At 42.6% G+C, this 70,532-nt stretch overlaps 6 protein-coding genes across 6 annotated transcripts; 5 read left to right on the top strand and 1 right to left on the bottom strand.

Moving 5' to 3' along the window:
- Nucleotides 18,205–19,588, top strand: LOC8077053 (ethylene-responsive transcription factor 12). The gene has a single exon (XM_002441273.2). The coding sequence runs from the start codon at nt 18,625–18,627 to the stop codon at nt 19,267–19,269; it is 645 nt and encodes a 214-aa protein (XP_002441318.2). The 5' UTR covers nt 18,205–18,624; the 3' UTR covers nt 19,270–19,588.
- On the bottom strand, nt 23,296–35,113 carry LOC8064189 (structural maintenance of chromosomes protein 4). Its single transcript, XM_021447985.1, has 28 exons — nt 34,747–35,113; nt 33,526–33,615; nt 32,719–32,820; nt 32,456–32,632; nt 32,120–32,250; nt 31,942–32,020; nt 31,705–31,862; nt 31,553–31,628; nt 31,247–31,375; nt 31,017–31,161; nt 30,809–30,939; nt 30,092–30,244; nt 29,779–29,968; nt 28,091–28,230; nt 27,847–28,005; nt 27,436–27,741; nt 27,156–27,332; nt 26,833–26,916; nt 26,543–26,752; nt 26,366–26,455; nt 26,155–26,276; nt 25,905–26,060; nt 25,719–25,826; nt 25,565–25,625; nt 25,202–25,336; nt 23,929–24,016; nt 23,783–23,855; nt 23,296–23,642 (listed from the first exon to the last, which is right to left on the bottom strand). The coding sequence occupies exons 1-28, from the start codon at nt 34,885–34,887 to the stop codon at nt 23,522–23,524; spliced, it is 3,732 nt and encodes a 1,243-aa protein (XP_021303660.1). The 5' UTR covers nt 34,888–35,113; the 3' UTR covers nt 23,296–23,521.
- On the top strand, nt 38,762–39,408 carry LOC8064188 (formin-like protein 6). The gene has a single exon (XM_021446818.1). The coding sequence runs from the start codon at nt 38,766–38,768 to the stop codon at nt 39,360–39,362; it is 597 nt and encodes a 198-aa protein (XP_021302493.1). The 5' UTR covers nt 38,762–38,765; the 3' UTR covers nt 39,363–39,408.
- Nucleotides 41,396–43,929, top strand: LOC8064187 (metacaspase-5). The gene is made up of 2 exons (XM_002441271.2): nt 41,396–41,914; nt 42,854–43,929. Exons 1-2 carry the CDS (start codon nt 41,569–41,571, stop codon nt 43,750–43,752), a joined length of 1,245 nt encoding a protein of 414 aa, XP_002441316.1. The 5' UTR covers nt 41,396–41,568; the 3' UTR covers nt 43,753–43,929.
- Nucleotides 45,039–50,058, top strand: LOC8064185. The gene is made up of 4 exons (XM_002441269.2): nt 45,039–45,555; nt 46,192–47,092; nt 47,492–48,060; nt 48,984–50,058. Exons 1-4 carry the CDS (start codon nt 45,294–45,296, stop codon nt 49,877–49,879), a joined length of 2,628 nt encoding a protein of 875 aa, XP_002441314.2. The 5' UTR covers nt 45,039–45,293; the 3' UTR covers nt 49,880–50,058.
- LOC8077052 (phosphoglycerate kinase, chloroplastic) lies at nt 50,480–53,465 on the top strand. The gene is made up of 6 exons (XM_002441268.2): nt 50,480–50,999; nt 51,621–51,698; nt 51,791–52,051; nt 52,215–52,532; nt 52,639–52,797; nt 52,899–53,465. The coding sequence occupies exons 1-6, from the start codon at nt 50,574–50,576 to the stop codon at nt 53,106–53,108; spliced, it is 1,452 nt and encodes a 483-aa protein (XP_002441313.1). The 5' UTR covers nt 50,480–50,573; the 3' UTR covers nt 53,109–53,465.

Raw genomic sequence — 70,532 nt, 5'->3', positions numbered from 1 at the left:
TTGGGGATAATAACACCCGATACTTCCAAATGGTTGCCAATGGTAAACATAGGAAGAAAAGAATTTTCTCTCTAGACCATCAAGATGGAAAAATAGAAGGTCAGGCAAACCTTAAGAATTACATCACACGTTTCTATAAGGACTTGTTTGGACCACCACAAAATAATACCATGACCTTAGATGAGTCACAAATAGTTGATATTCCTCAGGTCAGCCAAGCTGAAAACGAATTCCTAACGGCTTCTTTTACGGAAAAGGAGATTCAGGATGCAGTTTTTGCTATGGAACACAATAAAGCACCCGGGCCAGATGGCTTCCCGGCTGAGTTTTATCAAAAGTTTTGGGATGTCATCAAAGTGGACCTGATGCAAATGTTCCATGATCTTCACTCACGAACCTTGCCGCTTTTTAGCCTCAACTTTGGTGTCATAACTCTAATTCCGAAGGTCCAAGAAGCTAATAGAATTCAACAGTATCGACCAATTTGCTTACTAAATGTTAGCTTCAAAATTTTTACTAAAGCGGCAACCATTAGAATTAACTCAATAGCAGATCATATAGTTGGTCCAACTCAAACGGCCTTTATGCAAGGACGCAACATCCTCGAGGGAGTCGTCATTTTGCATGAGACAATTCATGAGTTGCATTATAAAAAACAGAGTAGAATTATTTTTAAAATAGATTTCGAAAAGGCTTATGATAAAGTTAGATGGCCTTTCTTGCTACAAACTTTGCGGCTGAAAGGTTTCTCTCCTAAGTGGATCTCTTGGGTGCAAGCATTTATATCAGGTGGAAGTGTGGCAATCAATATTAATGATGAGGTCGGACCTTATTTTCAAACGAAAAAAGGCCTTCGACAGGGAGATCCACTATCCCCCATTCTATTTAACATGGTAGCTGATATGCTAGCTATACTAATTAAAAGAGCCCAAGCAGATAATCAGATAAGTGGAATACTGCCACATCTAGTTGATGAAGGTTTATCTATTCTACAGTATGCTGATGATACATTACTCTTTATGGACCATGACATCGAAAAGGCTCGCAACATGAAGTTATTACTTTGTGCATTCGAGCAACTTTCTGGGCTTACAATAAACTTCCATAAGAGTGAAATATTCTGCTTTGGGGCAGCACAAGAATCTTTGTCCCAATATACCGAGATTTTTGGTTGTAATCAAGGAGCTTTTCCAATGAGGTATTTGGGCATACCTATACATTATAGAAGGCTCTCAAATGCAAATTGGAAAAGAGTAGAAGAACGTCTTGAAAAAAGACTTAGCAGCTGGAAAGGAAAGCATTTGTCAACTGGTAGGCGCTTGACACTGATTAACTCGGTGCTTAGCAGCTTACCAATGTATATGATGTCCTTTTTTGCGATCCCAAAAGGAGTTCTAAAGAAACTAGACTACTTCAGGTCAAGATTTTTTTGGCAAAGTGATGAACAAAAACGAAAATACAGATTAGCCAAATGGGACATATTATGTCAACCCCAAAACCAAGGTGGACTTGGAATTCACAATTTAGACATCAAGAACACGGCCCTTCTGAGTAAGTGGCTCTTCAAATTGCTCACAACTGAGGGTACTTGGCAACAAATGCTACGTAAAATATATTTAGGATCTAAGCCTCTTTCTCAAGTTCAATGGAAGAACGGAGATTCACATTTTTGGGCCAGTCTGATGAAGGTTAAACGAGATTTCCTGCGTTTTGGGACCTTCATAATTCAGGATGGATCACAAGTAAGATTCTGGGAAGACAGGTGGTTAGGACAGTCAACTCTGCGACAACAATATCCTTGTCTTTATAACATAGCCCGGCATAAACAGGCTACTGTAGCAGAAGTGCTAAGCACGTCTCCACCTACTCTATCCTGGCGAAGAGATCTAATTGGACACAAATTAGTGGCTTGGAACAATTTACTTCCACACATCACGAATATTGTGTTAAGCCAGCAAGAAGATGAATTTCGCTGGAACTTGCATCCTAATGGACAGTTCTCAGTTAAATCTCATTACCTAGCAATGATCCATAATGATGTTCCTAATATTAATAAAGACTTGTGGAAACTTAAAGCTCCTTTGAAGATCAAGATATTTCTATGGTATCTACGTACAGGCGTAGTGTTAACCAAAGACAACTTAGTTAAACGTAATTGGCATGGCAGCAAACAGTGTTGTTTTTGTCACAAAGATGAGACAATTAAACACCTGTTTTTTGAATGTCGTTTTGCTCGTGTTGTCTGGTCTGTTATCCAAGCAGCTTCAGGCTTGTCTCAACCGCATAGTGTCTCAAACATGTTTGGTTCTTGGCTCTGCGGTCTAAGTAAAGAACTGAAATCGCTAACCTTGCTAGGAGCAGCAGCTACTTGTTGGTCTCTTTGGTTATGTAGAAATGGCCTGGTTTTTGAAAAGAAACATACTTGTTCTCCCTTACAGGTTATCTACTCGATTATACATTGGCTGCGTACATGGGCTGTCCTGCAGAAGCCAGCTTCACAAGATTTGGTTGTAGCGGCATCTCAACATTTGGCGCAAGTGGCCAAGGAGTTTTTTACCCGGGCACATGGGTGGCAGTCTAGTCTTCGGATTGAGTGTTATTAGTGTGTCTTTATGTTTTAAGTTTTTTTATAAGGCTGTGTGTATCTTTGCTATACAGAGGCCGGAAGTGTTTCAAGGTCATTGTATCATCTCGATGTAACGATCCTGAAATTAATGAAGCTTTCTTTATCAAAAAAAAAGATTGATTGCTCGTTTTGTTTTAAAAAATTGTGCAAATATAGTCAAATTAAATTCATTCTTGAAGAACTTTTATTAATAAATCAAACCACGACAAAAGAAGTGATATTTTGCTGTAAATTTTGAATAAGATTAGTGGTCAAACTTGGTGTAAAAAAATCAAATGTCTTATAGTTTGGGATAGATTGAGTACGTAGGACTTTTACCAAGTCTTCAGGCAACACCTTCAGAACATCCACACAAGAACAAGAATAGCACTTAAGCTACCACTCAATTTTCAATTATTGGTTTGGAGGGCTCGTCAACACTTCACACTCCCTGTCTATAAGTATTGGCAACAATTGGTGGAAGAGCAGCTCCAAATGAATTAGGAGAAGCACTTAGATGGTCGTGGTGCCTTTGCAAAGGTTGATGAACTCTTTCTAGATATCATGGGTTCTCTTTCAGCGCTTGATCCCACTTAATCGTAAGTTTGTTCATCTACGGCTTCAAAGAAAACGTTCCTTGCTCGAGCGTTCCACCTAATTTTGCTCCACGTTTATTGACGCTCCATTGCTCGTGCTAGTTGCCACACATACACTCTGTTTGTCATAGCTTATCAATAGCTTTATAAGCTCTTATGAGCTATGTTTTACAAAACGAGTCTTTAGAAAGCAGCTTCATCCATAAAACTCCTTGAATCATACTCTCTCATGGTAATGGATTGGGATGAGGCTAGAAATAGTATCCTTGCACAGCTTTACCTCACATACGTGATACGTGGGCCCTGTGTAGATTCTATGAGAGCAAATTTAAACAAAAAAAATCTACATGCAAAGTTGTTTTGTGAAATGGTTCACCAAAATAGTTTTACCTTCACGGTTGTAGGGTCGAGATGGCGGACTAGAGGGGGGGTGAATAGTCCTTTCTAAAAAACTTATCACGCTGGCTAACCGAAACAAATGCGAAATTGAAACTATCGGTCTAGCCAAGACTACACCCCTCTATCTAAGTTCTCTAGCACCTTGTAAAAGATCCTAAACAAGCAAACAAGGTGCTACCTTAGCAAGAGCTCGCCTAACCAATTCTAGGAGCAAGGTCACACAAACCTATGCCACTAGTACTTTGCAAAACGGGGAGCTCCTACACAACTAGTAAGCAAAAGCACAAAGCTCCTAAGCTCACTAGCAATGCTCAATAACAAGGCAACCAATGCCAAATTAGAGAGCGCAAATTACTTAGCTACACAAACTAAGCAAAGTGACTAACAAGGTTACACAAACCAAATTAGTCACACAAGGGAATCTACTTCTAGCTACACAAGCAAGAAGATAACTAGCAAGCTATACAAGCTAACTAATTACAAGAGCAACTACACAAGCACAAGTATATGAAGTAAATATAAGCTTGGGTTAGGGACTTGCAAACCAACGGGAAGAACAATGTTGACACGATGATTTTCTCCCGAGGTTCACTTGGTTGCCACCAAGCTACGTCCCCGTTGTGTCGACCAACACTTGGTGGTTCGGCGGCTAAGAGGTGTTACACGAACCTCGTCCTCACTAGGACACCGCAAGAACCTACCCACAAGTGAGGTAGCTCAATGACACGCACAATCCAATAGAGTTGCTCTTCGCGATCCCCGCGGGGTGAGCACCGTACCCCTCACAAATCCTCCTCCGGAGCACCACACAATCTTCTTGCGTGCTTCAAACGGAGCCACAATCCACCAAACCGTCTAGGTGATGGCAATCACCAAGAGTAACAAGAAATCCCCAATCACAAAGATTTCCTAGTGCCACCAAATGCAAATAACGAATGCACACACTAGGCTCTCACTCCCTCACTCAAAATAGCACCAAGCATGAGAGGGAGAGGAAGGGGAAAAGGTGGATCTTCAACCTCTCATCCACACCCACAAAGGGCTCTCAATCTCTCTAAGAAATTTCAGCTCAAATCCATGGGAGAGAGAGAGGAGAGGAGGAACCCTAACTTGCTTGCTCTCCTAAAGTGAGAAAATGGGGAGAGAAGTGAGGAGGAAGAGGGCAGCAGCAGCCCCAAATACCTCAGCTCGCGCTCCCAACGGTCAGATTCAGCCTCGCAAGAAATTCCAGTGCGGGTAGGAAATAATTCCAGGCAAACACACATTTGACCGTTGGCGTGGGTGAACTCCAGTTTTGAAAAATATCCAGTGCGGGGCAGCTAAAATTCCAACCGACCCCTTTCTGTTGCAAGCACAAATATTAGAATATCCAGGTAGGGTAGAGAATAACTCCGATCGACCCCTTGCTGTTTGGGCAAGACTAATAGCTCGGTTTTCCAACTCAAAACCCCTTTTTAAAGTGCTAACTTTCCCACCAAGTACCAAAAACAATTGAGCACTTAAGTTAGCATTTTCACAAATAATTTTTAGGGCTTTCTCAAGTATTCTCACCACGTCACTAAGCGCAATGCATATGCAAAAGAGACTCACACCTAGGTGGCACTAGATAACCATTGTAATTAAAGATTTCCCCTCTTTATAGTACGGTTATCTATCCTAAATCCGGTCAAGCACTTCTCTACTCAACTTAGACCGGTGAAATGAAATGCCCTATAGGTTATACCTTTGCCTTGCGTATTTCATTCCATCTCCTTCGATGTTGATGCAACACATGCACCAACCAATCACAAATGATATGATCCACTTCATATCATCACATGACCGTATTGGTTCATCGATCTTGACCTCACTTGCTCTTCACCATTGCCTTGGTCCATCGGCGCCAAGTCTTGCTCAAGCTTCACCGTCACACGCGGTCCCTCGCTTCAAAGCCTCTGACTTGCCCTTCACACTTGCAACTAGTCCATCGAGCCAAGCCTCATCTTGATCTTCTCCACCTTGGTCACATGACTCCATGTCATGTCTCATATGCAATGAGTTCCTTTATCATCACATATCCACCTATGGACTAATCTCCTGTATATCTCACATAAATACTATTAGTCCACCTAAGTTGTCACTCAATTACCAAAACCAAACAAGGACCTTTCAACGGTGAGCGCCAAGTAGTACAAAAAAAACCTTAAAAATCAACTTCACTAATGAAGCTGAGTCTGAGTCGTACAAAATAGATCCTCGATGTAATGTGACATGTGGACTTTCCAATATCCAAGCTCCTCTCCACGAACTAGAGTGTCACATCCCTTCCATAAGTCATTGCTTGAGCCCATAAAGGAAAGAAAGACCACCGAATGTCGCAAAAAGGGTGAATTGGGCCCTGAAAACATGAAGTGTCATCCCTAGACTATGCAAATTATAAATCCCCACTTTATTTTTACCAATCAAGTAAAAAGTACATTAATGACATCTTAGTTCCATAATACTACACGATTCTCCAGCAAAGGATCTACCTTTCCACACTACAGTATTGTCTCTAAGGCTGTCTCCAATAGGAGACCTATTTGGGAACCCAAACCCAAAATGGGTCTCCAACACAATACCTATAGCCTCCAACAGAGTACCCATACAGAAGACCCATTTTGGGTATAAGGAGAGGCATAACCTAAATTTGGGTATCCTCTCTCCTTGAGACCTATTTGCAGAGAGTGTTGTCTTTTAGGTCTTGTTGTTGGAGAAGACTAAAAATAGGTATGGAACCTTTTTCCTGTAGCGCTACCCAAAGGACAAATAGGTATTGTATTTTGGGTAACAATTGTTGGAGATAGTCGAGCACTCACAATGCAAGACTCTATCACAGAGTCTAAGACACTTAATTACATATTATTTATGGTATTTTGCTGATGTGGCAGCATATTTATTGAAGAAAGAGGTAGAAAAAATAAGACTCCAAGTCTTATTTAGACTCCAAGTTTACATTGTTCGAGGTAATAAATAACTTTAGACTCTATGATAGAGTCTGCATTGTGAAAAAAATAAACCTATACTAAACACTCTACCAAAGCAAATCCTAATTATTCACTCAACGTGAACTTCCACAGACGGTGGATAGGCAAGCGCGTGCGGTGGCAGATAGATATGGATATTGGGCCTGGGTTTCCTCTCTGTCGTTGGTCGTTACATAGTGAGAGGTCTATATCGGGCTTAGATAGGCAACACACAAAGCTGGTAATGGGCTCAGCATTATTAAGAAAGGCTTTAGAGGTCCTATTGTGAACTTCTATTTTTAAAGATCAAACTTTTAAGAGTCCGCATAACGTTGGCAATGGGTAAATTCCCATCGGACTTCAGACCCATCCTCATGATAACAATATGACACCACAGGTATCCCCATATACAGTCACGAGTGGAGAAATTTTTCCATACCCATATCCAGAAGGGTAAATTAGACCAAGCACGTCACCTATATACGGTCTCTTTAAATAGAATGACCGCCTCCGGAAATCCCTAGATATTTTAGGAGACAAGTAAATTGTATGTCTGCCTCTGTTAACGGTTGGATCCGATCTCGCAAAATCTTTTATGTAATAGTGTCAATTTTAGCTAGGGAACTAAATAGCACCCATTTAATAATTAATGAGTTAATGGCCACTCCGTACCTATTTAATATATTTTGTTATGAACCCTCCATCCAGAAAAGATGTTCCAATTTCGCCAAAAGAAAAGCCATACAGAGTAGGTTTTGACCAAAATTTCTCTTATACTGTATAATGGTTGAATCATTAATATTCACTGTCCCATAAAAACTATCATTCTCGCTTTATGTTATGTAAAAGAATTTTAGCTTTCACAAAATATATACAAGAAAATATTTATATTTATGGTACATAATTGGTATTATTGGATAGATCATTAAATATATTTTCACAATAAACTTATTTGGATATATGATTTTCGCTAATATTTTCTAAAACCTAGTTAAATTTAAGAAAATTTAACCAACACGAGTCTCATATTGACTCTTTTTATAGGACAAAGTACTACCATTTATAAAGATTTCAAAACCATATCTATTTATAAAAGTTTTATGCTCTAAATTTACATATAGTTGACTAATTGTAATTTAAATTCGTAGAACTCGACTGTTTCTACCGTGGGAGTTCTGCTGATAGATTCAATTGGGGGTTGGCTAGGATAAGGTTTACAACATTACTTAGTATTTTTTTTAAAATAAATCAGTATCAATATGAGCACCGTTATCTCCTCTAGTCATATCCTAAGCTATAAAGGTCTTGTATAGTTGAGAAGATAAAAAGTTTTTGGATATTATAACACTTCCACTTTTATTTAGCAATTACTGTACAATCATAGATTAACTAGGCTTAAAAAATTCGTCTCATAAATTACAGATAAATTATACAATTAGTTATTTTTTATCTATATTTAATATTTCATGCATGTTCTGCAAGATAATTGTCGGCCCTAAGTGGGCAAGAGGTGCGACGGCCGAAGGCTCAAGCGGGATGGATCCCAAACCTAACTATATAAGATCCTATACTCTTTAGCTACAGTCCATTAGAATTTAGGATTAACGAGAAGGTGTAGCGGTTCATCCGCAAAATGAGTTCTTTGCCTCTTTCTTTCTAGGAGGCAAGGAGCCGAGCTGCCAATGCCCCGCACATGCATATAGCAATCGTGACTTCTCGGTCTCGCACTTCGGCACTTGGTGAGACGGCAAGACGTGGCACACAGCACCGATCAGATCACCAAACGATCAGCACCGCCAGTACCGATCACTAACGTTCCGACACCCATGTTCCAGAATCCTGACGACGATGATGACTAGCTGAGACAAAGCCTTCTACCTTTGTGTCCTTTTTGTGATTCGTGAATCTTGGTTCTGAATCAATTTATGTCTAAACTGTATAGGTCATAGTTTTTTCTTGTTTATTTTTTGTCTAGTACTTTGTACTCATATAATTATATTTTTCTTAGAAAATTAGTCGATGAGCTTGTTTTTTTGAGCTTATTTGCCAAAACTGTCAGTCATTTAGCGGTGTTTTTCTCTTATAATAAATTAGAAAATATTATTTTTCATCCATAGCTAGACAAGCGAAGTATAAAATTTTATAGCTATAGGAGCCATCGCGATAAATTCACCGGAGGACACTCAAAATTCTAGGACCGTCATATTGCGCAAGATTCTATGTAACAAAAAATTTTGAATTTTTTTTAGATTTTGGGATAAACTATGAACAAGGTCAAAGCTAACCACAGCTATTCCCCGCCCGTCAGATGGGTAGTCAACAACAGCCCATAACTGTATAATTAGTTTTTATTTTCGTTTATATCTAATGCTTCATATATGTGCTTTAAGATTTGATGTGATTGAGAATCTTTAAAAGTTTTTTATTTTCGAGGTGAACTAAACAAAGCCGTACTGTGCACACAACTAGCACAGCACACAGCTCCCTGCACGCTGCACTTGAACTCCACTATGCGATCCTAGTGCTAGGAGTATCATGGCCACCCTGGAGGGCTGTGGGCTGTGGGGTGAGGCCTGCACTGCAGCCTACTATAAATTTTCTAAATACTGTAGCATTTACTATTATATCTAGTAATTATTATTTAATCATGAAGTATTTAGTTTTAAAAATTCGTCTCACAAATTATAGATAATAAATTATACTATTACTAGTTATTTTCTTATTTATATTTAATACTCTATGTATGTGCTGTAAGATTTGATGTGACGAAAAATCTTAAAAATGTTTTTTTAGATTTTGAGCCTACCTGAGGCTTGGTTTTAGTTTCCAAAAATTTGAAGATTTTGCGTAACTTCGATTTTTTGGACGCAAGTATGGAATAATAAATATAGACAAAAATAAAAATTAATTATACAGTTTTATATATAAATTGTGAGACAAAATTTTGAACCTAATGAGTCCGTGATTGAATAATGATTATCAAATAAAAAAATTATCGTAGCTAAAATCAAAATTTTTGGGTGAGGCCTGGCCTCTCCTCCTTCACGGTCCTCCTTCCCGGTGAGGCCTGCACTGTAGCCGCCGCCCCTGACCCGTCGTATCCGCTTTCGTCACATCGTCGTCTAGGCTCTGTGCGGTGCAGTTCATGGTGGCAGGCGCCGCACTCTGCCGCCCTGGGGGCCGAGGTCGTCGTACGGCCGGCGTGGCTGCGCACGGCAAGAAATCTCGCGCGGCTGATGTCAAGCTACGTACGTGTGGTCGTGTCACGAGGCTTCAGGTGACTAGCAGCTTTCGGCGAAGAGTCACTGGCAAAATAATAATAATAATAATAATAATAAATTTACTGTTCCACTTTCATTGTAAAAATTTTAAGATTTATCGTTAAATTAAAATTAAAATATTAAATATATATATAATAAGTAATTAATTATAAAGCCAGTAATATGTAAAATAAATCTTTTAAGTCTAATTAATCTATAATTAAACAATATTTGTTAAATAAAAACAGAATACTACGATTAAGGTTGGATGAAAAACTCAAAACACATTATCTCGCTTGGCTCGTGGCTGGCTCGGCTCGTTAGGATAACGAGCGAGCCGAGTTAAGATTTTAGCTCGTTAGTTATAATAAGCCAACTCGAGCCAACTCATGAGCCTAACGAGGTACATTATTAAAAAAATAACACGACCTGGCTACAGTATAAGCTACAGTGTGAGAAAAACTAGTACTACAAAACTAGTGTAAGACATGAGTAATTTTTACTAGTTTTGTAGTATTTCATGTCTTATACTTTATAAATAATTGATATGTTAGCTCATATAAATATTTTATTGGAATTAAGACAATTAGATATATTATTATTATCTTATTACTATTTTTAAGTTTTAAATAAATATAAATATTATATTTTATATATTTATTATACCTGACACGTGATCTTAACGAGGTACTCCGGAACTTTTAACGAGCGGAACCAAATTTATTTTCTAACTTGGGCCTTGTTTAGTTCCCTAAAAATTTTGCAAAAATTTTCAGATTCTCCGTTACATCAAATCTGTATTAAATATAGATAAAAATAAAAACTAATTTCACAGTTTGGTCGGAATTGACGAGACGAATCTTTTAAACCTAGTTAGTTTATAATTGGACAATTATTTATCAAATACAAACGAAAGTGCTACTATTCCTATTTTGCAAAAAAATTTTAAAAGTAAACAAGGCCTTGTTAAGATAATAAGCCGAGCTAGCTCGTTATTGTAGAGAGAAAACGAGACGATCCGGCTTGTTATCCGGCCTTAGCTACAGGATTTATTTTATAAATTTTTTAAGTAAGGCCCTGTTTAGTTTCCCATCCAAAAATTTTTCATACATCCCATCGAATCTTTGGACACATGCATGGAACATTAAATGTAGATAAAAAAATAAACTAATTACACAGTTTAGTTGAGAATCGCGAGACGAATCTTTTAAGCCTAGTTACTCCATGATTAGCCTTAAGTGCTACAGTAACCTACATATGCTAATGACAGATTAGTTATGCTTAATAAATTTGTCTTGCAGTTTTCTGATGAGTTATGTAATTTGTTTTTTATTAATTTCTAGAAACCGCTCACGACATTTTTCCGACACATCCGATGTGACAGCCAAAAAATTTTCGTTCCGGATCGGCCCTAAAAACAAGGCCACGCCCTGTGAGCCCCGGACCACACGAGAGACCCCGGCGCCTGCTATAGCACCGCCGGCCTACCGCCGCGGTCAAAAAAGCACGGCGGACGCGACGCCATCTTTTCCGCGGCAAGCAGAGGCAGCCGCTCCGACCACGTGTGCGCTGGCCCGACCTGCCCCCATCACAGCGACACCGCATGCCCTGCCGCCCCCACGTGCGGCCGCGCGCGGCGCCCACGGTGACTCACATCGGTCAATCGCAGTACTGTGTGCCCAGTGCCCCCCGACGGTCTTCGCGCCGTGCCGCATCGACACGTCACACGTGCGCCGTGCCTACTACCGCGATAACCACACTCTAGGGCCTTGTTTAGGCCTAGTTTAGTTCAAATTTCTTTTTTCAAATTTACAGTCACGTCGAAAATCTTATATGCATACAACATTAAATATTAATAAAAATAACTAATTAAACAAATTACCTGTAATTTGTAAACAAATCTTTTAAGCAAGTTTAGTTAATCCATAATTGGATAATATTTGTCAAATATAAACAAAAATACTACAGTATCTATTTGCAAAAAATTTTAGAACTAAACAAGCTCATAGTTCCTAAAAAAAATTTGCAAATTTCGTTACATCGAATCTTATGGCACATGTATTGAGCATTAAATATAATTAAAAAAATTAACTAATTATATAGTTTATCTATAATTTGCGAGACAAATCTTTTAAATTTAGCTAGTTTATTATTAAATAATTTTTATCAAATATAAACGATAGTGTTATAGTGTTTATTTTAAAAAAATGGAAGTAAACAATGCCAATTCATCGCGTTGGGGCTTCACGTCCGTGCACCTTTTTTTCCGTCCATTCCATTTTTTCGTCGCTGCCGGTGGCGGCCGTTTTTTTTACCTGCCATACCGCGATGCATGTGTCACAATAATAAAGGCCTTGATTAGATGCGAATTTTTTTTGATTTCCCAAGTAAACAAGGCCAAACAAGGCGAAAGTTTTGTGCGGAAGAGTAGTTTGTTTCCTGTTCCTCTCTCCCTGTGCAGTGCACGTCGCACGGCGCCGCTCGGCGCGGAATACGGCAAAACGGCTTTGATGGTGGTGGCGAACGCGGAGCTAGCGTGCAGCTAGCCTGAACAATAGCATGACATCAGGCGCGCGCGCGCCGGCTGCTGCCAATGCCAGGAGCCTGGACGGCCCAGCCCAGGAATCCAGGATCACGTGAGGGCGACTGGGCGAGGGCGGCTCGGCGCCGCGCACTGATGGCTGCTGCGTTTTTCTCTCGGCAGCGGCGGGGGCGCCGCGCGTCAGTCAGAGCGGGCGGCGGCAGCGGCGGAGCGAGCCTGATACGGTATCAGCAGGGGAAGGGAGGACCGGACGGCGGACGGGCAGGGAATCGCGGATCGATGGATCCCGCCGCGCGCGCCGCTGCCGTGCTGCCGTGCGGTCAGTGGGAACGGCAGCGGCCGGCGGGTGGCGCGTAGTACGTGTGGCGGGCGTCATTGGACGGGACAGGTCGGGGGAGTACGTCCCGGACAGTACGCCGTCGGCAGGGTGCAGTACTGTGGACTGTGGTGGAGTACTGTACTGTACGCCCGCCGCGAGGGTTTCCGGTTCCGGCCGGGAGCAGTAAAAGCCGGCCGTGAGCCGTCCGTGGTTGCGGGCGGGGCAGCTGGTGTGATGCCTTGTTTAGTGCCTGTTTAGATTGGAGATGAAAATTTTTTGGGTGTCACATCGGATGTGTCGGAAGGATGTCGGGAGGGGTTTTAGAAACTAATAAAAAAACAAATTACATAGCTCGCCAGGAAACTGCAAGATAAATTTATTAAGCATAATTAATCTGCCATTAGCATATGTGGGTTACTGTAGCACTTAAGGTTAATCATGGAGTAACTAGGCTTAAAAGATTCGTCTCGCGATTCTCAACTAAACTGTGTAATTAGTTTATTTTTTTTATCTACATTTAATGTTCCATGCATGTGTCCAAAGATTCGATGGGATGGATGAAAAATTTTTGGGTGGGGAACTAAACAGGCCTTGTTTAGTTCCGAAAAGATTTCGGATTTCGGTACTGTAGCACTTTCGTTTGTTTGTGGCAAATATTATCAATCATAGACTAATTAAGTTTAAAAGATTCAACTCGCGATTTACAGACAAACTGTGTAATTAGTTTTTGTTTTTATCTATATCTAATGCTTCATGCATGTGTTCCAAGATTCGATGTGACATGGAATCTTGAAAAGTTTTTGGATTTCGGGGTGAACTAAACAAGGCCTTAGACCTTTTAGGCCTTGTTTAGATTCAACAAATTTTTGGATTTTGATACTGTCATTTGTATTCAATAACGTAGTAACTAAATTTAAAAGATTCGTCTCATAATTTACAGTTAACTGTAGTTTTTGTTGTCAAAATTCAATGTGACGGTGAATCTTAAAAAGTTTTTGGTTTTGGGTGAACTAAACAAAGCCTTAGTTCCTAAAAAAATTTACAAAATATTTCAAATTACTCGTCATATTAAATCTTGAGCCACATATATGGAGCATTAAATATAAATAAAATAAATAACTAATTATATAATTTATCTGTAATTTATGAGATGACGAGTATTTGTCAATTATAAACGAAAATGCTACTGTGTCTATTTCATAAAAAAATTTGGAAGTAAACAAGCTTTACTTCCAAAAATGTTATCAAAATGGACACTAGCACTTTCTTTTGTACCCCCCATTCAAGAAAAAAATTGTGAATCTCACTTTCCGAGAAGTTAAAAGATCTTTAAGTTTGATCAAATTTATATAATATGTTATATATACTTAGATTTCCAATTATGTTTATTATAAAAATATATTTCATAACTAATCTAATAAAACTCATTACACGTTATAAATATCAATACTTTCTAAATTATATTTAGTAAAAATAAGAATTTTTTACTCTTCGAGGATTATATTTTTTGGGACAGAGGTAGTGTTTTAAAAAATGTTGTTTAATTATAAATTAATTAGACTAAAATTTAATATTTTATTGATATGCCGCAAGATTTATGTAATGTGAAATGTGACAAAACCTGAGTTATGTGCTGCTGCAGGGAACGTACGAGTAACGTGCGTTGGAAGCGTTTATAATGTTCAACCGTACGGTTCTGTCGTACTAAAGCAAAAAAATTATATGGTGATAATTGTTCTAAGTGTGTCCCGGCACCCATCTTGGCCACCGTTGTATTGTCATTCAACTGTTACATGTGTGCACATGATTACATCAACAAAAACCAATTAGAGAGGCGATTAGGGAATGCATTGACATGTCTCGCTCTATGAATGTCTGCCTTAATTTGATTGTCACTTTTTCTATCAGTTAACAGTGTTTTTTTCTTATAATGAATCAGCGAATAATATTTTCTGTCATAATTTTTCATAAGAGCGAACAGATTCTAATACTTATTCAGGTGTCTTTGTCCATCCATGTCCAAGTCAGTGAAAAATAGCTTTGTTGCATTTGTTAGATGCCACCGAAAATCATGACATATCTTGGTCAAGTTCGGATTATATTAAGTGATTTTTAAGGTGACTTCTTAAGCCAAATCAAACCCTACCCTCAAAAGGATGTGACATGTAATCAACTCATTTGAGAGCGTTGGGTATTGGCTTGATCAGAAGCAAGGGATTTCACGTTTTTATTTCACCTCTTAGTATGATCAAGGAACTTTCTTAGACAAAGATTGATCTGTTTAGTCTTTAAGAACAAACAATATGGTTAGAGACCCACAAATTTGATATAACATGGAGCTGGATGCTTGAGTTTGTCTCGCAACAACGATATGATATAGTTATATATAATTTGATCATATGAGGGCACTAGTTATTTTTATATATATTTTTTGGTTAGAGACGAAGTGAAGTATAGTACGTTGCACCAAGTTAAATCTTTCCTTAACCATAGTGCTTGTTCCTAAAGACACACATGTCCTAAACTAAATGATATTTCTCTCTAAGAACATCTCCATGACATGTCCTATCCAATATTCCAATCTCATATATCGGGAAAGTAGTGTTTTAGGAGATAGAATAGCTGCAACAGAGCTCCTGTCTCATCTCATATACCTATCATTTATAAAAAAAATCTCTTAAAAGAAGCATCATTTCCAATATAGGACTCCTATATTTTTTTTAAGGACAGGGGAGAGGGGTTGGTTAGTGTTTTTCTCTCATAATAAATCATCGAACAGTATACTTCACGCTTTTCAAAGAAATCATCAAAATTCAAATTTGACTAAATCTGTGTAAAAAATATAAACATTTGTTATACTAAACAAGTATGGAAGGATGTCTCTAAGTATGTTGAGACTAAATCTATGTAAAAAGATTAACATTTAATAAAAGTATACTAATCATGTAACATATTTTTATAGCATATTATTTTTTTATAGTACTAACTATTAATAGCTGTTTTTTTCAGTCCACTTAAACTTACAAATAGTTCATTTCTTAGGATGATCCCAAACTAAAAATTCTGAGGTACTTTTTATACTATATATAGACACAACCAAATAAAGACGCTTCATTCACAATTTTTTTGTTGTCCAACCACGAGTTTTCTCTATGTTATCATCATCTAGCTATTACTTCATTTGTTCCGAAATAACTATACATCTTGTTTTGAAATAAATAAATCTTTTAGGTTCTATTATATTTGTATAAATTGTCAATAGTATAGTTCCTAATAGTACATCCGACCTAAAATAAATGTACATTTCGCTTTTCAAGAAATAAAAAATCTTTTAAAGCTTAACCAGATGCACACAAATATTTGTATTGTACAATAAGTTCATTAGATTGAGGATGTAAACTTATTTAGAGATATAAATTTTGATAGTCTTTTCTGTATTTATAATCAATCTTAAAAAAATGGACTCGTCAAGCAATAAGATGTTGGGTTTATTTTAGGACCGAACGAGTATGTTTGTTATAAAATACTCCTTTCGAACTAAAAAAAAAGTCATTTAAGACGGTGACACGGTCTCTAACGCCTAACTTTAACTTCTTATAATTATAAAAATATTTATTAGAAAGTGGTATGTGTATATTATTTTTATAAAAATATTTTTAAGACAAATTTATTCATATAGTTTTCACATTTCTAAACTAAATAATTTAGAAGTTATTCATGATTTATATTTCTAATGTTTGACCCCAAACTTATCCAAAATAACTCACTTTATGAGTACGGACTGTTAATTTGATGATACTTATTATGTATATTAAAAGTTGACTTCTCGAGTTAGACGTGTGGTTATCCAAAATAATTCACTTTATGAGTACGGAGGAGTACATACTTTGTGAATGTTAAAAGTTGACTTCTCGAGTTAGACGTGTGGTTATTTTGAATGGAATAAAAATACTTTGTATCTTGATTCTCAAATTTCTTATATATGATTTTTTTTGTTAATTGCAATATCATATTACCATTTTATTTCGCTAATACATTCAAACAAAGGCCTTGTTTAGTTCCGAAAACTTTTCGGTTTTCGGAACTGTAACACTTTCGTTTTTATTTGACAAACATTATTCAATCATGGAGTAACTAGGCTTAAAAGATTCATCTCATGATTTACAGATAAACTGTGCAATTAGTTTTTATTTTTATATATATTTAATGCTCCATGCATGTGTCACAAGATTTGATGTGACGGGAAATCTTGAAAAGATTTTGGTTTTTGGGGTGAACTAAACAAGGCCAAAGATTATAGAAATTATAGACTGTCTTCACTCTTCACAAATGCTTTTTACGACGGAGAGTAGAGTACATCCTCGATGATGGGGGGTCGCAGTGCTGCACAGCAGCATGGCGTAGCAAGCTGTGGCAAAGCCTCCTGAGCCATCGAACGGCACGCCTCTTCCCGATGCAGCGTGGCAGCACGCGACAGGCCCGTCGCTGCCTCACCCGGGCCAAGCCGCAGGAAGGCAGGATGGCAGTCAAGGCCTCGCGCATTCCCAAGGCCCCGCCGGCCCTCCTGTTCCCGCTGCCGCGGCGCAGGTCGCCATGCCCGTTCCCGAATTTTTTTTTTCTCGCTATCAATGCCCTCTGCCCCCGAGATTTGGACGGATCGGCATCGGCATCCGCCGCCCCCGCCCGGGCAGAAACCAACGCCCCGCCCGACGAGCGCTGGGGCTCTGGGCTGCCGTGCGCGTGCCGCCCGCTCGGCGCTCGCTGCTGCGTGCTGCCGCAGGCGCAGGGTACCAAACGCCCCACCCACCCACCGGATAGACCGTGCGCGGGTGCCGATTTCATGGCGCCCGAGGGCCCGGCGTGTGAGTGGCCCCACCGCCCGTTGAGCGGCGCCGCTGCAGTGCGCTGCGCGTAGTAGCAGTACGTCCCTCCGCTCCAACCACCGCGAACCGTGCTGCCCCCCACCACACGACACGCCCTCTCCCTGGTCCGGCCCCCCACGTGAACCGCGCCCAGCCGAATCGTGCCCCGGCACGTCGGCCTCCAGCTCCCGGGGAACGCGGCGCGGCGCGGCGCGGCGGCGTCCCTATCGAACCCGCCGCTGGGCGCCGGCTGGCAGTCCTCACTTGCGGGACCAGCAAGCTCTCAGCAGGCCCCACCCGTCATGCACGAGTGGGTTTGCCGGTGAAGAGGACGCGCGGTGCGCAGCGCGCACGCACCCGTTCACGTACCCCGCATGAATAGCAGTAGTAGGGGGTAGTACAGTACTCGTACCGTCTCAACCGGCAGATGGGTGGGTCCCGTTGGACAGTGTTCGTGCGGCTCGTGCGTGGGTCTCGGCGTGAAGAGAAGAGTCATGCGGCCGCGCGTGCCGCAGGCGCGGTACGGCAGGGCGGTGGGGTGACAGGACGACTGGACGAGGCGTCCGTGCTCCACTCCACCAGCTCGCAGTGGCAGCCAGTGCAGTGTGGTAGGGCTGGCGTCACGGCGCCAGTCCCGCGTCGCGCCGGACGAGACCAGTCGCACGCTGTCCAGAACAGGACGACGAGGACCCGCAAGGCGTCAGATCGCGCGGCGGCTAGGCGGATTCATGACGCCGTGCGCTTTTGCTCTCGCGCCCACGCCCGGTCAGCGACAGCCGCAGGCCTCCCCAGAAAAACCAACCTCCCCGTTTCACGAGGCGCGGCCATTAGTGAGAGTGCAGCCACAGCGGCCGTGTGTGAGAGCGGAGGGAGGAGGTGCCCAGCCCAGGCAGCGAGCCAGGCCAGCACTATAAAGAGCTTGGAGTGAGTTTACTACTCCCACCGCTGCCTTGCCGTTGCCGCTGCCGCTGCCGAGACCAACCAAGCAGCTGCTCCCTGCCCGGCCAACCACAGAGCTCAGAGGGCGAGAGCGTGCGGTGCGGTGCGGGTGCAGCAGATGGACTGGGACATGAGAGGAGGAGGGGGAGGGCACGGTGGCGCTGTCGGGGACGGTGGTGGTGGGCCGGGAGGACGCGGCCTTACTGTCGGAGGCGTTGCTGTCGGGGGCGGCGGGGACCAGCACCAGCAGCGCGTGGAGGCGCACTACCGCGGCGTGCGGAAGCGGCCGTGGGGCCGGTACGCGGCGGAGATCCGCGACCCGTGGAGGAAGACGCGCGTGTGGCTGGGCACCTACGACACCCCCGTCGAGGCCGCCATGGCCTACGACCGCGCCGCCGTCGCGCTGCGGGGCTCCAAGGCCAGGCTCAACTTCACCGCTGGGCGCGGCGCCTGCCCCCGCGCCACGCCCGTCCAGGCTCGCCCGTTCCCACTCTCGCACCCGGCGGCGCCAGGCGGCCACTTCGTCGGCGGGCTCGACGTCACCCACTCCTCGCCCTGGCACGTCCTCTACCTCCCGCCCAGCAGGCTGCACCACCAGGCCGTGGCGGTTCCGCCGCCGATGCCGCCCCTCGTCGCAGTGGCGGAGGACGTCGTCGCCTCGTCGAAGCCGTCCACGGCGCTGGAGCTCCGGACGGGGCCTAAGGCACTCCCGTTCGACCTCAACGAGCCGCCGTCGCTGATGTTCGGCTCGCGATCTCCATGAACGCACATGGAGACGGAGGTGATGGTAGATCAATAGTAGGATCGAGTAGGGATCGATCATGGACCATTGAACCCAGTGGTAGGGATTGCGTAGTGAGGGTAATCAACAGGTAGGAGTGGAGATCATGGGTCCGGTTGTATATATTCTAGTAGTATATCTATTTAAGGAAAATCTTGCCCTTCTCATCTTCGTTCGTGTTCTTGTGCTCCATCTCCTTTTCGTAGTCGTTGGGGGGTGTCCCGTCGGCAGCGCGCTTCTTCGGCCTTCGCTTGAGCATTTCTCAGCTGCCGCCTATCGAGCAATATTTTTTCTCTCACAACCATGGCTTGAGCCAAACGAGAAGACGTTCTTTTTTTTTTAAACAGGCAACGCGCTTTTTGCTGGTTATTTTGTTTGGTACATACTGTTGCTGTGAGCCCTTTTCCTTTCAAACATGTCGCTGTTTAGTTGGGACGGAGATATCGCTTTCATGATTAACGTTAAATAAGTATATGTGAATACAAGTAGTATTTACGATCTAATAAGTATTATTAGATTAACTTGTAGTATATCTTTTAGTAAACATTCTCCGCTATAGAAACCTAGTAAAAATCTAAGACTAATTGATTTTAAAAAATACTGCCCCTGAATAAATTAATTTTTAGAGTTATCCTAAATCAATTAGTTCATATTTAATTAAAAAACGCAAATATTGTTAGAATCATTTTGCTGCAAAACATCAATATTTCATGAACGCTCAATAAAAAACACCCATGACGTAGACAATGTGGCCCAGAGATGATCTAATACTGGGCCGGACAAAGTTGTTCCCACAACGCAAACAAGACAATACATGAGGTATTACTACAATGAAAACATGGGGAAATTTAGTATGGAACAATAATAATATCGATCGAAAAATGTTCAATTAGTAAGTGAAAACTCTTATTTGTGACTATGTTCAGTGTAGCGGCTCCAATTGCTCTTCCATCTTCATTGTCTCATTGAGGTGGCATGTGTGAGTGATATATAACACAAAAAGGCTGTGGCAACAGGGCTTTAATTTGCTGGAAGACAACTTCCCAATCAAAGGAGGAGAGAGAATTACAATAAAGTGTTGTTTTTACCCTAACCTTATTTTCGTTCTATTATCTTTCCCTTTCCTCCACATTTCTGTCTAGTGCACTACCCTAGCCACCATATCTAGAGGGGAGAAGGATTCAGTAACTTTGCTTGGCAACGTTACAACGTAACTTTTGCTTCATCTCGTGCGTCCATTCAGGATCCAAGGGATGCCTTGATTCCAAACGGAAAAACATCCCCACACTTGGCCATTTTCAACCGCAAGCCGAGCCGTTTGCCAAGCCAAGCCCATCGCAGGTAGCCTGTATATGCGTGGGCGCGACGCCGACGCATAGGTCTTGTTTACTTCCACCCAAAAATTCAAAAATTTTGAAGATTTGCCGTCATATCGAATATTTATACGTATGTATAGAGTATTAAATATAAACAAAAATAAAGACTAATTGCACAGTTTGGTCGGAATTGACGAGACAAATCTTTTGAGCCTAATTAGTCTATGGTTAGACAATAATTACCACAAACAAACGAAAATGCTACAGTGTCACGAAATTTTTTCGTTGAAGAAGCCTTGTTTAGATCAAAAACTTTTTGAATTTTGACACTGTAGCAATTTCGTTTTTATTTGACAAACATTATCCAATCATGGAGTAACTAGGCTTAAAAGATTCATCTCGTGATTTACATGTAAATTGTGCAATTAGTTATCTTTTTTATCTATATTTAATGTTGCATGCATGTGCCATAAAATTCGATGTGATGGAGAATCTTGTAAAGTTTTGGGTTTTTGGGTGCATCTAAACAAGTCTACAAGGCCATAGTGGTGCCGCGGCCATTTGCTCCGCTGCCGGGCATCCATATGCTCGCGTTAGGACGGAGTGTTTGCTTGAGGTGGTTAAAGTTTAACTAATATTATAGTATTTTGTTTTATTTGATAATTAGTGTCTAATTATAGATTAATTAGGCTCAAAAGATTTATGTCGTAAATTTAACTAATGCATGTGCTGTAAGATTTGATATGATGAGAAATCTAAAAAAATTGTAATTTTTTTTTGAACTGGGCCTCATTGTCCGAGCGCGCTACCTGTTCGCTTGTCTTATCAGCCGTTTTTTTCTATCAGTTAATAGTATTTTTTTCTCACAATAAATCAATGAACAATATTTTTAGCCATAACTTTTTATATCAGCCAACAAACTCGCATCGCTTGCCCAGCGGCCCATATGTTGAAAATGGCCAGTATGAGGATGTCTTTTCGTTTGAAATCAAGACATCCCTTGGATTTTGAATGGACGCACGAGATGAAGCAAAAGTTACGTCGTAACGTTGCAGAGCAAAGTTACTGAATCCTTCTCCATCTAGAGGCAACACTGCTATCGTTGCCCGCCACAACTTTCCCATGATCACTAGCACCCCCACATCTCGACCACCTCATTCATCCTTCCCCATGACACCAATAGTCGGTCGCCAACGCCAATGTCACCTTGCCGATATCGTTTCTATGATGCACTCATGTCATCTCCTCTGTGGAGGTCCGATCCTATCCAACGCAACTTAGCATGGAGCCCACCAACTTCAGGCTGGACCATAGCCACTCTAGTGGCACGCGTGGGGACTTTCAAGAATCACTAACCGGATACTTTGGTGTCAGCTAAGAATTTGATCTAACGTGGGGGCTTTGGTGATGGCGGAGGCTCTGTTTAGATGACCTGCAACTAAAAGTGAACTAAAAATGTCTTGTAGAAAATTTCTCCAAAGAGTAATATTAAATAACTCTCAATTGTTTTAGATGTTTTAGATGCTGGTGACACACGATTTTTTGGCCGTCCGATCTAGCACACGTTTTTCTATCTATTGTCCAATCTCCCTCTCTTCTCCAAATCCGGCAACCTTAGGAAGGCTGGCCGGTTAGGGAGTGGGAACAGTGGGAGGGTGGTGTTAGGATGTCGGAAGTGAAGGAGGCGGCCCAAGAAGGCCGGCGCGGAGGCGCCTATGGCCATGGCGGCGGTAGGATGGGGAGGGAAAGGAGAAGGCCGCTGTGGCGCGGTAGAGTCTTGCCGAAACTCCACGACTGACGTGGCGATGGGTGGAGGCGGCACGTCTAAAAGAGGAAGAAGACTGTAAAGAAAACTAGTGCTGCCCCGGTGAAGCCGGTTGGTGCGACGGTGGGTTGGAGGCGGATCTAGTGGCGGGGAGCCCAGAGATGAGACCGATAGGCAAGGAAGGTACAAGAAGACAGAAGGCGAGAGGTAAAAGAAAGGATAAAGACCGTTCGATCTCGTATAATTAGAAAAAAAAAGATTAGTGTTGAAACCGTTTAAAATACTCAATTGAGGGGTAGGCAGACTTTTCACCAAAACATACAAAGAGCACTTTGGCTGACTTGAGTTGGCAAGTAAAATCATGAAAGCTTAGAAATTCATGGAGTCAACAAAGCCACCAAACATTCTGCTTCTCGTCTATCTATATGCAAAGCTAGGGGTGGGAAGGCTACCAAAGGCGCATCAACTCTCTCTCATAACTCGTTAGGGCAGTCTTAATGAAGAAGAAAATTAATAGTTTCTGTAACATGCCATGTCATGGGTTAGAAAAAAACATGCCATGTCATGTAGTCATATAGACATCATCTAATAAACTATAACCCAAAATGCATAATGTCATTGTCCTGTCCGCAATCATTTTCCTTCATACTCTTATTCTGTCTTGTATCTACGATGCCTATTCCAATGAATTTCATCTAGTTTCTAACTTTTGTATCTATGATGCCTATTCCAATGAATATCCTACACACTATCGTATTAAATGATTTGTAAAAAAAAATTCCAAATCATCGCAATACAAGTGTCATTAGTGCGTTGTACCTAGGCTTCGAAGCAAAGCAGGACATAATCCAAACCCAGGATCTACCTCAGGTGCCCGTCTGCTTCTATAAGTTAAATACCAACGTGTCAAGCTGGACTTCAACAAGATGGGAGAAAAGCGAGAAAAGCACTGAGGAGCGAAATGGTTGAGCATGCTGCTTTTGCCAATTACTTTACATAGCATACTGCTTTGCAGAGTGCACGGCAAACCACAACGCCCGAGGAACCTCGGTTCCACGAGGATACTACAAGGTTACATTTAGAGTGGTTAATTTAACGAAGGACACTAAGGTAGTTACATTTAGCAGCAGGACCCGTAGCTGAGCACACTATACTACACTACTTTCATGCTCTCGGCGAAGCTTCCTGGGTTGATTGTTATACTCTTGGTGCAGTTGTCCGTCTTGTAAATACCAACCAACCTGTCGGCTAGTTCAAACATGTTGTTCCTCAGACTGCAAAATAACACGTGACTTTACATTATACCCATGGCCATCTCAGATATGCATGCATCTTTTTTCTAGTACTACACCTTTCTAGGGACGGTGTGAAGTATTGGCAAAGAAAATATTGAAACTGAGCTGATAGTAAATACCTTATAATGATGAACTGTGCATCTTTGGTCCTATCTTTCACATAATGTCCCACAATTGATACATTCTTAAAGTCTATAAGAGATAAATGCATCAATCTCTTGAAATCACAGACAGTATTACTAAAAAGAAGGGTTGCATGACTTACCCAACGCAGCATCAATCTCATCCATAACATATAAGGGAGTAGGTTTGTAGTGGTGAAGAGCAAACACCAAAGCTAGCGAACTAAGCGTCTGCAAGATGAAAGGCTCGTCAGAAATGGTATGTATTCCAGAGCGACATTGGTGTTACAACTTTTAAGCAATCTATGTAGCTAAAACAGAAGGCAAGGAGTTTGGATAGAGACATTGGTGTTACAATTTTGAAGTAATTTATGTAGCTAAAACAGATGGTAAGGAGTTTGGAAAGCAACAGGGATTAGCCTAAACATATCAAGTGCTAAATTAAAAGGAAATTAGTTCTTCCTAAAGAGGGAATGGAATGAAAAGAGTACCTGCAAAGGATTAACTTTTTATACACTAAATAAAGTATGCATACAAATTTGAATCGCATCCAGCTAACATGAATACTGTCAGCAAGGCATTCATCAGAGCTGGCAAAACAGTCAGAGATGGGATATTCAACATCTGGGCATGGCCTTGCCTGTTGCATGTTGCACTCATCTAGCTGGTGTGTTGTATGCAAAATAGCTCAGTACAGGTAGTGAATTTCCTATAATTAAGTAACAGTCTTTACTTTTATGCACAATGATATCTCCAATATAAAGATGGTTTTGGACGCGTGCCACAACTTGGAGAATGCACATATGAGGCTATGTGTTTCTTCGCATCTTCGTACGGCCTTCTAATTCTAGACTATAATTGAGTTTTGAGTTGGCTTTGTGATGTTAAACTCGGTCCGGTCATTTGGTTGTAATAAGTTGGTCTAATTCCTCTGAGGATGAAGCCAAATGTTTCCATTATCTAAAAAAGAATGGTGCGGCCATTTTGAGTGCTAGTCAATCCCAATTCAGATCATAGCTGGTAGTATTTACTGTTAATAATTATGGCTCAGCACAGATAAACATCAAATTACATATTTATATTCCTTCTAGTTTATATTCCTTCTAGGCTCCTAACTGTAGCAATGATGATGTTTATTGGCTTATATCTGATAGTGTCTTTACAACAGAAACGACACAGATCTGTAAATATGTTGACAATATTTCTGATATTTTACAATATGTTAACCATTCTGACTGGAACGTCATTTACAGAACTCGTTTTAATAAACAACCGAAACAAACTTATGCATCAAGTTGACTCACCCTGAAAGCGTAATATCATGTGAAAACAGCAACTAGGCAATTAACTTTGAGGGAAACATCCTTGTCCATTAAATAAACAAGACTAACACAACACTACATGTATGGAACATACCTTCTCACCACCAGATAAATTGGCAATGTTTTTCCAGCTTTTCTTTGGAGGCCTCACACTAAAAACAACACCTTCTGAAAATGGGTCTAAGGAATCAACAAGTTCCAGTTCGGCATCACCTCCAAGAGTAATCATCTGAAACCATATCGTTAGTTAATACAAAAAATCATTTGAACAAGTGCAACATGCCACACGACCAGAAGATAAAACCACTTCAGTTAGCACAAACATTGTTGCAGTAAGGGTTGAGCAAAGCTTAATCTCGTTTTCTCACTATGTCGACTTTCTGTGATCTGGTCTGTGTCTGTGTACATCAAGTAAACCAAAGGTGCTACACTACAGGATGCTGTATGTATTCAGTACCTGGTACATCTCCTTCAGTTTCAGAGATATTATGTTGAACCCAGCCATGAATTCATCTAGCCTGAAGTAATATACAATGCAGGTAAGAGATGAAACCTGACCAACACAACTGCTAAAGTTTAAGGATCCTCTAAAGCTTTTCAGAAAGACATACCTTCTCTTCCTTAACCCATCGTACAACTTTTTCAGATCATCACGTTCCTGAGTGGTAGCATTTAGCTCATCAACACGGTCACCATACAACCGAGCCTTTGTGCGGTACCTGGTTCAATCAGGAGAAATAATGAAATCATTATTAATACCAAAACTGTTTTGTCAATGGCATCTCCTGCATTCATACTCTGCTATGGAATCCAGGTTTGGGCTCAAATCTTTAATCTGAGCCTCCAACAATGCCACCATCTCCATTGCCCTTTTCATGTCACACGTGTCATTTAGTTGCTCATCACCTAGAGTCACTTTGAGTTTCTCAGGATCAACAGCATCCTTTTGGATTCTGAAAAAACAAAAATGCATACTAATATTAGAAGAAACCACAGAAAGCATAAAAGTCACAAAGTTACAGCAAAAATTGAAACATTTAAACATACTGATCCATGTGTTTAACAACATTTGTCTGAATTTCATCAACCCTTTTCTTGAATGTTTTCACCTTCATTTCCCACTCCTTGGCAAGTTTTTTTGTATCTTGCAATTTGTACTCAGCGTCAACCTGTTTTTTGGCCAAACACACAAGGTTGTGGAAAGAAACAATACAGCAGAATTATGACACCACCACTTAACAGGATCTAAATTACATACCTCCGAGGCTCTCAGTTCATCCATTGCTTTTTTTAGTTTGGTGTATTCTTCCTTAGTTTTGTCAAGCTCAACCTTATGGTTGTCTATCATCTAAGTAAAAACAAATAAAGAAATCCTGATCAGAGAGTGCAAATAAATTGGGGGGCAGCCAGGAGTGCAATGCAATGGAACAAATACCTCCTGTGTTTTCTTATACTCTTCTTGAACAACAAATGCTTTCTTCTCAATCTCTTTGAATATAGACATCATATTCTCCTTTTCAGCAGAAAGCTTTTCTCTATCTTTCTTGGATTCCTCAATGCCCTTGGTTAATCTTTTCACCAACTTCTCACCTGAAGTTATGTTAACTTTGTGTCTGTTGATTTCTGAACTTGTTTTGTCAAGTTCCTGACATTACGAAAATCAAGCCATAAAACAGATTGCCACAAAGAAAGGAAACCAATACAAGCAAAAGGCCACATGCTTACAGATTGGATGTTGCCAACTTTTGCCTTCTGGTCCTTCAGCATCTTCCCTCCAGCATTTTCAATTTTCTGTTGAAGTTCTAAAGCCTGGTATACATTACAAATAGGTTAAGGTGGCAAAGCAAGATTCTTTAGCAACAATGCTAAAAATATCAGGAGGTGCATTCAAAAATATTTCAAACAGAAGAGTCCTGAACTTGGAGAGGTGGCCCCTTTTATCGTGTGACCACTCTAAAGCAAAGTGAATGCAAATGGCAGGGAAAAAGACACAAGGTAGATAAATATGCCCTGGAAATGGAAATGAGACTTAGTGTATAGGCACTTGCCTGATCTTTAAGTTTGCTGGAACACTTTGTTAGTCTATCTAGTTCAGCTTGCTCACTAGATATGATGCCATCCAGCTCTTTCATTCTGCGAAGCTCATCAGCTTTGGGTTGCGAAGCGGCTTTCAGAGACTCTAGTCGCTTTTCATTGTAAATATACTGTGCATTCATACTCTCAACCTATTTTGAGAGGTAAAAAAAAAAGATGACAAGAAAGTAGTCAGACCAAGGCACCAGAAACAACCGACTTGAAGGTAAGCAGAACACTGGTTTTTTTATGTACCTCCTTTTTAGCTTTTGCCAATTCCATTTCAAGACGGGATTTAGCATCTTCCATGGATCGATAGTGTTTTTTAGCATCATTCATTTTTTCGCGCAGCTCGTTGAGTTCGTCAACAAGCTTGGTAAGTTCATTCTCAGCTTTTTTAATAGCCTCTTCTGAAAAGCTTTCTCGGATAGCTGTTCCCATCATGCCTCGTTGTACCCTTTTACCACCACCACTCATGGTACCAGACTTCTCAAATAGTTCACCACCCAGGGTAACTACCCGACGGAACTCCTTTGCTGCAGTATATGCAATTCGCGAAGCCTGACAAAGACAGTGTTGAGATACCATTAATCACAGCACAAATTATAATTACAAGCAACTACATGAGGAGAAAAAAGTAGTAGACTAAAAAAATCAAGGACCAACCTGATCAAGATCATTTGCAACAACAGTATTCCCCAAGACATGGAAGAAGGCTAACTTCAGCTTCTCATCTTTAACCTTTACCAGATCAAAAAGGCGTGGAACACCTTCAGGTGTTTTTACTTTCTCTTTAATTTTGTGAAGGAGGTGTGTTTGTTTTTCCTGTGACATAAGTTTCCAATTACAACAATGAAATTTACAGGTAAAAAACTGAAAACACATAAGCACAGAAAAAAAAGAGTGTTACCAGGATCAAACAAGTTACAGTTTCGTCACGGTTCCTTCTACGTAACAACTCAATACAAGCTTGAGCTGAATTTATTGTTTCAACCACAATATAATTAAGCCCAGATGAAGCTGCTGTTGATATGGCCACGTCATATTTTGCTGCAGACCAGAGTTTGTAAAAAATTAAGATCCAGAAATGCTTCATAAAAGCTTTCAATCAACACTGTATGATTGCATAATGACATTCACGGATTCTAGCAAATATAACTTCCTAGATCTTGGTGACTATGCCTTTACAAACAAGATCTCCATAAACCATAATCAAATATACTAAGATGGGAGACTTAAACGACATAAATACAAATCCGTAAGGGGATTCCTGCACTGATATCAAGAAACAAACATTGGCATGGTATTTGTCCCTAGAATTTATGTATCATCTAAAAAGGTCATACTGGGGAAAATGTAAACTTACCTGAAACATAGCGATTACGGTTGTACAACTGCTAAATTTATTGCCTAAATTCCAAGATGTATGTCGGTTTAGTTTTGCCATAAGTAAAAATTCTCGAACTACTACCTCCACATTCTTTTATAAGGCACATTTATATCAAGATTCAAACTTTAAAATCTTTGCCCAATAATTTGGCTAACAATATTTAACATTTGTAATACGAACTTGATATGATTAGATTTGTAAGCAATTGTACTATCCAATATTCATAAGTTTATAAGATAAACAATATAATATAAAGTAAATGAATGGTCAAAGAGTAATTTAGGAGACCATGTCACTCCAAACACCTTAGAAAACGGAACGGAGGGAGTATGACCAAGTTCATAGAAAAATGCACCAACATCGACAGTATAAAATTCTTCCATAAAATAGTCTTCATAGTGCATTCATTTTGTATTGTAGATGTTAATATAAAATTGACATAGGGCAAAACTACAACAACCAACTTTGTTTTGATGATGAAAAGGAGGGAGTAGAACCTAAAATATAATAAATGCTACTGTAAGAGTCTCTAGCATACTGTGTCAGTGCGATCCACAACCATATGCAACACATTCATCTCAGGGCAAAACCAATGCATTTTAGCAGTCAGATTCGAGCGAGGCATAGGTCAAGTCCTTCCTTCTCATTTAAATAAAGGATAAACAAATGTTATTGACAGTTTCTGTAAAATGAAGCATGGAGATTTGTCAAAACTGAAGGGGAAGACGTTATATTTTACTGTAACATGTGTGGAAATGAAGTTTAGTGTTGGGATATAAGTGAATTGTCCACCTCTCCCCATCAGCTGAAGCTTTTGGGTTGAACTGGTTGGTGCATGCAACTCAATATGGTATCAAAACCAGAGGTCTCGAGTTCGAATCCTGGTTAGCGCAATTAAATAAAATAATTGTTGCTCACTCCTATTCCACGTCTGAGGCCTGAGGGAGCCTTCACGTGAGGGGGAGTGTTGGAATATAAGTGAATTGCCCACCTCTCCTCATCAGCTTAAGCTTTTGGGTTGAACTGGTTAGTGCATGCAACTCAATTTAGTGTTACAGAAATTACTATATATAGAAAAATTATACATAACAGTTTATAGCCATTAAATCCACATATTGATCCTAGTATGTGCTGTGAAATACATAACAGTCAGGCAACACACATCATAGGACATCTTTTATTTTGTTGGCAGAGGGAGTATATCTTACCATCAATTGCTCCAAGATCACCAAGCCTACCATAAATGCCTTGTATTTCATTTGATTCCTTGGCTTGCAAAATTGCTTTCAGAGCAGTACTTTGGTTCTTCTCAGAATCCCTAGTGGTTTTCATCTCTGCAACTGTCTGCCTTGCGGCTTGTTCCCGAGGGATCAGTGAATCCTCCTGTTTTTGGCATTCCTGCAACAAATTTTGCGAGCAATACATTCAGGAGACTCTCAGCATACTCCACGTAAGTAATGACTAAACTTAAGGGAACTCAGAGCATGGGTTTGGTTCAAAATTAAGCTGGAAGTAATTTACCTGTTCAATTTTGCGAGCTTCAGATGCTTCATTCTGGTGTTTCTCTATTTTTTCTTGAAGCTCTACAATGTATGAATCCTTTGTTTCAACTTTCTCCTTTATACTTTCCATCTGATTTTGTGCATCAGTTAATTCTGCTTGAGCTGCATCTTGCTGAAAACAGGGAACTAAGTTCAAATGCAATGGACAAAATTGAAAAAAAAAATATATCAAATTGATGTTTCTCAAACAAACTAAAAGGGTAAGTGGATTTAGTTGTACAACAAAGCTTGCAATGTCAGTGTCAGTGTCAGGCTTGGTAAGCCCAGGTTAATGGAAAAAGTTATTGCTCATAAGAAATCAAAGATTTTTTGCTTGTGGTCAGGGCATCATATATCTCCAACTGAAGGACTCAAAGCGAATTGAAGTACTCCATCCCAAATAAGTCATTCTAAGAATCTTGGAGAGTCAAACCATCTCAAGTTTGACCAAACATATGTGATAAGATAATAACATTTACGATGTCAAAGAAATATCATTAGATTCTTCATTAACTATATTTTTATAGTATACCTATTTGATGTCATAAGTCTTTTTAATTCTCTCTATAATTGGTCAAACTTGAGATGTTTTGACTCTCCAAGATTAGAATGCCTTATAATTTGGAATGGAGGGAGTACTTGACAGCAGTCTTCTTGTTTCCCAAAAAGAAGGGGGTGGGGTGCATAGAAGGCCTACCTTTTGTTTCATTAACTTTTTCTCAGCAGATGCAACATCTAACCTCCCTTTATGCTCAATAATTTGATTTTCCCATGGTTCAAGTTCAATTCGTACTTGAGTAAGTTCAGCACGAAGCCTCTCAGTTTGTTCTATAATTACAAAAGGGAAAAGTTTAGTTATCAGACAGAATAATTCAATGAACATGGATACTGTAAGCTAACATCACCTCGAGAGGATGCTTTGATCTGCTCTAAGACTTTCTCTTCTTCATTAAGTCGCTCTTGCAATTTGGGTATTTCTGCCTCCAGCTGTGGAATGAGATTGGATGACTCCTCTATCTCTTTTGTTTTTTCATCACATTTTGATGTATCCTGTGTTAGAATGTAGGTGAAACAATTAGCCAGTCTTGCTTCAACTATAATTTGAGTGTTACAATTGAAACCATTTCAGTATTACCTTTTCAGCTTTGTCATCCAGCTTCTTGATATTCTGCTTAAGATGCTTTAAATCTTCCCTGTATTTTACATCTTTCCTCTCAAACTCTTTAAACTGGTCCTTGCAGCTCTTCATGTTATTTTCAAGGTCCTAAAGATATACAAGAAGCAAATAAAAATAGGGACACTATTTGTTGGCTGTTTAGGCCCATTCGCACTAACCTTGTGACAGAAAATAATGTGTTTTTTGTAACCTTCAAATATAGGAAATAAATGACTTTAACTCAATGGCTGATTAGGTTAAAGAAATGGTAAGTTGAGACAATACCTCTTGCCTTTTGACATGTCTATTGTAAATAGACTCCATTTCCTTCAGAGTTTGAGAATTCTGCTGTATCTTCTCCCTGGATTATAGCCAATATGCTTACTCAGGAAACATGTAAAGGGGAGGGGGAAAACTGTCCATCTGTAACAAATAACCTTTCGGAGGCAAGATTCTTTTCCAGGTCTGCCACATTCTCTTGACATTGATTAACATGTGAGATAGCATCATCAGAAGCCAGCTTCGTTGCCTTTTCTTGCCATTTCAGAAGCGAAAGTTCCTTCAGCATGTATGTTTCAGCTTCATTTTTTGCACTCTACAGGAAAGTAACTCCATTAGTAGTGGTTAAATGGCCAAATAGTGAATAGTGAAATCATAAACACTTAGATCAGCACCTCTAAACTGTCTCTTTCCTTCTCAGCTAATTTTAGCATCTGCACTGATGCTGTTCGCTTTTCATTGAGCACTTCAAGTCTAACAGATCCATAACAAGGTAAGAAACTAAATCGTTGCAAAATAGATATAAAGCACTAGTTATAACAGCATGCATCAAAAAAACTGTCAGAAACTCACTGCTTGTACGCTTCTTCAATTTTTTCAACATACTGGTTTGTCCCTATTATGTCTTCAAGATACTCCAGAAAACCTTCATCATGTGGACCTTGAGACTTTGGTTTCATTAGGGAGATTTGCTCAACCTCACCCTGTACAGTGCCCACTTCAGAGGTTATGCAATTGTAAAAGCAGAAAACATAATTGGAATTGCACAATAAATTCATGCAGACTTAAACAAAGAAGCTATGCAAGAGAAGTGGAAATGTGAGTGATGAAACCAAATCTGAAGGACCTACAAATTACACTTCAATAGTTTCTCATATTCATGTGTAATATGTGAAGAACACACAAAACCTGGAGGATGAGAAAGCGATTATTATCAAGGTCAACTCCCTTGCCCTTCAGCAGTTTAGTTACTTCAGTGAAATTGCTTCCACGCTCATTTATGTAGTATTTAGAAGTGTTGTCACGGAAAGCAACCCTTGAGATGACAAAGTCACTACCCTCAACAGCATTGTAGTTCCCATCATCCTCCATACAGCCACAGAGAAAGTAGAATAATTATTGGCAGTACAAATAAGAAATGTCAAATACTCAACTCAAGACTCAAATGATACCATGTCAATGATTTCTTGAAAATGAACAGAAACACCAGCACTGTCTAGGTTCTGATGATTGGAAGAATTGTGTATGAGCTCGGAGACCTTATTTAGGCGCATCTGCAGTTAATGGAAGAACTAATCATGAACAGAATATATAGCTGGAACAAAAGGAATACAAAAATTAACCTAAGTAATGATAGCAACTAACAATGGATTGGATCAATTTTATTTCCATATAAGTTTGTGTTCCTTGTGCACTGGTAATCCCAGTGGGGTTTGTATTTCAAACATTTTTTTTCCTTTCTTTAAAAGCAGGGATATTGATAAGAAAAAAATGAATTGGATCACCTGTATGAACAAATTTGTGAAATTTTGCATTGTCCATGTAAAGTTCAAAGGGAAAACAGGGAACAGTGATGAGAAACCAGTGTACTACCAGGCAACAACTCTAAAGTGTCAACTTCAAAACACAGACTACTTGGCAACCAGAGGATTAAAACGATTATTATCTAAAAGAAGAGGATTAATACGATTGAAGCATAAAGCATCAATGTGCTAGGTTCTAGAATAATCCTTTCAAATAATAGTTAAGACAATAACTTATATGTTTACATACTTAAATGCCAGGATATTGCTCTCAACCTTTTAAATTATATTGTGGAACTTAGAGTGACATGCTAAAATCTACCATTGGAAGGCTATAAACAAATCAAATGATTTGTCGACATAGAACAAATAACATAAAATCCGCCAGTGAGATGAACTAAATGAGTATAGTGATAACCACTAAAAAAGAAATCAACATCAAGCAACAGTACCAACCTGCTTTGCACGCTTCCCAAACACAAAAAGCATTGCATCAATGACATTACTCTTTCCACTGCCATTTGGCCCAACAACAGCGGAGAAGCTCTGCAACCAAGATAAGAAATTATATTTCTATTGTTTTGTCTTCAATCATTGTTCAATGGATACATTTGGAGAAAAAATAATGGAATTATTTCCATCCTATTGAACATGAGCACTATTACATGACCTTGGTGTGTAATTTCTGTATCCTGAAGAACTATTGTTTTGTTTGTGTTTGATTATAGCGATGTTTCTAGGATTAGATTGATAACAAAAAAGGTATGTGTCCTCAGGAATCCTGGTATGTTATCTATGACCCGTTTAGGAGGGATTCTCTCCGGCTACTAGGGAATATTCTGCACTGTAGCAGGGAGCCATTTTTCTCTCTATTTCCAAAATGAACTAGAAGTCAGTGAAGCCAGAAAAACTGTCTTCACCAGCTCTGGTTCCGGCTTTTTTGGATACTACAGCAAGGAGCCAAAGCCTTAAGAAGCCCTCTCAAACACGCCTGAATCTATGTTTAGATCCAGTTTTACTTTTTATATGAATTGCAATACTTTCTGCAGAGTGAAGGATCAGTTACTTTAGGACCATAGCTTTAACAAAATGGGAAGTAAAAGCTAAACAATGAGTTTTGTTGTAATACCGGTACTTCCTTAAATATGCAAGCATAATCATGACAAAATCTACAGAACTGCATGGAAGCTCCATTTGTGTTGTATGTTTATGTATCACAATCAAAAGTGATCTGTGTTAACAATTGTACCAATAAAACTGAGTTTGTAGAATGACAACACTACACTGTGAACTGTACCCTAGGGTTTGGAATTAAAGCCATCCCCACACTCACATGTAAGCCAATACTAGCTACAGAAGTTCCACTGAGATTTCTGGGATCACGACTTGGCTGCCACTAGCAACCACAAATAACTACCGTATTAACGTTTCTTCATCGGGGAACAATGACATAAATTGGAGGTGGGGCAGAACAGCAAAATTGAAGCTATGACATAGTGCACAAGTAGATTAAGTTTCCATAGGCACAGGTTGATGTAAAATGTATTGCAACAATGCAAACTTCGCCCCTAGGATTTCTAAATCTATACAAATTGTTAGCACCCACGAGAGTGGGCGTGTGTGAATGTGTGTGTGTGTGTGTGTGTGTGTGTGAGAGAGAGAGAGAGAAGAGGAGACCTTGTGGAAAGGACCGATGCGCTGCTCCCCTGCGTAGGACTTGAAGTTGCGGAGGACCATCTCCTTGATGAACAGCCGCGGCTTCGCCGCCCTACGCGGCGTCCGCGGTGGCGACTGCGTCGGGGAGATCTCCATGGCCATCTCAGTATTGGAAAATGCAGCAGCAAGCGAGGGACTGCGAGCGCCGCCGCCCCGCCGCGGCGAGGTAGAGGTCACCAGCCCGATACTCCGCCGCTCTCCCTAGCCGAGCACAGAAACGGAATCGAGGCGGCGAGAAGGGCACAGGGTGGATGCGGGGGGACGGGGAAAGTTGAAGCGACTGCGAGGGAGCGTGGATTTGGATATTTGGGGCAAGTTTTGGAGGGAAAACTGAAACGGTGCGAGGGTTTCGTCCTCGCGCTGCGGAATTCGGAGGTGTTTCAGGCCAAAAAAAAAAAAGATGAAATGTTGGGCTGTTTGAGTGATTCCAGGCCCGTACGCAAACTGCTGCAGACAGCTCGAAGAAGTGGGGCAGTCCACTCAAAAAAAAAAGGGGCGGAGTGGGGCAGAACAAAAATAACCCCCAGATCAAGCTGGCAGGAGGAACTAGGCTAAAGTTATCATCTTGTTTGTTACGTCAGTTTGAATGGTGTTTTATCAGAGTTTTATAGATATTAAATATATTAATGTAGCATTGTATTAATAAAGAGAGATGATAAGAGTTTCATAGAAGTGAAGAGAGTTACATAGGAATAAAACTCTTCTACACTATTTTTTCAAGATATGAATGGTATTAGTTTGTTTTGCCTCAAGTATTTAGCCACGCCACCACACATGATAGATTCCTTGCTCGGACTACGTGCTTCTACTCACTCGAGATTTCACGGCTTCTATTTGCCCATCTGAAAAGTCATGGCTGCAGAAAAAGTATGATTGATAAGACAAGCAAACGGACTGCTCCCAGCAACTTCGCAACTATGTGTTTGGTTAGATGGCTTCTTTGGGCTTAGGTGAGGGGGATAAGCCTAGCTGGCTTTGGTCACACATATACCATGTAACCCGTGGCTGTTTGGTTGGTTGTTTTATTGTAGCCGACTAGAAGAAGAGGTGCACGCCTGGTTGAAAATAGAGGCCTCGTTTAGTTCACTCCAAAAACCAAAAAAATTTCAAGATTCTCTGTCACATCAAATATTGTGATATATGCATAGAGCATTAAATATAGATGAAAACAAAAACTAATTGCACAGTTTGTCTGTAAATCGCGAGACGAATCTTTTAAACCTAGTTACTCTATGATTGGACAATGTTTATCAAATAAAAACGAAAATACTACAGGGTCAAATTTCAAAAAAAAAATCAAATCTAGGCCTTATTTAGTTCCAAAAAATTTGAGAAATCCACACTGTAGCATTTTCGTTTGTATTTGACAAATATTGTCCAAGGATTAACTAGGCTCAAAAGATTTGTCTCATCAATTCCGACCAAACTGTGTAATTAGTTTTTATCTTTGTCTAAATTTAGTACTCCATGATACGTCTAAAGATTCGATGTGACAAGGAATCTGAAAAAATTTGTAATTTTTTTTTGAACTAAACAAGGCCCTAAACAAGGCCTGAGGATGGCTCGTCGGCGGTATCGCACGAGGGCGACCGACGTGCACCGGACGCCAATCTGCCCGCTCGACCATGCACCTGTCGTGTGTGCTGCGTGCACGGAGAGGGAAATGAATCAATGCTTTTTGTTTCTCACGTGATAAGGGGAATTGGCTTCGTTCGGCTGCCGGTATTTTGTTTCTCCTGTGATTAAAGGAATTCTCCTCCCATCATTAGAGGAATGCCGAGGAAGTATTTTTGTTTTTCTAGATTTTTTAATTTATTAAGTAATTCATAAAATCTGAAAACAAATCAACTGCTCAGATTTATCTGAGATATTACCTCCTAGTAGGTAAAGAGTGTAACTTAGCATTTGTCCTTGTCTTTTATTTATATAAACAATTTTTGAAAATTCATAATCTGTGAGTGAATTTTCAGAATCTTAGGTCAAACGCAGGGACAGAAAAAAAAAAAGAGGCAAAATGTTTTACAATAGCCACACACAAAGACAAGACAGTGTGTACAACGACTGCACCGTACTATACAAGTTTCCAAGCTAACTACAGTTATTAGCATCTAATAAGCCGCCCGCGCGTAAGCCACATGCCACCAAAGCAAAGGAGCCGGCAGAGCCGGAGAAAAGTGCATCCAGCTCATAACAAGGAGTGAGTCACCAATAATACCCAGCTATCTTCTAGTGGATTAATTAAGTTCCTTCGTCCTATCCAAAGGCCAGCCCATTGCTCGTCATGTGTCGTAAACAATTATTGGCTGATCATACAACGATTTAGTTGCGCTATATGTTGAATAACGACTAGACGCTGCATAATGGTCTCAAGTAAAATAAAATTATGTAAATTTGTCAATAAGCATTTGTTCGGGGTCACCATGGAACATTTCACTTTAAACAAGTTATATGGCCCATGGGTAACAATTCATCGAAGATGTATATATCTCTAATCATACATACATTAAATAGACGTATCAATTCTATGTTATTGAATATGGTGTCTCCTTTGTACACAATTGGCATAGTGCCATTATCAAGGTCATAGCCCAATGGTAGGGAAAGAGCACTCCCTTGTTGGCATCCAATCATCTATGATGTAATGCATGATATAATTTGTCCTCATCCTCATGCCGCTTAGATGAACACAGTGAAATTGACCCGATGTTGGCACAGAGGATTGGATTTTGTTGCATCTCTGCATATGTGAGGACTCAAGATCCATGGGCGATTGTTTTAGGAGATGTCTAGCCAACATCTGGTTGATTTAGCTTTTTCTATTAACAGAATTTTTTCACATATACTTACACTCTCTTATAGTTATATTTACACCACCTTATTACTATTTTTATAATGATTTCTTCACTGTAATTTATTAGACATAGTGATGTAATTTGAGAATACCACAGATATATGACATTTTTTTAAAAAAAATACAAATTATTTCTATACATTCCAAATGTTATAAAAATATATGTCAAATTATTCACAAATATCATCAAATTATTCACAAATTTTAGAACAAATTATGCAGATGAAAACAAACGAACCAGAAAGGTGATCTGCTTCACACTAGCTAGCTTGCGAAATTGCGTTGTGTAGGGACGGTTACTCGGACGTGATCATCCGCGACGTGCACTGCAGACCAGGCCACGACATTAGTATCGGCGGGCAGCGGGCTTGGCCTTGGCAAGAGTGGTGCCTCGGCGGATCAAGCGGCTCAGAATCCGGTTGATTGGAAGCTCCAAATCAACCGGTTGACCATTAGCATTTCTCTAGTTTTTACCATTGAGTTCAAAATATGGCAAAACCAAGATCTCTCTATAGTTAAATAAATGTTACATACGTCATTTGTTCTACTCATAATCTATGTTAAAATCCGTGGAATACTTTAAATTCAAGGGAATAGATTTTCAACAGCGCTTCTTCCCTTGAAATCCCTCACTTCTTCTATGGTTTCCAGCTTATGGAGGATTGCTATGCATGCCGGCCACTTCCTAGGCCTTGTTTAGTTTCAAAATATTTTGCAAAATCGACACTGTAGCTCTTTCGTTTGTATTTGACAAATATTATCCAACCATAGACTAACTAGGTTCAAAAGATTCGTCTCGTCAATTTCGACCAAACTGTGTAATTATTTTTTATTTTTATCTATATTTAATACTTCATGCATGTGTCTAAAGATTCGATATGACGGGGATCTGAAAAATTTTGCAAAATTTTTTGGAAGTAAACAAGGCCCTAGCTAGACGACAAGGAAGCAAACAAACCGTTCAGATGCTGGACATTTTTGCCTAAAAAATGCACAGACATGGTCACACGAAGGTGAGCTCAGGTCGTCAGAAAACAGAAAGGAAAACGAAGAAGAGCTCTGGTTGACTAGTTCACTATAAAAGCCTAGCCAAGCTAGTGAGAACAACACATCGGTGCGAAGCACACCCATGGCTTCTGCCAAAGAAAATGTTCCTCTGGCGCCGCCCCAACCGTTGCCACGACAAAGCAGAAGCAGACCGCGTCCTCCGCCACCGCCACCGCTGCGGCCAAAGATGGCCAACGGCGCCACTGAGCCGCCGGCAAGCGGCGGCGTCAAGTGCACGTGTTTCCGCCTAACCAGCCGCACCAAGAAGCCTCTGCCGCCGCATCCGGCGCCGAAGCTCCGCAGCGCCAGCAACAGGAGCGCAGTCGCTCCAGACGTGCTGGCTGCGGCGGCGGCGGCGGCGTCCCAGTCCCAGCGCGTCACCTTCCGGGCGTCGGCGCCGCCCCTCTCCACGCGGTGGCCGTCGTCACCGTCAGCTCCTGCTGGCAGCGGCGGGAGCGTCGTCACGCCGGGGAGGGCGTCGGCGTCGTCGGCGGTGGCACCGACGATGAAAGCCGGCGCCGCGACGGCGTCGTCCTCGTCCTTCTCGCACTGGCGCTGCCGGTCGCTGTCGTCGCCCCGGGTCATGCCACACGGCGAGCGCGCGTCCTTCTCTTTCGCCGTGTCGCCGTCCAGCTGCATGAGCACGCCAAAGATACCACACGGGTGGCAGCACAAGTAGCTGGCGTTCGTTCGATCGGCGCCTCAGCACCAAGCTCCGTGTGCTTTTGTGTATTTAAATTTGGTTAGTCTGTCTTCAAAAATGAGATGATGTGCGTCGTGGATGCGTAGTGAGCAGCTTTCCTTTCATATAATATATACGGAGTATATGTATCGATTTCATGAACCTATATCAGGCTATCATCCAAGTTTGACTAGGTACTTCTGTGTGAACTAATTTTTTTTAGACTGAAAAATTAGCGGCCTACGTAACTCTAGCTAGCTAGTTTTTGCTAATTTTTAATGTCAACTACTAAGTAAGTCCTTCTGCTAAAAGAAATTACTAAGTAAATCATAGTTGATTTAAAGCCAAATTTCTCAGGGATTGTATAGGAATTTCACAATAAACGGAAACAAAGCACCACCGTGTAGCGTTTATATGGTGTTTAACATAGGCTAAACGACCGTTTAGACGAACAATATTGCAAGCACGCATGAAAGGGTGGTTGAATCTATCCATGATTCGATGTGATCTAACATGGACGCCTGGTCTTCTTCCGGTGTCAAACTACAAAACTAAGGGAATGTTCGGTAGAGCTTCACATAATTTCATATTTGTTTTTTAAAAAAAACTGATCCACTCCCAACTTTTTCAAGTGAATGCTCCAATTCTGCACATTTCATATCTGTAAAAAACTTGGATCCCCAAGATCCACAAAATCCATAGAGCACCTCAAGGGGTGCTATGCAAATAGTAATTTCATGGAGTTAATGAAAATTTACTCACCACTACACAGGTACTAGTTCGATTTCTTCTTCCTTCTCTCTTCGGTTTCTTGTTGTTTGGGCTGCTCGCCATGCTAATTACTCTTGCTTGTAGTCTCGGATGGCACAATAAAATCATCATTAGTAGTGGAAGTAGAACCAATAGAGGGATTTCCATCTGAATTCCCATAAGAACCAATTATCATAGATTTAATTTTAGAAATAGGCACGTTACTATCTGCGGTGGCAAAACTGCCCTGGTTTATTGTCGCAAAAAAAAACTGCCGTGGTTTATAGCTAAGTGGCCATGGCGCCCAAACTCCTGCTGAAGCATGGACATCCACCTTCTTAATAACATCCTAACGATCCGTACTTCCCAGTCCTAGTCCATGCAATACCCTAAAAACAGATTTCATTCCTGAGTTTCCAAACAGATCAAAGAACAACTAAGGACAACTCCAACAATCGACTTTTAAGCTATCTCTAAGCATTTTTTTCACATTTTAATAAAAGAGAGGAAAAAAGCTAGCTCTTAATCAAGAGCTAAGCTCTTACACATATTTCAAAGCTATATGAGTGTCATGTGGAGCTATCTAGTTTAAAAATTATGTGTTAAAAGTTAGCACTATTAGAGAAATTAGCTTAAACCAGCTCAGAGAGATTGCGTGCACAATCCAATGTCTTATTTGCCAACCACAAACGGCTACAGATTCAAAACTGCATCCCACCTTTTTTTTTTGGTTTCCTTTGAGGCCTTGTTTAGTTCAAAAAAAAATTAAAAAAATTCAGATTCTCCGTCACATTGAATCTATAGTTGCATGCATGGAGCATTAAATATAGATGAAAATAAAAATTAATTACACAGTTCACCTATAATTTGCAAGATAAATCTTTTGAGCTTAATTAGTCTATAATTAAATAATATTTATCAAATACAAATGAAAGTACTATAGTGTCTATTTTGTTGGAACTAAACAAGGCCTTAGCAAAACTACAGCCCACCTATTTTTTGAGAGGTGTTTCGGCTAGCAAAGGCCCACGCCCACGCAACAAAGTAACAAACCTACCAGCCCATTAGCCCACCATATGACACCGAGGAAAACAGCACGTGCAGACAAAACACGTTTTTTTTAAAAAAAACAAAACACGTTTTTTAGGCCCGACGCCGCTGAGACGCTGACCCACCAATAGAAATCCGCGACCAGCGATGACCACCTAGCACGGCCCCACCACCCTCCCACCAACCAGCCCCACGAGACCTGCCATATCGGAGCGCCAATAGACAGCTCGGCCAGCGAGCGTCCCACCCAAAAGTCCAAAGCCCCCCCACCAGCCAGCCACCATCCTCCTCTTCCTCGAAACCGTCGAACGCACGCACCGCGCCGCCGCGTAGCCTCGCCTCGCCTCACCGTCGCCGGCCGCCGATTCGACGCGACGCGGCTTCGAATCTGGAAAAGGCACCGATGGGGGCGAAGCGGGCGGTGCTGGTGGGCATCAACTACCCGGGCACCAAAGCGGAGCTCAAGGGGTGCCACAACGACGTCGCTCGCATGCGCCGGTGCCTCGTCGACCGCTTCGGCTTCGACGAGTCCGGCATCCGCGTCCTCATCGATGACGGCTCCGCGCTGAAGCCCACGGGGGCCAACATCCGGCGGGAACTCGCGCGCCTCGTCGGGGACGCGCGGCCCGGGGACCTGCTCTTCTTCCACTACAGCGGGCACGGCACACGGCTGCCCGCCGAGACCGGGCAGGACGACGACACCGGATACGACGAGTGCATCGTGCCCTGCGACATGAACCTTATCACAGGTGTGCGAGTTCTGCCCCTCTGTTGCTTGCTTGTTGCTATGGTGGGTCGGGCTAATCGAGAAGTGGGGATCGAATTGTAGGTGGGGTTTCAGAATAACAAAATCTGATTGCTATGCGTTTAATTTGTGACTGGACATGGTAGCATTGTGGTAATGTAAGTGAATGATTGGATTGGTTCGTACGTGACTATGAATTCATATTGCACAAATTTTATTTGAACCAGAAATGGATATGATTCTAGGCCAGTAACAAAAAATATTTCAGATGTCTACTCATAACCAGGATCTGCATGTTCAAAAAGATGGTGCTAATAATTTAGATCCACATTATGTGTTTACTTTACCAGAGGGATACTATACATTGTAAGTTTCTAGCTTGAGAGTTCAAAATGCAATTTCTGAAAGGCCGAAACTGTTCTGATCACTTTGACAATAGTGAAAAATGGTAACAAAATTGTAAGTTTTCTTACAAACAGAGTTTTTCTCCTCAAGAAAAAGCTTTCTTACAAACAGAGTTTATCTCCTTAAAAAAATGATAAAATTTGGGCCAAAAAGATCCCCACTCACCAACTCTAGCCCAAGTCCCTAAATTAAACCCTTAAATTTTTATTTACATGCTATGATAAAAAAAGTAGAGGCTCAAATTAAGACCCAACTCCAACCCACCTCCTAAACAAGTAGGATAGGGGGTTCTAGATGTGAGGGGCTGAAACTATAATTTAGGAGGGCATGAAAAATGGGAGGGGAGGTGGGTTGGAGTTGATTTTTTTGAATCAAGTCCCTAGATTTAGAATAGGGACTTGTTTAGGAGGTGGGTTGGAGTTGCTCAGCAAACAGCTATGCCTGAATCCAATTGTGTGCCATTTTACCTAGTTCATGTTTGGATGCTCCATTCATAGAGGTTAAAAAAAGTAACTGATGTTTTTTTTATGCACTGCAGACCAAGATTTCACGGAGCTTGTGCAAAAAATCCCCAGTGGCTGTCTCTTTACCATAGTTTCTGATTCGTGCCACAGTGGTGGACTACTTGACAAGACGAAGGAACAGATTGGCCACAGCACCAAGCTGAACCAGACCCAGCGCCGGGAACTTGAAGAACGGCCTGCTTCTGACACTAGCTTCCGGGAATTCCTCAAAGATACTGTTCGGGACGTGTTTGAGTCTAAAGGAATTCACCTGCCCCACCGTAGCCATAGCCACCGGCAAGGTCACGGTGACGACGATGATGCTGAAGAGTCACGCTACATCAACACAGCCGATGCCCATGTCAAAAACCGGTCGCTACCTCTCTCGACATTGATCGAGATGCTCAAGGAGAAGACTGGGAAGGATGACGTTGATGTAGGCTCAATCCGGCTAACACTATTTAACCTCTTTGGAGACGACGCCAGTCCGAAGATAAAGAAGTTCATGAAGGTCATGCTGAACAAGTTACAGCAGGGACAGCATGGTGGCATTGTGGGCTTCATGGGCGCCCTGGCACAGGAATTCCTGAAAGCCAAGCTTGATGGCAAGGAAGAAGAGCTCGACCCAGCCATGAAACAAAATGTGCACAGCGACCAAGAGGTGTATGCCGGGACGACGGCGAGGGTGCCAAGCAACGGTGTCCTGATCAGTGGGTGCCAGACCGACCAGACGTCTGCGGACGCGACCACACCGAAGGGTGTGTCCTACGGTGCGCTCAGCAATGCCATCCAGGCCATCCTCTCGGAGCGCGGGAAGGTAACAAACAAGGAGCTCGTGCTGAAAGCGCGCAAGATGCTGTCGAAACAGGGCTACACCCAACAGCCTGGGCTCTACTGCAGCGATGAGAATGCGAGTGTGGCTTTCATATGCTGATTCATTGGGTTTGTCCTATGGATTGCAATATTTGTATATTGTCACTTTATGGTGTCCATGTGAGGTTGACTGGTGGTTATGTTTTTCGATGAAATTTGGGAATGGATTGTTTCTTCGCAGGATGACATTCTTTGAGGTTACTATGTTTAACCACATTGACTTTTCAAAGAAAAAAAATGTTTAACCACATGACCGGTACACCGAGTTTCATGTTTGATCATAATAGTAAATAAAATATTATTTCTCAGAATATTACAAAGCTGTATTTTTCATTCTTTTTTCTTTTGTCATGATGCATTATATATTTCATAGAGATGGGCATTTGTAGCTCCAAAAATTCTTTAAACTCTAATTTCATTCTAGACAGGTTAGCCAAGTGCTGAAGTGCAAGGAAGGCATGAGTGTAGAGAGAGAGAGAGAGAGTGTGTGTGTGTGTTGAGTGCCTTTTGCTCTAGTTTTTCGATTTATATTGGAATTATGATGGGAGAAAGCTAGAACCTGAGATGTATAGTTCCTTTTGAATAAATTGAAGTTTGATGTATTAATTTCGTGCTTATATCTTTATCTTATGGATCCAAGATTTCTTTTTTTTTTCTAGTTTTGGCCATCTTTTGTATGGATTTTCTATCTATTGTTTTCGCTAAGTTTTTTTTATCCAGCATTTATATCTCAAGTTTCCCCCTTAAAAAACTATCTTTTGCTAGATTTTATGATTTCTTTTTTGCGGGATGTTTCAGGTTGATTCTTGTGCACGTATATGAACTCAAGGGAACATATAATATATAAGTTTGCCGATAAACAAAATTCCCACGAGCACGTTGAGTTCTTATTTTAAAGTTTTTTTGACAAAATTCCAATTTGAGTAAGGAGTTATAAAATTCTTGTTCCATAAAAAAAAAGATATAAAATTCTCGGTAAAACCTGGATCTTTTTGGTAAGATCTTGTGCGAATACCCTTACCATGTGCTTGGGAAGCTACAATTAAAATTGCATGAATTTTGGAAGTCATTCAGATGTTAATTTAAGGATGGTGCGAAACTATTGAACTTTTTTGTGGAATTTGTACCCTTCAACTTAAGACCTTAATGCATTTGATAGTGTGCTTTGGTGTGAATTTTCTTTTTTAAAAAAACAAGATACGATGAGCTTGAAAATTAGCTCGCGCGCTGTATCCTTCCGCTAGCTCAAACCATATTTTACTCCCCTCGCGAACTGCATGCGACATATGAATGTACTCGTACACGGTGACCCTCGTCCGCGTCTCCAACGAATAGAAAATAGCGAGGGAGGAATGAACTCTGCACCTCGCACGAGGGCACCGGCACTCGATCTCCACCAACTCTGCACGAGCTGCCAGATCGGCGCCAAAGAAAGGCCAATCGACAACTCGTTGCCGCACGCACCAACCCGATCGAGTTCCATTCCGGCCGCCACCAGCGCACCACCTCAATAACCACGCGAGGAAGCACAAGCGCGTCGCCTGCTTCAACTACCCTGGCCGGAACGACGAGCTGAAGGGCTGCTTCAACGACGTGACGCGCATGCGCCGCTGCCTCGTGGAGCGCTTCGGGTTCGACGAAGCCGACATCCGCGTCCTCGCCGACGCCGACCCGTCCACGCCGGCGCCCACGGGGGCCAACATCCGGCAGGAGCTCGAGCGCCTTGTCGGGGACGCCCGGCCCGGGGACACGCTCTTCTTCCACTACAGCGGCCACGGGATGCAGCTGCCCGCGGAGACCGGGCAGGACGACGACACCGGGTACGACGAGTGCATAGTGCCATGCGACGGCAACCTCATCAAAGGTGCGCCGGCCGGGCTCTGCCTGTACTTACCCTCTAATTAGTTTGTTGTTAGTTCTTTTCGAACTCAATTGACTGGAGTTGTGGTACTGGGGTTGCTATATTTTTAGTGCCTGAATGAATTTTTAGAATTTTATGATTTCCAGTGCCCGGTTTCCATTCAAAAAACTGAACCAACACTTGCCATCATTTCTAAAAAAAACTCTAGTTTTTTTCCTAAATCATATTTATACTGAAATTTATATTTAAATTCATGGATTATTTGTTTTTAATAATGTGTGAATTTAAGAGTCACTTTAGATTATTTTCCATATAGTGTTACTTTATTTTTTTGTAAACAGTGGAGGTGGTTGTCTTGTATGCAAATTTAGAGGTTTTAGATTATTTTTTCCTAATAGCATAGGTGGGTAAGTTAGATGTGCCTACAGAGTACTTTATGTTGGTTTTCAAATAATATGGGTGGATAGATGTTGCTATATTTTCATAATGACATATATAAATGTGCCCGATTAGGTTTAAATTCGAACTAAGCATTGTAAGTACAATTTCATAAGATATCTTTCAGTCTTTCACCCATACGCGCCTGAGGATTCAGACCTGAATAATGATACTAAATTTTCAGGCATGTACAAACTGCAGACCAAGATTTCAAGGAGCTCGTGGCAAAAGTCCCAGATGGCTGCATCTTCACCATAGTTTCAGACTCGTGCCACAGTGGCGGGCTGATCGACAAGACCAAGGAGCAGATCGGGAACAGCACTCGGCAGAACAAAACCGAGCACCCGGCCGAGCGAGTCACGCGGCGGCATCCTTTCGGTGCCATTGCCTTCCTCCTACGGATCGTCCATGGCGTGTTCGATTCACTAGGCATCCACCTGCCTCGCCTCGTCGTCCAGAGTGGAGGAACGGAGACGAACACGAAGGCAGCAGGGGCCACCGCCAGCATAAAAAGCCGGTCGCTGCCCCTCTCGGCGTTCATCAAGATGCTCCGGGAGACCACCGGCGAGGACGACGTCGGCGTGGGCATGATCCGGACGACGCAGTTCCGTCACTTCGGCAACGACGCGAGCCCCAAGATCAAGAAGTTCGTCCAGGTCATGGCAGTGGCAGGCAACAAGCTCCGGCAGGACGGCAAGCAGCTGGAGGGAAACGAGGCGAGACAGGTGGACACTCTCGATCGGGCCCTGGAACAAGATCAGGTGCACGGCGACGGCGGCATCAAGGAGGTGTATGCCGGCACCACGGCGAGCGCGCCGCCGCCCCTGCCTCGCAACGGCGTCCTGATCAGCGGCTGCCAGACGGACCAGACCTCGGGGGACGCCACCACGGCGGAGGGCGTGTCCTACGGCTTGCTCAGCAACGCCGTCCAGACCATCCTCGCCAGGAAGCACGACGGGGCGGTGACGAATAGGGAACTGGTGCTCAGAGCGCGGGAGCTGCTGTCCAAACAGGGGGTCACTACTCAGCAACCTGGCCTTTACTGCAGCGATGAGCATGCCAGTTTGCCTTTCATATGCTCGAGTAGAGACGCAAGCGGCTAGCCCATTACACGACTGTATTATTTTTCTATGGTATGTGGTGGCTATGATTGTTGAAATTGAGAATGAGACTGTTATGCACAAAATGATCTCTTTGTGCCTATATATTTAATCATATGATTCGTACACTTGTTCTAAGCTTTCTCAAAGTTTTTCATTTCTAAAAAGAAGAAGATGGCTACTCTTACGAATAGTCTGCGGTTAACACTAAGGCTTCTTTGCTCGTGTCAATGCCAAAGTGAATATTTTCAACGGAAAAAATGGTGATGGATTTGTACCTACCAAATAACCCAAATAAGCTTTGGTTAAATTCCTCGCAATTTTTTTTACTTACATTTAAGCTAACCCGATGCGATTGTTCCCAGTGCAAGGCCGCTTTAGCTGACGTCGACACCCACCAGCAATACAAAAATGCGCGGGGTGGTGGTGGCAATGAGCACCTCGCGCGGCAGCACTCCGGAGCTCCACCAGCCCAGCACGCACGAGGTGCCAGGCCACAACGCCAATTGCCCTCCTGCGTCACCGTACCAACCAGACCATCATTTCCAGCCGCCAACACCTCCATCGCCGAACGCGTCGAAGCGCGGCGGCCTCTCGTCCGGCGGCGGCGGCGCAGAAGCGATGGGGCAGAAGCGCGCCGTGCTGGTGGGCATCAACTACCCGGGCACGGACGGGGAGCTGAAGGGATGCCTGAACGACGTGGCCCGCATGCGGCGCTGCCTGGTGGAGCGCTTCGGGTTCGACGAGGCCGGCATCCGCGTCCTGGCCGACGCCGACCCGTCCACGCCGCCGCCCACGGGGGCCAACATCCGGCTGGAGCTCGAGCGGCTCGTGGCGGGCGCGCGCCCCGGGGACGCGCTCTTCTTCCACTACAGCGGCCACGGCCTGCAGCTCCCCGCCGAGACCGGGGAGGACGACGACACCGGCTACGACGAGTGCATCGTGCCATGCGACCTCAACCTGATCAAAGGTATGCTGTGCGCTCCCTTCTGTTTGCTCTGCTCTGAGGCCACTGTTCGTGTCTGACGGTTAGGTTCTAGCCTTTCATACAGCATTCCGATCGAGTGTATGGTAAGATGAATTTAGTAGCTACAGGGTTTGCATGGGTCGCAAAATCGATCATGTAATGAACGACTAGATAATTTTGTGGGCTCGCTAGACGGTAAGCCTGACAAGCCCAGGACACGATTCAGAAATTCAAAGAGAAACCTACGAGATAAGCTAGTTCAGTATGTGGAGCCATAGTGATGTGTTTTTTTTAAGTACTAAGAAATGGAGAATGCTAACTGAAGCCGGAAGCAAATAGCCAGAAGGATTTGTTTTTGAGCAACAGTTGTCGTTAATTAAGAATGTTAATTTTGTTTTGGCCCAGTCTTCAGAGTCTCAAAAGCAATATTCTGAGTTTTGCCTGTTGTTTTTCCATAAAACTATACCATTTCCAAGTTCCAAAATTAGTATAGCTTGAAAGTATTTTCAAAATACTCATTGTAGCCGTACAGTTTTCAAAAGACTTTGACCTTGCAGCATCACTGTAGCTATACAGTTTTTATACACTATACAGATACTAACAAAATGGGTACACGCTGGTAAAAAAAATATTTTTAAGTACAATACACCTACTAGCTATTGCGTTTTTCCCAGGTGTAAATGTGATCTTTTAGGCTGTACTATGCTATCAATTGTGCATCCCTATAGCCAAGGTAGGTTTAGTTTTGGTGAGTTCAACAAGCTGGCCACGTTAGAATCAGCCGATTCATAAATCATAGCCCGCCTAACTCTGTAATCCTAATCCGTGATCGTTTCATTCGACAACCTGTTCGGTTGATGGTTTTTCTAGAGCTCCCTCGTCAAAGGTCGTCCTGATCTGATCTCCATGCATATGCTGCACTGCAGACCAAGATTTCACGGAGCTCGTGGCCAAGGTCCCTGACGGGTGCCGCTTCACCATGGTCTCAGACTCGTGCCACAGCGGCGGCCTGATCGACAAGACCAAGGAGCAGATCGGCAACAGCACCAAGCAGAACAGGACCCAGCAGCGCCGAGAGCGCGAAATGAAGCCTCCTCCTGGTTCCGGCTCCGGGACCGGACTCTGCGCCTCCCTCGCGCAAATCGTCCGTGGCGTGCTCGAGTCTCTCGCGGCCGGCATCCACTGCAGTCGCCGTAGCCAGCAGCAGGGCAGCAACGTCCAGAGCGGAGGCGGCCAGGAGCCGGCGGATGACACGAAGGCGGCGAAGGGCGGCAGCATCGGCAACCGGTCGCTGCCGCTGTCGACGTTCATCCAGATGCTCAAGGACAAGACCGGACGGCACGATGTCGGCGTGGGCTCCATCCGCACGACGCTGTTCCACCACTTCGGCGACGAGGCGAGCCCCAAGGTGAAGAGGTTCATGAAGGTCATGGTGGGCAAGCTCCGGCACGACGGCAGGGAAGCGGAGCACTCGCACACTCCCGCTCCCTGGGAGGCGGAGGCCCTGGCACAGGAGCAGGACACGCATAACGTCGAGGAAGTGTACGCGGGGCTGCCGCCGCGGAACGGCGTCCTCATCAGCGGGTGCCAGACGGACGAGACCTCGGCGGACGCCACCACGGCCGACGGCATGTCCTACGGCGCGCTGAGCAATGCGATCCAGACCATCCTCGCCGGCAACGGCAAGAAGCGCGGGGCGGCGGCGGTGACGAACCGTGAGCTGGTGGTCAGGGCGCGGGAGCTGCTGTCCAAGCAGGGGTACACGCAGCAGCCCGGGCTCTACTGCAGCGATGAGCACGCCAGGCTGCCTTTCATCTGCTGAGACGAAATAAACGTTTGAGCACCGTGTCGAGTGAATTTCAGGCTTCATCTGTGGATGCTACGCCGTCTGTGTAACAAAAATGAGACTTTTTTTTATGAGTTTATATTTCCTCACAAAAATCGATACTTTTTATTGCCGGGAGACGTTGACCTCCGCGGTCGCCAGGCGGCATTGTCTCAGTTTTACTGGCCAAGCTTTGCAGCCGGCAGTGTTCTTGCCCGCGATGAATTCCCTCTACCGGAATAGAACAGACTATCATCGTCAGTAAAAAAAATTGCATGAACTGAGATCTACTAGCAATTTGTTTGGCAGAATATGCTTTGGACAAATCCAGTAAGCTCACGCCTCACGGCCTCACGGGCACCGCTAGTGATCCCAAGTTTCCAAAGCGTGGGACTAGGAAGGGACGGCGATCCCAGATCACACAAAGGACAGGGGGGAAATCGAAGCCACCGAGCCCCCACACGTCGCCATCGCCCATCGCATCGCCGTGATCGATCACCGCCGTCTCCTCCCCCACACACCCACCGGAACCGTCGTCCCGACCTCTCGCCAGCGATAAGCCTTCCCCACCTTTTCATCCACAAAGCCCTCTATACGACCCACAAGACCCCGCTCCTCCCGCGCTCCCGAATCACTCCCTCTCGGTCTCTCCGCTCCACCCGCCGCCGCCGCCGCCGCCGTCCGAATCCCAATGGCGTCCGCGGCCGCCGCGCCAACCTCCCTCTCCCTCGCGGCCCGCGCGGCCACCAGGGCAGCCACCGCCGCCGCTGCCGCCGCCGCCCCGCTGCGCAGGGGAGGCCTCGCCGCGGCGTGCCAGCCGGCGCGGTCGCTGGCGTTCGCGGCGGGCGACGCGCGGCTCGCGGTCCACGTCGCGTCGCGGTGCCGGCAGGCGTCCTCCGCGCGCGGCACGCGGGCCATGGCCACCATGGCCAAGAAGAGCGTCGGGGACCTCACGGAGGCCGACCTCGAGGGGAAGCGCGTCTTCGTGCGCGCCGACCTCAACGTGCCGCTCGACGAGAACCAGAACATCACCGACGACACCCGCATCCGGGCCGCCGTACCCACCATCCAGTACCTCATCAGCAAGGGCGCCAAGGTCATCCTCTCAAGCCACTTGGTGAGTTCCCGGCCCTCCAGCCTTCCCGTATATCGTCTGATTTGGGGAAGTAATGCTCTTCGCATGCATAGACAATGTAGGAGTTCAGTACTCCTTGGATCCAGGTGTTTGTGATAGTCTGATTTGCTTTGGTTAAGTAATACGTACTATATGGACACTGGCTATTAGTTGTGATTTTGCTTCCTGTGTTATATGATTTTAGCTTATCTTCAACATAGCTAATTATCACTTCTATTTTCGCTTTTGGGCATAAACTGGGAATTACTGCAAAGGTGAAAGAGAACCCTTGTAGAAAAAAAAACCTTACAAAAGTAGAAAAAAACTGATATTTTTAATTCAGCGTCTATTTGTGACTTCTGTTTTAGAAAACTGGAACCCAACTGTTGCTCTCCGCATACACTCACAATGTATGAGCCAAGGACCTGCACAGTGATAGTGTTTAATTTAATCAAATTTGTGATTTTATATATGCACACTGGCTATTAATTGCAGATTTGCTTCTTGTGTTCAATGATAATTTTATGAAAGATAGCTGAACCAATTTATTTTTCTCAGATGGCTGCTTAATTTTCTTTTCATCCAATTAGGGTTAATATCCTCCCTTTTGCTCTGGATGTGCAGGGTCGCCCTAAGGGTTTTACACCCAAGTTTAGCTTAGGTCCCATTGTAGGACGGTTGTCTGAGCTTCTTGGCATTCAGGTATTGATTTATTCTACATCATTGGTACTTCTAATTAAATCACATGTGCTAATTGATTGTTCTGACTAAAGCATATCTATACCCACAAATAGGTGCAAAAGGCCGAGGATGTTATTGGCCCTGAAGTTGAGAAGCTGGTGGACGCCTTGCCCATTGGTGGGGTTTTGCTCCTGGAGAACGTAAGATTCTACAAGGAAGAGGAGAAGAATGACCCAGAGTTTGCACAGAAGCTTGCCTCCCTAGCAGATCTTTATGTCAATGATGCATTTGGAACAGCCCACAGGGCACATGCATCGACTGAGGGAGTTACCAAGTTTCTGAAGCCTTCTGTTGCAGGGTTCCTTTTGCAGAAGGTTATCTTTCTTTTTCTTTGTTTACATGTTCCATTTTGTAACTCAGGAACTATGAAAGATAGGAACAAAGAGAAAAATGCTACATAAAACAGAAAATTATGATTCTTTTCTCTTTCCCCTCAATCTCAATCTGATCCTTATATTTAACAAAATCAATGTGCAGGAACTTGACTACCTTGTCGGAGCTGTCTCAAGCCCTAAACGCCCATTTGCTGCCATCGTGGGTGGTTCAAAGGTGTCATCCAAGATTGGGGTTATTGAATCCCTGTTGGAAAAGTGTGATATCCTTCTCTTGGGTGGTGGTATGATCTTCACATTTTACAAGGCACAAGGTCTCTCTGTTGGTGCTTCATTGGTTGAGGAAGACAAACTTGATCTTGCAACATCTCTCCTTGCAAAGGCTAAGGAAAAGGGTGTCTCCCTTTTGTTGCCAACCGATGTTGTCATTGCTGATAAGTTTGCCCCTGATGCTAACAGCCAGGTTTGTTGCATCTTCTCCTTTCCTAATCAGCCGATCTTTTGTAGTGAAGTTGAAGCATCCCTCGGTTCTGCATAGGAAGAAACTTGACCACATAATTTTTCTACAGATTGTTCCAGCATCTGCAATTCCTGATGGTTGGATGGGGCTGGATATTGGCCCAGATGCTGTTACTTCATTCAACGCAGCCCTGGATACATGCCAGACGGTCATCTGGAACGGGCCCATGGGTGTTTTCGAATTTGACAAGTTTGCTGTAGGAACTGAGGTAAAGCACTGCTCAAACATGCTGATGCAGCTTAGCTATCGAACTGAGGACTGAGGAGAGGTTACAATGAAAGAAACCTAACCCTGCTATCTCTTTTGTAGGCTGTGGCAAAGAAGTTGGCAGAACTTAGCGCCAAGGGTGTCACAACTATCATTGGAGGTGGAGACTCTGTTGCCGCTGTTGAGAAGGTGGGAGTTGCTGACGTTATGAGCCACATTTCCACGGGAGGTGGTGCCAGCTTGGAATTGTTGGAAGGAAAGGAGCTTCCAGGAGTTGTTGCATTGGATGAAGCCATCCCTGTGGCTGTATGAAGCAAGCTTTCATTTTGTTTCATCTCCATCTTCACGTGCCATTGTATACTTGCTACATTCTTGCTTGCTCCTCGTCAGCCGCTCTAAATGTAAGAGATCAATGTGTTTATAGAGCTACTGGAAATCGTTTGAACAACGAAACAAATAATATGTGCTTACCGAGTCATCTTTCCTTGGTAACGTAACTAGTGACATAAAAAACCTTCAAGGGTAACCTATATAGCCTATTCAACCATTGGCAACTAGGAGCTTTATCATTTGTGTTTCGTTATGGAGGTTGCTATTGAAAATTTCTGGACAATGGCATTGTAAAATTTCTGTCTGTTCTCAGACACTAGCTGGAATTTTTTCGCTTTAGTTCCTCTTTTGACTATTTGAGGCTTTGAGCAATTCTGACGGGCTTTGTTCTAAGATGCCATCAACATCTTCAGAGTATGGAAATACAGAAAAAGAATTCAGCAGAAAACATAAACTGCAGAGTTAACAAACTGATATGGAGTATCTGAAAACATCGTTGCTTTTGGGTGGGAAAATTGGTTGTGTAGCATCATCATGACTTCCAGAAACTACCATCAAAACAGGTCACTCCTGTAAATACAAATAATTGTCGCTTTTGGTTTTTGTTTGACTGAATTTATAGAAAATGAGTGCAACATTTGTATCTCCAAATAAATTTATTATAAAAATAGATTCAACGATCTGTCTAATAATATCAATTATGTAATATAAGTACTAATATTTTATATACATATTTAGTCAAAATTGTTTCTCAAAAACCGAAAACAATAATTATTTAGGGACGGAAGTATGTTCTAAATTATAAATCGCTTTGTTCTTTTACAACAATTTTACTATATATCTAAATACAACATATTCTAGATGTATAGCAAAATCTATATAAAAAATCAAAAACAATTTATAATTTAGAAACATATATATATGAAAAAAATCAAAGATGAGGGACCACCACCGAAAGGTGCAGAGTTATTTGGAAGTCCTTGGGATGGAAATGTGCCAGAAAAAGTGTATTTTTCCTCCGCCAACTTTAACGAAAGTCCGTCTTTTATCCCTCAACTCCAAAACAGGGCAAATCACCTCCCTCAACTTTTCAAACCGTGCATTTTACCTCCCTGGAGTGGTTTCGAAGGCGGTTTTGCTATAATGAATAATGGTTTGCTACAGTAACAGTGATTTTGTATTTTCCTTTTTAAATTATTTCGACTGAATTTTTGAAAAATCATAGTAAATCACAAAATGGAAAATCCAATTTTTTAAGACTCCACATAAGTATATCTACATATTAGACATATAATATGATATGGTTTCGTATAAAATTTTTGCTATAAAGGTTTTGTCCTTTCTTTTTTTATTTATTTGGCTGAATCTTTGAAAAATCATAGTAAATCATAGAAAAGTCATAAAATAGAAAAACTAATTTTCTTAGACTCCCCATGAGTATATATACATAATGAACATGTAATATATGTGTGTTTTAGTCCAACAAAATAATTATAGAACTGCAGCTATGAATTATTTCAATTACTTACCAAAAAAGCAGAGATCTAAAGGTACAACAAAAAAGTTATACTAAAGCATACATTATATATTTACTATGTAGATATGGTCATGTGAAGTCTAAAAAAATTATATTTTATATTTTATGATTTCTATAGTTTACTATGATTTTTCAAATATTTAGCCAAAATAAATAAAAAAGACAAAGACAAAACCTTTATAGCAAAAACTTTGTACTAAAGCATACCATATATATGTTCATTGTGTAGATATCGTTATGTGGAGTCTAGCAAAATTAGATGTTCTATTTTATGATTTTTTTGTGATTTACTATGATTTTTCAAAGATTCAACCAAAATAATTTAAAAAGAAAAAGACAAAACCACATCATTGTAGCAAAAACACTATGTACTAGCAAAACTGCCTTCGAAATTGTTCCTGAAAGATAAAATACATGATTTAAAAAGTTAAGAGAGGTGGTTTACCTGGATTTAGAGTTGACAGAGAAAAAAATGGTCTTTTGTGAAAGTTAGAGAGAGAAAGTTGACTTTTTTCAAATGTGCCGATCCGGACATGACCTTATTAATGGCCTCAGGACCAATTTGTACGGCTTCAGCCTCCCTGGCCCTCGGGACCCGTTTGGCACGACTCACAGGTCGTCAGCCTCGTCTGTTCGCGACCTCGCATCGCACGGCAGCGATCTCCGTCAGTGCACGAGCTTTGCCGACGGTGAGCGACTTGCTGCTTCCGCGGCATCAGCGCCGGTGAGAGCCACCCGCCTACCCGCTTGTGTCTCCCTCCCTCTACACCCTTCCCTTCCACCCAATTTTTTTTTTTCCAAGCCCTAGCCATAGCTTTCCTCCAGGGATTTGTGCTGACGGCAATCTCTGCCAGACACGCCTGGGAACCAGAAGATCCACTTCAGCTAGCCTCCGGAGAATCGGAGCCCGGGAGGAGGGGTATTGTTCGTCTTTCCACTGCAGGTAGCTTTTGTTCGTCTTTCCACTCCGGGCACTCCCAGTACTGTAACTAGGGATGCATAAGTTTTCTTTTCCTTAGATCATTAGTTCGGTCTGAAACCAATCAAAATAAATTAATTTGGATTTGAAAAGAAGAAAATTGGTATGAAAATGAACTAATAAGGGAGTGACACCCCACTTTCACGTTGCATCCCAGTTCCCTATCTGTAACCCATAGAGCTGAATTCCAGTTCCATTCACTTTGCCTTTTGCAGCTCTCAACCAAACAGCACCTTAGGCCTTAGCTGCACATTGTCACGCAGCCAATTTTAAGCCTCATAAATGCCAGCTTAGTAAAATCAAATGAATGTCACTTCTCACTGATACAGAAATATAATGTTGGTACCAAGTAGTGCCAGTACATATTTAAAAATAACAGAATGGTAAGAGTAAAATGGTATCGGTCCGCTGCCTAGGAATCCTATCTGAAACTAGCACCATGAACCGCAGCAGCTGGCTAGAAAGCAGACGTCGATGAATGGATTGGAGCATGTTCTCTCTCTATTTGAATGAAACCTATGGCTTGAACAGATTCAGCAGTGGCTTGGCTTCTTGTTCCTCTTGGTTGCTTCCATCCTGTAACTCCTGTGCCTGTTCAGTTTTCAGCAGATGGAAGGCAGTCAGCACAACATATTTGAAGCGATTGTTATCAGGAGAAATGGAGAAGACTGAACAAGAAAAACAAGCTAGGTTCATCGGATCGAAAGCCCTTTCATGAATGTTGACCAGTGCAATTCTATAACAAACCTGTCTTGAAGAGCTTGGCGAGCCATTGTCCGGCTTGAAACCAGGAGGACACCATGGGTAGAATGCAGATGCTTTGCAGTCTCTGATGCCCATCACGTCAGGATCACGAATGGATGTGGCAGAAGAGGCTGTGGCAGCGGTGTCCATCACGCCAATGGCCAGAGGAATTGCATTATTACCATAAGTCAGCGGATTGTCATCTGCTGGCTCCATTTTGATGGGCAGATCATGGAGAGCAACCATATCCCTGGCTGGGCCTGAATGTGAGGATGCCAAGCCACCTATGGTATTCACCATGGCGTCCTGCGTTGCCAGTGTTGACTGGTATCTCTCTCCAGCTGTTGCTGGCATATAACATGCAGCTAGGTGAGGTGCTGGAGCTCTCATGATGCCATTCGGCCCCATCCCACCTCTTTTAGGCTGGGTAAAGGCTGACGCTCGGAAAGCCCGAGGTGCAATAGATGTGGAGCTTCCCTTGAAGTTCAGGCCATAGTTATTGGTGCTTGCCATGACTGGTATTATTGGTCGGCTGTCTCCAGCCAGCGATGCCATGGCAGATGTGAGAGGTTGAGGGGCAGGAGCTCTCTGGATGCCATGTGAGGACAGACCACCGCTGTTCCACCCAAATGGCAACGTCGTAGGACGAGCAGGAATGCCATTGGAGCTTGTGCCTTGATCTGAAGAGTTTGCAATGGCCATCAACATCTGTTGTTTGTCTCTGGTTGATGCAATGGGGAATAGTGGAAGGCATGGTGTTGGAGCTCTTGGAACTAGCATACCGCTAAAGCTTGGCTCAAAAATCAGCCCCACACTATGAGCCGGGACAGATGGGGTGATCTGTGAGTGCATCCAAGTGATGTTGCTCCCCTTCAAATTTGGTTCATCATGAGAGACTGGAGGCGCCAAGCTTAGCCAGGATGCAGCATCTTTAAGCTCCTTTCCTTTCAGGTTTTTCCTGGAAACAGTGAAACGTCAGTTTTCTTCTCATGTACTCTGATATGCTAGCGTTCAGAATGCCATGCTCGTTCTACTAAATGTCAGGCCGGAGCATATGGAAATTGATTATTTGGGAGTAATAAGTATAGCTACCAGAATTCTGTTGTCATATTTTTTAGGATCTTCAGCAGCGCTTTAAGCTCCGGCGACCACTGAAAATCCTGCTTGTTCCTTGCCGGCTTCAGGTAATTGGTCTGCAGAACTCCCACAATGCTCCCGTCTTTGTTTGAGAATCTATTGGGGGGAATGAAGGGCTGGAATATTTTGGAATTGAAGCGGTATCAATAATAGGATCATGCCATAGAACCAATTTTTTGCATAGATTTTCTGATTGTTTTGGCTTTTAAAAAGCAAAAGAAGAAATTTAAAACTCACCAGGATAAGGCGCTGTTTATAGTAGAAACAGAATCGATCTGCATCTGCTACTCCATCTAAGAATCCTAGCACCTGAGTTCAGTGAAATAGACAACGATGAAATGAGAGTTTAGAAGCCAGGAATTGCTAGAAATATAAGCACCGATGCTAAATGGACAAAGACATCGCTTGACATAGGTTCGTATACTTTTAGTGCTATGTACATGGTTAGACATTTGAGGAAATCAATTTGAAGAAAATGTGGCATACCACTTCATCGTCCCTTTCTGCCATGCTGCGCCTGAATTTAATGCATTGACTCTGCTTGAGCTCAGTCACAAGGTTACGACGCTTAACCTCTTGTCCCCGAAGAATGATTCTAAAGTGCTTTGGTAGGCCCCGATACAAGATGGAAGCATAGGCCTGCAGAGAATGGCATTTAACAACATATAAACAAACGATTTGAGGAAAATAATTCTTGTAAGTTAAAGAAGTGTATGTAACACTTGCCCTGAGAGATCTCCTGTATTGATATACCAAATTACTTTGATCCCCTGCAGCTTCGTTTTCTTGATGCATTGTTTGTGGTACACTAATTCTAATATCCTGCAATAAGCAAGGAGGAATTGATGAACTATTCGATAACGAGGAGTGTGTACAGGTAAGAATTTATGAACAGAATGGGCATCCATGTGGAAAAAAAAAGAAATTGTAATTCATGATATAAACTCCATGATAACAGTAGACATGTCACAGTAGTAGAATCCTTTCTTGGATGTCATAACATCAAAATACAAATGATATGCCAGTAAGCTAGTATTGATACTCTATCTAATCAGTATGTATTTGTTACCTTTGTGTCAGTGTTGAAGTCGAGATCCAAGTGGCCTTCAGTGCTGCCTAACAGGTTGAACACAATGATTTTTGTTCCATGTGGGCCGATGTCGTTAAACTGTTTAGCAGCAGACACATCAACAAACAGTTCTCTAGGTCAATTATTTCAGTAGCACATGGTTTCAAACAAAATTCAGTAATTATGGTTAGAAACGAGAGCATGCATTGCATGTAGTAATGTAACTATTGTTGAACCACAGGACTGAATAAGCATATCAAAACACACATTTTGTAGCAGCTCTTCCTCTGAATTGTAGGGCGACAATTTCAGCAGCATTGACATATTGATACAGAACTGCCCTGGCTCGCGTTCATATCCTGTGGTTTCACCTGTCACTGGATCATATTCGTAATGCACCTAAAGCAAGAAAAAAAAAGTACCATGGAACATGTTAGCATTTTTGGTCCTCAGACATCATGGTCAGTGCCAAATGAGCATTATGTGCCACACACATACCATGGGTATTTCGATTTGATTTGCCAAATGAGCACCATGTGCCACACACATACCAATGGATTGAGTAGGGGTACTGGAACCAAACAAGAATACAATGTCTTAAGTCGAAGAAAAAGTGGCACAAAATGTAATTACTTATGTGTGTCAAACTCAAAATTGCACATAAGATGTTATACATGTAAGGTCCCTAGCTCAGGAACTTCTCCGGGTTCCTATATGAAATTCTTGAATCCTTAATAAGATCGTGGGAAATTCTGACCTGGTATGCACATGACGGCTGAAAACGATAGTAACTGCACCAAGGTAGCTTATGCCAGCCCTAAATCCTGTCCCATCTGATCATAAATTTTTAGAAGATGTTAGATATATATAGCACTAAACATGGAAAGGATGTGAAGTCTTGAGGATTGATAAAGATATGAGTACATACTCTGCCCAATTGAATCAGGCGTCTTCCTATTTGGACATGCAGCAGTCATACATTTCCGTAGAGAAATAGGATCCATGCCTCCACCATCGTCTTTATGCACAAACAAATATATGCGAATGAATTCAAACAACCTTACTTATTTATCATGGCAAGCATAGTTGGTGGATGATGCTGATTTCCTAAAACAAGGATTGACATGGTATCTAGGAGGAGAACCTTGCACGAGCAATGATGGAGATCCGTCACTCGGATTGGTGACACTATCGATCAACACTTTTGTAGCACCATGTGGTATCTGTTTCAAGAAGAGTGAATTCAGCAACAAACTAGAATATGTATGACACAATATGGTGAACTTATCAAGATGTGCAACTGTTCTGTGCTCCATTAAGGCTACAAAATCGACAACAAATGATGTTCACCTCATCTACAGCATTGTCCAGAAGCTCTGCTACAGCTGAGAGAGTGACAGAGAAAGCATATGAGAACATAATATTCATAGGAACAATCATGTAATATGACTATGAATACAAAATGATTAATATGCATACCACCAAATGTCCATTGATGTGAAGTTTCATTTTCGTCGTGAAACTTGGGCCGAACAGACTCCCGGTAGATATGGTCTAATCACAAGTTAGTTTGACAAGAACTATAGTAAGACAATACTTAATGGGGATATAGATCTGCATATGTATGTACAATACACATATGATGATGCAATGTTTCAAATCAATGCAATATACTACCTTGAGCTTGTCTCAAAGGACACTGTATTTGATTTCTGCCACCAACTCCTAACACTTGGCTGCTGAGCCTTGCAGTTGATCCTGCGGGATGAGAAGTCGATCCGTCTGTTGCTTGGGCACTCGGTTTGCCTATTAGTGTTGAGTAAGCAGGGTTGATGACACAACAGACTTGGGCATCTCGTTCACGCTTTCCTAGATGATTGCTAGATTGACAGGTGTCTGTTTGTGATCTATGTTGACGAGAGTACAGTTTTGTCCTCTCCAAGTCCATGGGGTGTATCTTCTGAACTCCTATCCATGAACATCCATACCACAAAGGATTAGCCAAATGACACATATCACATAGGCAAAAGTGTATCAGACATTTGAACGACAATGCTCATGCCCATATTGTTAAAAAGTGTATTGACAGTAGAATTTAATGAAAGGAATAACATTGAAATGCCTCATAAAATGCAAAGAAAATAAAATGTGGTTGGAAGCATGAAGATTTTGCAAGGAATGCTCTTTTAATTGGTTTTTGCTACAAGTAAATGATTGACAGTGACTCAGTAAGTGATCTTTTGCTTATATACCTTTTATAAAAGAATAATAGTAGGACATTTGAAATTAGAAAAGGGGTTTAGCTTGTAATTTATAGATTAACAAAAGCATATTGGTAAAAAACATATCATATCTGTGTGAAATGTACTCAGACAATTCCAAATTTATGATAATCTAAAATATGTAACATTCACTTGTGCAACATTGTTGCGGAGATGAAAGTACCCTCTTGAGAAAGTTGCAAAGGATACTTGCTTTGTTTGTCATCACTGGCTCCTAAGGATTCGTTGCCGATCCTTGATATTGAACTAGTGACACTAGAACTACTCCCAAGCTCTTGACCTTGGAGGTCCGACATTCATTTTGGCTTGTAGTACGAGTATGGCGGTGTGAGAAGGGTTGCCTCCCACTTGCCACCTGTGTGCTATACACATGCACAACAGAGTTCCCTTGGTGAAAATTGGTATGGTTTGTGGCACAATGGGTCAATTCTCTATAATCTCGTGTCCATATCCATATGGGAATACAACGTAGAGGCTAAAAAATGATTAAAAGAATATAAAGAAATGTGATCCGAATACTATACATTAAGACATATAGTAACTACAAAAAGAATAATAAAAAATTGATAGAATGGAATGTAGATTCCATAAGCTAAATATAACTTCTCAGTGTGCTATATAATCTCCTGCTATTCAGTTAAGCCAAAGGAGGGCTTGGCCATGCCATGAGCCATCATGCTTTTGTCCAATGTGTGGCCCCTCGTCTCCACCTTCCTACTTCTATGTATCCTCTTTCCTCCTCCTGCCACCTCCTCTTTCTTATGTGCCCTTGTAGCTAAAGTTAAAAAAATGCTACGTGACATTTAGGCGGCGTTCTCTAGACATTTTCTTAGGCAGTGCAGAGGAGACCAAAACATAGGAGCATAGGAGACATTGAGCAAAGTAGCAGAGGAGATAGGGAGACAACCCGATAGGGAAGAGGAGATAAGGAGCAGAGAAGAGCTAAGAGGGGAACAAGCACAGAAGCAGCTCACAAGCCTGCCCTTTATCCTTCCCACGCAAGCTGCTTCCTTCTTTTCCCATGCGTGCCTACCAAATCCCATGCTTTTCCATCCCTGCGCACACATTTGCCTGCCAATCCCACACTTCCCTCCTAGGGGCCTACCCCCTAGGCTAGGTGGGAACCCCTCGCCTAATGCCTAGTTGCGTCCAGGCGAACGCCTAATGTCGCCTTTTTGAACATTGCCTTAGCATCATCCTAACCCACGTTCCCACTAGTGTCGACATGTCATGTTTGGTAGTGTGGCTAGCAGCTGCTGTAATGCATTCCCTTCTAATTTAGGTGGTGACTAGAACCTTATCGAACTATCAACCATCGCTTCCCTAAAATCCATCTTGATGCCCAAAACCTAGTCACCACAAATCATAAACCCCTTCCTAACACAATCCAAATCTATTGTCTAATCATTCAACCTTCTTGAAGCATGCTTTTTCAACATAGGCATAATTTTTGGTAAACAATCACATACCGTGCTCTTTGTGAACGGGCTTGCTCTTGGTAAGGTGTATCTTCTTGGAGCCACTAGTGAGGTTGAATCAATGTCGTCGTCGGTGGAACCACTTATCAAGTGCCTCCCTTTCTTGTTACACTAGAGGTGGCGGCCTTGGTGCAAGAGGTGGCAGCAAGAGGTGCATAAGTAGTGGCAATGGAGATGCAAGGACTAGATGAAGAAGTAACAATGCTTTGTTGCAAGGAGCATGATGCAATGGCGTGTGCAATGGCAAGAGGAAACACGAATATTGTGGTGGCTATGATGGGGGTGAAAACACAATTAGGTTTTGAATAGATATGTGCAGGTGGTGATATTTATAAGGAGGGAGGGCCATGTGTAAGCATTGGATCTATATCTAAGGGCTAAAAAGCTACTAACTGTGGCTCCAAAATTAGAAATTTTGAGCATAAAACAAAGCCGCCATATTCCTTATTTGGCTGGCCAAGTGTGAAAAGGCATTCCAATGTTGATACTACACCAGAGTAGGGGCAAGGCCAGCTGAAGCCCATGCAAGAGTATGGGCCGGGCCGGCTGAAGCCCGTGCAACCTGATAAAAAGTTGTCTATTGCACGTGTAGTGCTGCTAACTAATCGGAGCGAACCCTCCCTCTGACCACCCCCATGTAGGCTCATTTTCTATGTGTAGGCGGCTCAATAAGCTAATTTTTATATGTTCGGCCCACATAAACTGATGAATGGATCTATATGGCTAGAGGGGCGGGGTGAATAGCCTATAAAAAAATATCTATAAAAGCACAAACACTAGAGCAAATTAGTTAGTGTAATTAGCAAGCCTAATATCCACTACTTTGCCTAGTTCTTTCTCACCCAAATGTAAGCCTCCTAAACAATTCAAGTTGTGAGGTGATCTACCACTATAACGCACAAACACACACTAGAGGCAAGCAACTACTCTAGTTGTCCTAAACAAGTAAAACAACTAACTAGCTACTCTACTTACTAACACTACAACTACAACTAGAGAGCTAAACTAACAAGCAACCAACAACTACACAAACTAGTAAAAACAAGAATGTAAAGGCTCAAGTGTAGAACTACAAACCAAACTAGGCAAATGACAATAAGGTTTATCCCTGAGGCTTGGTTGCTTGTTGACAACTTATGTCCTTGTTGAGGCGAGTCTCAGTGTGATGATTCATGAAGCTGCTCAAGCTTGACCCTCAACTTGGTTATCGTACGGATCAATCAACATGGAGCACTCCAACTATGCTCAAGCATTCCACTAGAGTTGCTCTTCTCGATCTTTTATGAGGTGACACAAGAGACCCATATAGTCAACCGATCAGAGGTGGCCAACAATTATCAACTAGCCTCTCAACGGTCCTCCAATCACTAAGCTATCTAGGAGGCGACAATCACCAAGAGTAACAAAAAAAAACTAAGACTCAAACAATGAACTAGTGCCACTAGATGCAAATCAACTAAGGAAATGCACTAGATCTCTCCCTAATCTCACTTTGGATCAACCATCAAGCAAGGAGATGAGTGGGAGGTGTTCTTGAGAGCTCATAAGGGTGTTGGTTCAACTAGAATACAAAGAGAGATCCCAAAGGGATACCAATATCTATTTATCAACCCCCTATAAAAACTTACCATTGGAAACCATGGACAACACCATTTTTGAGGTCCTTCCAAAAAGTCTGATGATCACTAGAAATGCACCAACAGAGAAAGGATCACAAAGATCCAATGGTCCAAATTTAACCTATATTTTTCCTCTCTGGTTCACCCTCTGGTACCAACATCGAAGATTTCTGCTATGTCATAGAATCTAAGCCAAACTAGTTGCTATACTCAAACAACTAACTACTCTTTTATCTAGTGCCTCTTCGGTGCCCTGTACCAAACAAATTTGGTGTGTTTAGAAGCTTACTGGTGGCACACCCAAGAGCTCTAGAGGTCACTAGAATACTCTGGTGGGGACCATCAACATTTGTGGTGCTCGGTTTAAAATCCCTGCTAAGTGAACAATGCAAATCTTTCTTCTGATGCTAGGTCGAGGGTACCACCAGAGATTTCTGGTGGCAAACCCTAGCCACAGTTAATACCCTACTATGCATGGCTTTTTTGGTGCTTCCCCAGCAGGAGCACTGAACCTTTATGGTGTGGTAAAAAATAGCATTAGTCACTATTTTACGCAAGCGTCTCAAATTCAGCAACTCCAATATGTTCTAACATGAACATCTTCACCTTAGGCACCAAGTTAGCTTCTCAAAAACATTTTTCACTTGCATCTAACAACGTCATTAGGTCCAATCTGCAAAGTTAGTTCACAACTAGTGGCACTTTGATAACCGTGTTGTGTTAGAGTTCCCCTCTTAATAGTATGACTAGATATCCTAAACTTGATGGTGCACTCTATTGTGTCTCATTGGGTGAAATGAAAACCCTAGCATATACTTTGCCTTCGGGCTTATTTTCACCTCTTCTTATCTTCTCCAACTGTGAGCTCGCTCCATATGGCTTGATCACCTCTCAACCATCTCCTAGCCTTGCTGATCACCTTGGTGTGGACACTAACTCAATCGCAATTTAATTTAAAGCATTAGTCCACTAGTTATCATTTAATTATCAAAACCAAACATAGGGCTTTCGTTCAACTGATTTCTTACATATTTAGCCTAGAACCATATGAGGAGTTTGGTTAGGCTTGTTAGATTTATTGTTGGCTTTGTAGTATTTCTTTTACCTCCAACTAGTAATTAGTGAATTGCATGCAACAGATCAAAGGGTTTGCACATGGGCACATATTTTATACTGGTTCAAGTAAGGGATGCCCTACATCTAGTGTATATGGAGATCTTTATTGCTTATGCGCCATATGCAAGGTTGTAGGGGTGTTGATAAGATGTACTCAAGTACCAATCGAGGCTCCCTACCTCTTCTTATATAGTTTAGGAGGTAGGGCTACAAATAGAGTCCTTTCCCAATTGGGTTGCAAGTTGGTTACAAAATAGATCTGATCTGATTTGATCACATGGGATTCCACATATTTTGGTTCATACATATTCCTTATCAATCAAGTAGCTAAAGTATCCTCGAGCTATATGCCCTCTCAGTTATACAACTCAGGCCATGCCTGGTGGGCTCATTAGTAATACCTCTAGTGAGGGTAATGTGGATGTGGCTCATGTACTCGACAAGTAGTCCTTGAGATTGTAAGGATCATTTGATGGCTAGAGGTGGGGGGATGAAAGCCTAATTAAAATTTCCTCCAAGGCACAACACTAGCCCTAAAAGCACTACTAGCACATAATCGAGCAAACCAAAAGCAATCACTCCTACACAAGTCTAGTAGCAAAACTAGCAACTACTCAAATTAAGCACAAGAGCTACTCAACCACACTACCACAAATAATAACTAGGCAAACAAGTTAGTGCTACTAAACTACATGAGCACAGGATTGCACAAAGTAAAGAGAAAGTGTAGATTGTGCAAACCACAGGAAGAAGTGAAATAATATTTTCCCTAAGGTTTGATAGCTTGTTGGCTACCTACATCCCTAATGAGGTGTGTCCAAGGATCAATGCTCTTCCACAAGCTCATTGATCCCTTAAGTTTGGCTATGATGTGAGTGCTTGACTATGAGACAACTCGATCACGAGGTAGACCATAAAGCCTCCAATCCACTAGAGTTGCTCTTCTCTTCCTCTTGTGGGGATGAGCACAAGAGCCCCTTACAAATCCTCCTCCGGAGCCCCCGCACAATCTCCACACAATGCTCGACAGAGTTTGCTGCCTCCAAGCCATTTAGGTGGAGGCAAACACCAAGTGTAACAATAATCCCACAACAAATATGCTTCTCTAGTGCCACTAGATGGTAACTCTCAAAGAAAATGCACTAGATCCTCTCAAATCTCGTGCATGTGATTTCAACTAAGCAAATGGGAGTGGAGTATTCTCTTGAGCTCTAATAGGTGTGGATATTAGATGGGGAGTGTCAAGAAAGCCAAATACCCCGACCACACCTTCTATTTATAAACCCTCAATAGGAGATAGTTGTTATGCCGTTAAAGGGCTTTCTTTGATCACACTAGAGAATATCACCGGAGATCCCAACAACTAGTTCAGCGACTACTTCAAACTAGCAGTTATATAGCCTTTTGTTCGATGAGCCTTCTCAAGTGGCACCAGATTATTCCGGTGAGCACAAACATCCAAAAATGCATGCAAAAATGACTCTCTAGAAACATGCCCGGCGATCACTCCAATGATAGCCATTGAAGAATTCTTCCAGAAAGCATACAAAAAAATAAGCCACTAGAACCTTCCAATGCACCCCACTGGTGTTTTTGTTGCCCTATTTTGAAAACTCCCATGTGCTACAGATCGCCGCCATGTGTTAGCCCTTTCTCCGGTGCCCCTAGGGAGCCTAAGCTCCAGTGCCCTAATGTTGTAAGCATAGGAATTTTTGGTGACATTAGCATAATGAAAGCAACAATTGGACCAATATGGATGGGGTGCCTAAGCTCTTGCGCAATCTCTGATGGGTGTAAAAACACTCGATTGAAAGCCTAAAGCCTATAGGGTCGAGATATCCAACTAGAGGGCAGAGTGAATAGTCGTTTCTAAAACTTAAACACTATAGCTATATGATAAAAGCAAAGGAATTAAACAAATGGTCTAGTCATGGCTTCACACCTCTTTATTTGAAAAAATAGAAACCGCAAAATAAGGTCGCCTTCCCCCTCCCCTCCAAAGATGTTTCAGAGCTCGGTCCACTCATGACCCAGAGTTGGTCTGGTCGTGGCCATGGGAGGTGACATGCCCGTTGATGCGCTCTTCGCTGCCCGTATGACTGATCTGCTTCATCGTGCGCACAATCATTGTCTTGACACGTCGATCGCCCTCTAAGAAAATCGTTGTAAGCTGCCGATCTCTGTGGTCAAGAACTTGTAACTATTTAATTGCAAGGGAAAAAAATAGAGGAGCAATTCTGAGGCATGCACACCTGTTGTTCGACGCTCCATGGTGCCATGGTATAGACAACTGGGTGCTCCGAACATGGGCAAGTATTGTTGGCTCACTGAGACACTGTCAACTGCATGTTCTATTCAAGAATTTGGAACCGACGAACCGCATATTGCAACTGTGTGGCCGCTAGCATTATATATAATAAATAAACCACCACCACAAATAAATAAAACAATATTTCTCGTATAAACAAAAAGAATACTCATATTTGCTTCATGACAACATAAGATTTCAATTCCAACCATTCACAAAGTGTGCAAATGCAATACATATGCATGTCCACTACCTTCATACCCAACAAAGTATGAGGCTGCATCGTACGCCTCTTCGGACAACGTACGATGCTATACCGGTACAGTTGTGACCATAGGTCACGACATATCCATAAGAGCACTCACCGACATGGCTCTATATGACTTTCTCACCGACCTGGCTTGATGCATATGCTCATGACAAGAATGCTCATGATGCAATGATATGATGCAACTTCAAGTATACTTACTTCATCTGTCATATACATCCATAATCATATAACATATCACTTACCTTTCGATGACAGACAAATTCTTATCACATATGTTATATACCTCCACAATAATAAAATATATCACTACCTCATAAAGATAAACAAATGACAAAATATTCAACATGAAGATCATAAATAAGTTATTTTAAAGGATAAGTGAATTCATATTTAGATATATTATCTTAATTTATGACAATGTGTAGGTAGATTAAATAACATGTCAAGTCGCAGTAAACCACTGCTGCGTGTACTTGCCTTCGTTGAAGATCAAACACGTTGAAGGGTCGAGATGGCGGACTAGAGGGGGGGTGAATAGTCCTTTCTAAAATATATTACGCCGGCTAACCAAAACAAATGCGGAATTAAAACTATCGGTCTAGCCAAGACTACACCCCTCTATCTAAGTTCTCTAGCACCTTGAAAAGATCCTAAACAAGCAAGCAAGGTGCTACCTTAGCAAGAGCTCACCTAAACAATTCTAGGAGCAAGGTCACACAAACCTATGCAACTAGTACTTTGCAAACCGGGGGAGCTCCTACTCAAACTAGTGAGGCAAAGCGCACAAAGCCTAAGCTCACTAGCAAGCTCAATAACAAGGCAACTAATGCCAAATTAGACTATCTCCAACAATCATCACCCAAAATACAAGACCCATTTATCCTTTGGGTAGCGCTACAGGTAAAAGGTTCCATACCTATTTTTAGTCTTCTCCAGCAACGAGACCTAAAAGAAAACACTCTGTGCAAATGGGTCTCGAGGAGAGAGAATACCCAAATTTGGGTTATGCCTCTCCTGATACCTAAAATGGGTTTTCTGTATGGGTACTCTGTTGGAGGCTATAGGTATTGTGTTGGAGACCCATTTTGGGTTTGGGTTCCCAAATGGGTCTCCTATTGGAGACAGCCTTAGAGAGCGCAACTTACTTAGCTACACAAACTAAGCAATGTGACTAACAAGGTTACACAAACCAAATTAGTCACGCAAGGAAACTACTTCTAGCTACACAAGCAAGAAGGTAACTAGCAAGCTACACAAGCTAACTAATTACAAGAGCAACTACACAAGCACAAATATATGAATGTAAATACAAGCTTGTGTTAGGGACTTGCAAACCAACGGGAAGAACAAAATTGACACGATGATTTTCTCCCGAGGTTCACTTGGTTGCCACCAAGCTACGTCCCCGTTGAGACAAGCTCCAAGGTTGCCGCCGGTCCTCTTGCTAGTGGTGACCCGCAAGTCACACTCTCCCACGTGGAGTGCTTACCACAAGCTCTAGCACTTGACCCGGCCGGACCACTTGTCGCTCTTCACGTCTCGCTCAACTAGAGTTGCTCTTCGCGATCCCCGCGGGGTGAGCACCGTACCCCTCACAATCTCTTCTCCGAAGCACCGCACAATCTCCTTGCGTGCTTCGACGGAGTCACAAGCCACCAAGCCGTCTAGGAGGTGGCAACCTCCAAGAGTAACAAGCACCACTGGCTTGCAACACGAACACCTAGTGCCACTCGATGCAATCTCTCAATGCAACGCACTAGAATCGCTCAGTCACACAATCGGATGATCACTATCAAGTATATGTGAGTTAGAGGCTTTACTAGCACTCCTCAAGCATGGACACTAAGTCCCAAGGGTGCTCAGCACCAGCCAAGGCCGGCCACAACTTCTATTTATAGCCCCAACGACTAAACTAGTCGTTGCCCCTTCACTGGGCAAAACACGTGGGCACCGGCCGCTCACAGGGAGCCACCGGACGCTCAACTCTCAGCGTCCGGTGCTCAGGCATCAGCCACGTGTCACTAGCCGTTTGAACTCGACCGTTGCCGCCAACGGCTACTGCGCACGCGTGCCTGCACAGCACCACCGGACGCTCCACTGCGTCACACCGGACGCGTCCGGTGCACACCGAACTCGTGCGCAGAGAGCTCCGCAAACTCGCACGGTCACCGGACGCAAGCCACCGGACGCACCCTGAGCGTCCGGTGCTCACCGGACTCATGCGCAGAGAGGGTCGCCAAACCGCCCGCACACCGGACGCTGAGCACCGGACTCTCTCAGTACATGTGCGGTGCGCTGAGCATCGGACTCTCTCAGCGTCTGGTGTGCGGGCGGTTTGGCGACCCTCTCTGCGCATGAGTCCGGTGAGCACCGGACGCTCAGGGTGCGTCCGGTGGCTTGCGTCCGGTGACCGTGCGAGTTTGCGGAGCTCTCTGCACACGAGTCCAGTGTGCACCGGACGCGTCCGGTGTGACGCAGTGGAGCGTCCGGTGGTGCTGTGCAGGCGCGCGTGCGCAGTAGCCGTTGGCGGCAACGGTCGAGTTCAAACGGCTAGTGACACGTGGCTGATGCCTGAGCACCGGTCGCTGAGAGTGGAGCGTCCGGTGGCTCCCTGTGAGCGTCCGGTGCCCACGTGTTTTGCCCAGTGAAGGGGCAACAGCTAGTTTAGCCGTTGGGGCTATAAATAGAAGTTGTGGCCGGCCTTGGCTGGTGCTGAGCACCCTTGGGACTTAGTGTCCATGCTTGGGGAGTGCTAGTAAAGCCTCTAACTCACATATACTTGATAGTGATCATCCGATTGTGTGACTGAGCGATTCTAGTGCGTTGCATTGAGAGATTGCATCGAGTGGCACTAGGTGTTCGTGTT

The sequence above is a fragment of the Sorghum bicolor genome, chromosome 9 (genome assembly GCF_000003195.3).
Source record: "Sorghum bicolor cultivar BTx623 chromosome 9, Sorghum_bicolor_NCBIv3, whole genome shotgun sequence".
NCBI classification, from domain to species: Eukaryota; Viridiplantae; Streptophyta; class Magnoliopsida; order Poales; family Poaceae; genus Sorghum; species Sorghum bicolor.
This window is presented reverse-complemented; position numbering and strand designations above follow the sequence as displayed.

Bases quoted from the DNA above. Each gene is read 5' to 3' on its own strand.
- LOC8064189 (XM_021447985.1), bottom strand. From the start codon at position 34,887: ATGGCCATGGAGATCTCCCCGACGCAGTCGCCACCGCGGACGCCGCGT. The intron at 27,742-27,846 runs GTTGGTCCTTGA...TGTCTTTGTCAG, and splicing joins TTGCAAATGATCTTGATCAG to GCTTCGCGAATTGCATATAC. The intron at 26,917-27,155 runs GCAAGTGCCTAT...AATGTATACCAG, and splicing joins CCAGCAAACTTAAAGATCAG to GCTTTAGAACTTCAACAGAA.
- LOC8064187 (XM_002441271.2), top strand. From the start codon at position 41,569: ATGGGGGCGAAGCGGGCGGTGCTGGTGGGCATCAACTACCCGGGCACC. The intron at 41,915-42,853 runs GTGTGCGAGTTC...TATGCACTGCAG, and splicing joins CGACATGAACCTTATCACAG to ACCAAGATTTCACGGAGCTT.
- LOC8077052 (XM_002441268.2), top strand. From the start codon at position 50,574: ATGGCGTCCGCGGCCGCCGCGCCAACCTCCCTCTCCCTCGCGGCCCGC. The intron at 51,000-51,620 runs GTGAGTTCCCGG...CTGGATGTGCAG, and splicing joins TCATCCTCTCAAGCCACTTG to GGTCGCCCTAAGGGTTTTAC. The intron at 52,533-52,638 runs GTTTGTTGCATC...ATTTTTCTACAG, and splicing joins CCCCTGATGCTAACAGCCAG to ATTGTTCCAGCATCTGCAAT.
- LOC8077053 (XM_002441273.2), top strand. From the start codon at position 18,625: ATGGACTGGGACATGAGAGGAGGAGGGGGAGGGCACGGTGGCGCTGTC.
- LOC8064188 (XM_021446818.1), top strand. From the start codon at position 38,766: ATGGCTTCTGCCAAAGAAAATGTTCCTCTGGCGCCGCCCCAACCGTTG.
- LOC8064185 (XM_002441269.2), top strand. From the start codon at position 45,294: ATGCGCCGCTGCCTCGTGGAGCGCTTCGGGTTCGACGAAGCCGACATC. The intron at 45,556-46,191 runs GTGCGCCGGCCG...TACAAACTGCAG, and splicing joins CGACGGCAACCTCATCAAAG to ACCAAGATTTCAAGGAGCTC. The intron at 48,061-48,983 runs GTATGCTGTGCG...GCTGCACTGCAG, and splicing joins CGACCTCAACCTGATCAAAG to ACCAAGATTTCACGGAGCTC.